Source organism: Muscardinus avellanarius (assembly GCF_963383645.1).
Source record: "Muscardinus avellanarius genome assembly, chromosome: 11".
NCBI classification, from domain to species: Eukaryota; Metazoa; Chordata; class Mammalia; order Rodentia; family Gliridae; genus Muscardinus; species Muscardinus avellanarius.
This window is the reverse complement of record NC_137797.1, coordinates 90,266,768-90,338,856: the sequence shown is the minus strand read 5'-3', so window position 1 is coordinate 90,338,856 and position 72,089 is coordinate 90,266,768. Positions and strand designations below refer to the sequence as shown.

General features: G+C 42.4%; 3 protein-coding genes across 5 annotated transcripts in view; 2 read left to right on the top strand and 1 right to left on the bottom strand.

Annotated features, from left to right (window-relative positions):
- FGFR1OP2 (FGFR1 oncogene partner 2) overlaps window positions 1–6,148 on the top strand; it is a gene marked incomplete at both ends in the record, with an annotated part of 14,020 nt that extends 7,872 nt beyond the window's left edge. The window contains 3 exons of one of the 2 annotated variants that reach the window (XM_080705118.1): window positions 151–264; window positions 4,132–4,245; window positions 6,011–6,148. In XM_080705118.1, the coding sequence (XP_080561244.1) occupies window positions 151–264; window positions 4,132–4,245; window positions 6,011–6,148 (366 nt within the window). The remainder of the gene's footprint in view (window positions 1–150; window positions 265–4,131; window positions 4,246–6,010) is intronic. The other variant, XM_080705119.1, reaches the window with a different exon arrangement.
- A 10,986-nt stretch (window positions 6,149–17,134) lies between these two features.
- On the bottom strand, window positions 17,135–58,345 carry TM7SF3 (transmembrane 7 superfamily member 3; the record flags this gene model as incomplete). The annotated part of the gene is made up of 12 exons (XM_080706443.1): window positions 17,135–17,397; window positions 19,346–19,508; window positions 20,862–20,959; window positions 26,292–26,444; window positions 27,552–27,632; window positions 29,616–29,702; window positions 35,209–35,386; window positions 37,592–37,763; window positions 39,878–39,998; window positions 41,951–42,101; window positions 46,819–46,973; window positions 58,258–58,345. 12 exons carry the CDS (start codon window positions 58,343–58,345, stop codon window positions 17,135–17,137), a joined length of 1,710 nt encoding a protein of 569 aa, XP_080562569.1.
- Window positions 58,346–61,461: 3,116 nt separating this feature from the next.
- On the top strand, window positions 61,462–70,398 carry MED21 (mediator complex subunit 21; the record flags this gene model as incomplete). Of its 2 annotated transcripts, XM_080705957.1 has the most annotated exons (4): window positions 61,462–61,503; window positions 67,852–67,966; window positions 69,611–69,711; window positions 70,222–70,398. In XM_080705957.1, the coding sequence occupies 4 exons, from the start codon at window positions 61,462–61,464 to the stop codon at window positions 70,396–70,398; spliced, it is 435 nt and encodes a 144-aa protein (XP_080562083.1). The 2 variants fall into 2 exon arrangements, with proteins under 2 accessions (XP_080562083.1, XP_080562084.1); XM_080705958.1 differs by lacking the exon at window positions 70,222–70,398 and having other exon boundaries at window positions 69,613–69,662.
- Between the last annotated feature and the right edge of the window lie 1,691 nt (window positions 70,399–72,089).

Here is a 72,089-nt window from a genome sequence, read left to right as displayed (position 1 = left end):
TTTTTACATTATTTTTAACAGATGCCTTTTTGGAAATCTTAAAAAAACAAACATTTGAGACAGTTGGCTAACACGCATGAACTAACACTCACTCCGTTTTGAATTTACGGGTAATGTCCGTGTTAACATTATAACGACTCTGTGCTACAGATTGGCATGGTACACCGTAACAGCTCCGAAGGCTTCTTCCTTGATGCATCTCGACACATCCTTGGAGCACCTCAACATGGACTGGAGAGGAGGCACTTGGAAGCCAATCAGAATGTACACTAAATAAAACAGTCAACTTTTGGGGTGTGGATGGAAGGGGGTCCATTTAGAAAGTGCTTTTACATTGAGTGTCCCTCCCAGATTTGATCAGCAAATAAATGAAATCAAAAGAATGCTGTGCTTTTGATAGCTGTGTTCAATGGAGAAACTTTAAATCTGTTGTAACTCTCTATGTATTATATCATACATGGTCTGCTGTATGACTGTTGACTCTAAAGCTCAGCTTTTTATTTATTTATTCACTTTTATTAGCTGTTGCTTTATTTTTTGTTACCACAAAATAGTTACTCTATTTCTGGACGTCAAAGATATTTTCTTGGTATTATTTTTAACCTAATTTCTTAAAATGTCAGTTCATTGCAGTATTAAATGAAATGTCTTAACTTAAATGTTGATAGTTTATAGTCCTTTAAGTTGACAAATAAAACAAAAAAGCCTTTTGTTTAGACTATAAGTTTAGTAGTGCTCTCTCCAGGTTATGTCTTTTTTTTTTAAACTTGGTTATGACAGGTCTTTATTGAGTTATGTAGAAATAAACCTAGACAAAAGTTAGAAATGAAAGGCATTTCAGGAGAGTTCAGTGATTGTATTACTGACACTTCTTGCTTTCAAGGCAATTTTGAATTACAGTTATTGCCCTTTTTTTTTCAGTAGTAGGGATTGATCCCAGGGGCATTCTACCTCTGAGCTACAACTCCAGTACTCTTTTTTTATTCTTTATTTTGAAATCAAGTTTCACTAAGTTGCAAAGGACCTCAATGAAATAGCTGAAGGTGGCTACAAACCTGTGATCCTCCTGTCTTGGCCTCCTAAGTACTAGGATTACAAACCCTGCTACCACGTCAGCTTTAGTTATTGTGTTTTGTGCCTGTATAAAACTCCATGATTCCTTACTAAAGATTCTATAATTCATAAGTGAACCATTGATTAGGCCTATAAAAATATTTTTGTGTTTTAAATACTGGGTTTTTATCTTGTGATGGTCTTGTTAGAAGAGACTTTCTCCTTATTTACATATTTGTTTGTTTGTTTGTTTGCTTATTTTTGAAACAAGTTCTTCCTAGGCTGCTGAGGCTGGCCTCAAACCTGCAATCTTCTTGTCTCAGCCTCCCAGGTACTGGGATTACAAGTGTGCGCCACCACACCCAGCTTGTCTCGATAGCATTTTTGGTACTATAATCCAAGACTTCCCAATAGAACTGTCTGGAATGATGGAATTGTTTTTTATCTGCCCTGTCTGATATGGAAGCCCCTTAGCCCTGTGTGGCTTTTGAGCCCTTGGCAAGTGTCACCAGTGCAACTCAGGGATAGAATTTTTTAAATGTATTTGGTTTTAACAACACTGCACTGAACATTGCAGTTAGTTTGCTGTTATGCCTTCTTCCTAACTACTCATATATGTTTGTCCATTAAAATAACATGAGGAGGCCGGGCGTGGTGGCACACGCTTGTAATCCCAGCATTTGGGAGGCTGAGACTGGAGGATCACAGTTTGCAGACAGCCTCAGCTACTTAGTGAGACTTTGTTTCAAAATAAAGAATAAAAAAATGGGCAGGGTGTGTAGTTTGGAGGTCAAATGCCTCTGGGTTCCATCCCCAGACCCGCAAAAATAAAATAACATAAGGAGAGGCTGGGGATATATAGAGATCAGTGGTAGAACATGTGCTTGGCATGTTCAAGGCCCTGGATTCAATCCCCAGCACCAAGAAAAAAGGACCTGCATTGTTAAAGATTATTAAATGGGCCATGCATGGTGGCACATGCCTGTAATCCCAGTACTTGGGTGGCTAACAGGAAGATGCCAACCTAAGCAACTTAGTAAGACTCTGTATCAAAGTAAAAAATAAAACAGAGCCAGGTGTGGTGGCGCATGCTTGTAATCCCAATACTTGGGAGGCTGAGACAGGAGGATCTCAGGTTCTAAGACAGCCTCAGCAGTTTAGTGAGGTTCTCAACAACTTAGTGAAACCCTGTTTCCAAATAAAATATAAAATAGATTTGGGGGTGTAGCCTGGAGGTAGAAGGCCCCTGGGTTCCAGCTTCAGTATCACAAAAAATAAATAACAAATAAAACAGGGTTCGGAGTGTAGCTCAGAGCTATACTGCCCCTGGATTCAATCCACAGTACCAAAAAAGATTATTAAATTGTACTGGGATTGTATGTAGCTAAGTGATAGAGCACTTGTCTAACATGTATAATGCCCAGGGTTTAATCCTCAAGAAGAATAAGACTATTTAAAAAGCCAGACATGGTGACACTCAATTATAATCTCAGTACTTAAAAGGCCGAGACAGACAAATCACAGTTGAAAGGCCAGCCTCAGCCATTTAGAGAGATCCTGTAAAAAAAAAAAAAAAAAAAAAAAAGGCTGCGGTGTATCTCAGGGTAGAATGTCTCTGGGTTCAAGCCCCAGTACCTAGAACAAAAAAAGCCAGGTGTGGTGGCACACCCTTGTAATCCCAGTACTTGGGAGGCTTGAGACAGGAAAATCCCAGGGTCACAGCCAGCCCCAGCTACTTAGCAAGATCCTCCACAACTTAGACACTGTTTCAAAATAAAAAATAAAATGTAGCTGAGAGTGTATCTTGGAGCTAGAATGCCCCTCGGTTCAATCCCTAATAACACACACACACAACTAGTAAATGTGGTTTCCCAAAAATAGTTTTTTTTTCCTCCACCATTTCTTCCAGTTTACTAGTTTTGTGAGTTTTTGAGTTCTTGTCTAGATTCTTTCTAATATATATATATATATATGAGGCTTGTTGTTTATTTAGAGAATTACTTGTTTTATATTGATGTTTTGGCCTTAATATAATGAAGTAACCTCCTTGCCAGTGAATAATGATCTATAGAAACTTACCAGTGAAATTATTATTCTCAAGCCAGGCGTGGTGGCGCATGCTTGTAATCCCGCACTTGGGAGGCTGAGACAGGAGGATCACACAAGTTCGAAGCCAGCCTCAGCTACTTAGTGAGGCTCTCAGCAATTTAGTGAGACCCTGTTTCCAAATAAAATATAAAATAGGTCTGGGAGTATAGCCTGAAGGTAGAAAAGCCCCTGGGTTCCACCCCCAGTACCACACACACACAAAAAAGAAATTATTATTCTCAAATTTCTGTTGGTTTTTAAACTTCTTTTGTCTGCCTCATGCACTAGATATTTGTATTATACAGAAATTATATTATTAATGGTTGGCAAAAATGGCCATTTAATATGTCAGTACTTAAAAGCAGAAGCATATAGGAAAAGATTTGTAAATCATGAAAACTTTGGAAAAGAGATTAAATATATCAACAAATTTAATCTTTCCCACTACTTTGACCAATAGTATATGTAGATGTGAAAAAGAAAAGGCTGCTGAACCTTGTGAGGGGACTATGAAATGAGTAAACTTTTTTCCTACTGAATCAGTTATATTGTACTCTTTTCTTCAGTTTTAGTCCTAACAGCAGATTTTAAAAACACGTCGTGGTCAACCAGCTCTGCTGTGATCTGTTTTTTGTTGTTTTTTGGTGGTACTGGGGTTCCTGGAAGCCCTTCTCCCTCTGGGCTACACTCCCAGACCTTTTTTTTTTTTTTTTTTTTTTTTTTTTGGAAACAGGGTCTCTTAAGCCAGCACGGCTGACTATGAACCTGCGATCCTCCTGTCTCCGCCTCCCAAGCGCGGGGATTACAAGCGTGCGCCACCACGCCCGGCACTGCTGTGATCTAACTGCTACATTAACATTAAGTGGCAATATATGAATATTACATGCACATTAAATGGCAGGACAGACTTTATTAAAAAGAGAGGATTCAGAAATAAAAATAGTAAAATATCTTACTTATTTCCAACTCCCGTTCCTTCTTTTCTTTCAGGAACTACAGGCACATGTTGACCAGATAACTGAAATGGCAGCAGTAATGAGGAAAGCCATTGAAATTGATGAGCAACAGGGTTGCAAGGAACAGGAACGAATATTTCAGCTTGAAGTAAGTTTTAAATTGCACGTGTAGGTGAAAACTGCCTTCACACTGATGTGTGCGGGAAGACATAAGCCCATTTAAAGAGTGCGTGTACTTTCCAGCGTACTTGACAATGTTATCTTTAATTTGGATGCTGGTTATATGTGGGTGTGTGATAAAAGATTCTAGGATCCCTAGTAATTTATAATGTTTCCAGTAATTGAGAAAGTTGATTTTGATCCTGGTTTTCCTTGATGGATGAAGATGCTTCTTCGATTCAGTAATTTTTAAAAACTGTGTTAGCTGGGTGTGGTGGTACACGCTTGTAATCCCAGCATTCGGGAGGCTGAGACCAGAGGATCATGGTTCGCAGACAGCCTCAGCTGCTTAGTGAGGCCCTCTGCAACTCAGTGAGACCCGGTTTCAAAATAATAAAAAATAGGGCAGGGGACATAGCTCGGAGGTGAAATGAATAAATAAATAAAAGCCTTTGTCTCATGTCCTTTAATTTGTGGTAGTAAAAATACAAGTCATCATTTAATAACTCAAATAAGTATAATAGACTCAGTTGTAAGTTTTATATTGAAATCATTATTAGAAAATTGGTTATAGAGAGCTAAAAATGATTTCTTACTCTGAGCATATATGCAAAGTCCTCCCATTTTGTGTAACAGGAGTGGGAAATTTTTATCAGTAAAGGACTAGAGAGTAAATATTATAGACTGCAAATTTAGCAGTCTGCAGTTGCTCAGTTCTGCCCCTGTAATGCACAGGCAGTCACAGATACCACCACCTCCAAGAAAAGGACAAGCATGACTGTATACAAAAAACTCAGTGTGCAAAGACAGGCTTGGGCTACGGCTTGCTAATTCTGGCTTTATGCCATTGAAACGTAGAAAGTGAGAATGAAGACAAAATGGCAGATGATAAGTTATGAAAGATGATTTTTAACTATCCGCAAATTTGACAGTAATTAATCTAGAGGGAAAAGAAGGCAAAGTTGTTTACAATGCCAGATGTGGTTACTTAATTCCCTTTTCAAAAATAACACCTGCTCAGCCAGCCGTGCTGCTCTCCGATTCCAGTGAGGACAGACCACATGGCCTGTCCGGCATTCCATGCTGTCATGGAAAGTAACAGGAGCACTCACTCACTCACTCACTGGCTCACTCACTCACTCACTCGCTCGCTCACTCACTCACTCGCTCACTCACTGGCTCACTCACTCGCTCACTCACTCACTCGCCCAAGGTGTGTCTCAGGTTTCACTCACTGGCTTGATGAGTTTATGTCAATATGAATCTAAATGTCATTTTCTTCATCTCTAGTGTGACTAAAATGAGTTTCAGAGTTTTCATCTCAATTGGCTCTTTTTTTTTTGTTGTTGTTGTTGTTGTTGTACTGGGGGTAGAACACAGGGGCTTTCTACCTCCAGGCTATACTCCCAGACCTATCTTATACTTTATTTGGAACCAGGGTCTCACTAAGTTGCTGAGAGCCTCACTAAGCAGCTGAGGCTGGCTTCGAACCTGCGCGATCCTCCTGTCTCAGCCTCCCAAGCGCGGGGATTACAAGCGTGCGCCACCACGCCCGGCTGACTTCTGGCTCTTTAAAAGAGCATTCTTTAGATTCTAGTTGTCGACTGCATGTGTCGCTTGGCACATTTATGCCAATTATAGAACTAGGTTTTTATTTGCTATACCTTCATGTTTGGCTTTTCTTAATACTTGTTTGCTTCTTGTAGCTACCTTGTAGATGGTGACTGCATCTGTTTTTGCTTTCCTCCTTCTAGCAAGAAAACAAAGGCTTAAGAGAGATCCTTCAAATAACTCGAGAATCCTTTTTGAACCTTAGGAAGGATGATGCATCAGAGAGTACGTCTTTGTCAGCATTAGTGACCAACAGTGACCTGAGTCTGAGGAAGAGCTGAAGGGGCCTCCAAGCCTGAGAGCTTCGTATTGGGCTCCAAATGGTCACTGGGCCTGGGCCCTGAGTGAGTGAGTGGATGAACAGAAAACTCAGTTTACCCCCCACTTTTATTTTTTCTTCTATACTGTACAGGGCTGGCTAAGCAATAGCCACAAAAAGTGTATAGTTAATGGTCATAAAACTTTTTTCCCAACATAATTGAAAAATGGAAACTGAGTGGGACTCTTAGTTGGTGAGCAAATGACAGGTTTCCACGGTGACTGCAGAACATCGCAAGAGTGCTCAGCATGCTGCTGGCTTCTGGATGATATGGAGATAAACTTGAATATTCCCAGTCGATGTTTGGGAAGTCATAGTTTAAAGTAAGTTTTTGCCATGGTTTTGTGAATGGAAGATCATCATACTAAATTTTATCCTTCCTGTTTGGTGTCATAGTTAACAAATAGCTTGTGTACCATGAGACTTCCGCTTTAGTCGTTGCCTGTCTACTTTCCCATTAATTTAAATGTTTTTGTCAAAGAACATTCAGGTTTAAAAGCAGTAGGAATGTTTTACATGCACCACAAACAAAAGAGGCAATTTGATTATTGCTAGTTTACCATAACTGATACTTAATTAACAATTGTCCATAACTTAAATATATGAAGTATCATTTCAGGAATGAAAGCAAAGGAATATTACTTTCTAAGAAAGAAGAACTTATAATAGAAATATTTAGTAGGTTCAACTACTCCTCTGAAATAATAAGTTTTTGTTCTTAGTCAATAATGAAAACAATTTTCTCGTCTCTGGTTGATATTTTAGGACATTATAAAGCTTCTTTAGCTAACAGATTTGAAAGGTTTGACAGTAAGAAAGGTATGGTAATTTTAAAGTAAATTCTGAATTCCTCTGACTGATGGAACCCTTATTTTTTTTTAAGTAATTACTCTTGAGATGCAGAATGACTCAAATTTCCAAAAAGAAAATATTGGATTTATTTTTAATAGGTCCATCTGGTCCTCATTACCAGTAAGATTTTTCTTATAACCTTTCTTTTAGAAACCAATTGGAAATCTATGGATTAATTTATAAGAATTTGGTTTTATTTAAAAAATCACAAATAAACAGTATGTTTTTAAAAAGCCACCAGACACTGAAATATGTCACCTAAATTTTGAAATTGAGACCTAAATTTGTCTTTTTAATAGTGATTATAGAATAAAATAAAAGTATATCAAATATTAAATATATAATACTCATATTAAATATAATATTAAAATTAGCACAAGTAGAAATCCTACTTTTGAGTATATAATTTGTTAAAATATTATTTATATGGTAATTTATATGTATAATTTCATATACTGATAAAATTCAAAACTACTTTTCACTTTAGAAATTTTCTATCTTAAGTTTGGGCTGAGAGGGGTAAATGGGGCTGATTGATTAGAAAAGGGCTAATGGCCTAAACATAAAATAGATTTCTTTTCTCATTCAGAGGCCTTAATTGATATTTTATAAATAAATGACAGTTTTCTTATTTTTACACTTTTCTATTGGTTCTTAGGAAAGTAGCCCTTAATTCAATGTTACATTCATTCAAATAGTTTTTATCCCAAGGAAGAATTAAAGAAAAAATAAGTTACATGGTTGAAATTAAGTCTGAGACAATCCATTAGGCAGCTCTAATTATAAAACATTACTTGATATTTTTGTAAACAGTTAATTTATTCTCAGTCTCTTTGCTTGGATATAATTTTAAGGTCTCAGGTATGGAAAGATATATTTGTTTTTAGTGACAGTTTCCCATTTCATTTTTATTAAGACTCTTAAATTTATGTCTGAGAGTGTGTACTGCATAGGAACCTATTTTATCAATAAAGATGAGTGATTAAAATTGGTATGGTCTCCAATTTAATTTGAAAACAGTGCTTACATTTTTTACATATAGTTTATTTTTAAAGCCTTTTGTCTCTTCTTAACCCAAAACTAGTATTTAGCAACAACCTCTATTTGTACTGCTTAGGAATTGGCCAGCAACTTTTTACTAATCTTGCAAACTTTATCATCAGTAGTGGGTTGAAGCACTGTTCCAAATCGGAACCCATATACCTAGGAATTGCATCATATTTAGAAAGGCCTGTGTAATTAAGGCTTTCGGGATAAAATCACTCTGGACTTAAGGTTGCCCTGAATCCAATGACTACTGTCTTTATAATAAGAGAGGAGATTTAAAACACAGAGGCAGAAAGTCTCATGATTGATACAACCAAGGAACACCAAGGATTATTAGCCACCACCAGAAGCGAGGAGATGGCCTGGAGTGGATTCTCTCGGCTTTGAGAAGGGCCCAGCCTTGCTCGATTTCAGACTTCTGGACTCCAGAACAGAGAATAGATTTCTATTGTTGTCAGCCACCCAGACTGTGGGTAATTTCCTAAAGCAGCCCTAAAAGCTAATACATCATCTGCTTATCATCTGTTGACTAGTTTTTGTTTTATATAAGGGATACAGTTCTGACAAAACCATTATATATAACTTCACAGATAAATTGATTTCTGTTCAAATATATATACTTTAATATCAAGGCAGCTTACAAAATTGATATTTCTAAACTAATGAAAAAATGGAAGATCATAGGTTTATAACTCAATTTTGAGTGACTACTACTACTACAATTTTTGATTGCCAAAGTGAAAATAAATTTTTTTAGTAAAAATATGATGAAGATAACTTTTTTTTTTTTTTTATTTGGTGGTACTGGGGATGGAACCCAGGGGCCTTCTACCTCCGGGCTACACTCCCAGACCTATTTTATATTTTATTTGGAAACAGGGTCTTTTAAGCCAGCTGAGGCTGGCTGCGAACCTACACGATCCTCCTGTCTCAGCCTCCCAAGCATGGGGGTTACAGGCGTGCGCCACCATGCCCAGCTGATGAAGATAACTTTTAACTGGCATTGGAAGGGACTTTTTGTGTGTGTGTGTGTGTGTGTGTGTGTGGTACTGGGGCTGAAACCCAGGGGATTTTTACCTCCAGGCTATACTCCCAGACCTATTTTTATACTTTTTTGGAAACAAGGTCTCACTAAGTTGCTGAGAGCCTCACTGAGTAGCTGAGGCTGGCTTTGAACCTGTGTAATCCTCCTGTCTCAGCCTCCCAAGTGTTGGGATTAAAAGCGTGCGCCACCACACCCAGCACGGGACTTTTTTTTTTTTTAACCAGGGTATTCTACCTCCAAGCTACACGCACAGCCCATTTTAATTTTTGTTTTGAAAAAGAGTCTCATTAAGTTGCTGAAGCTGCGATCCTATGGTCTTGGTCTCTCAAGTACTGAGATCACAGGCACTGCAACACTTTCCTTTCATCTCACTGGCTGCTCCTTCTCCAGTCCTCTCTCTCTTTCTTTCTTTCTTTCTTCTCTCTTCTTTCTTTCTTTCTTTCTTTCTTTCTTTCTTCCTTTCTTTCTTTCTTTCTTCCTTTCTTTCTTTCTTTCTTTCTTTCCTTCTTTCTTTCTTTCTTTCCTTCTTTCTTTCTTTCTTTCTTTCCTTCTTTCTTTCTTTCTCTCTTTCTTTCTTTCCTTCTTTCTTTCTTTCTTTCTTTCTTTCTCTCTCTCTTTCTTTCTTTCTTTCTTTCCTTCTTTCTTTCCTTCTTTCTTTCTTTCTTTCCTTCTTTCCTTCTTTCTTTCTTTCTTTCTTTCTCTCTTTCTTTCTTTCCTTCTTCCTTTCTTTCTTTCTTTCTCTCTTTCTTTCTTTCTTTCTTTCTTTCCTTCTTTCTTTCTTTCTTTCTTTCTTTCCTTCTTTCTTTCTTTCTTTCTTCCTTCCTTTCTTTCTTTCTTCCTTTCTTTCTTTCTTTCTTTCTTCCTTTCTTTCTTTCTTTCTTTCTTTCTTTCCTTCTTTCTTTCTTTCTCTCTTTCTTTCTTTCTCTCTTTCTTTCTTTCTTTCTTTCTTTCCTTCTTTCTTTCTTTCTTCCTTCCTTTCTTTCTTCCTTTCTTTCTTTCTTTCTTTCTCTCTCTTTCTTCTGAACCCTCAACATTGGTGTGTCACCATAGTCAGTCCTTCTTCCTGTCCAGTGCTCTGTTTCTAACTCGCCTCGTTGGTGACTTCACCCAACTCATACCTTTTTTTATGCACTGTAGTCACATCATAACGTGGATCATGTTGACAATGGCGTCTACTCACACAGTACTTGGTGCCCTCCCCCTTCCCCTTTTCCCTCACTCCCAACACTGAGTGTCCCAGTTAACAATGTTATATTTGCATGTATACACATTCGAATGTAGCTTTTCCGTGAATAAACCTCAGCCTTCTTCCTCCCTTACCTTTTCTTTCTGGCTTCGCTGAGGTTTCCCCTCTATTATCTGGATGGAGTCCCTCTGGTACCCCTAATATTCCACAGCTTGAGCATATTAGAGAAAACATATGTCCCTTTCTGTGCTTGGCTAATCTCAACATAATGTTCTCCAGGTCTTTCCATCTTCTTGCAAATGACATGATTTTGTTCTTTATTGCTGAGTAGAATTCCATTGTGGGTATTTCCCATAATTTTGCAATCCATTCATCTGTTGATGGACACCTAGGTTGGTTCTATAGTTTGGCTATTGTGAATTGTGCTGCTATGAACATGGGCATGCATATGTTACTGTAGTTCTCTAATTTCAACCCCTTTGGCAAGATACCCAGGAGTGGTATAGCCAGATAGTATGGTGGATCCATTCCCAGTTTTCTAAGGAATCTCCACACTGATCTCCATAGAGGCTGAACTAGTTTGTACTCCCACCAACAGTGTAAAAGAGTTCCTCTTTCCCCACATCCTTGCCAGCATTTGTTGTTTTTTGACTTCTTTATGCTTGCTACTCTGATTGGGATTAGATGGAATCTCAGTGTAGTTCTGATTTGCATCTCCCTGACGGTTAATCATGTTGAACTTTTTTTCATGTATCTATTGGCCATTTATATCTCTTCTTTTGTGAAACGTCTATTCAGTTCAATTGCCCATTTCTTAATTGGTTATTTGTTTTGCTAGTGTAGAGTCTTTTGAGCCCTTTGTATATTCTGGATATTAGCCCTTCAGAGTGGTAGCTGGTAAAGATCTCCCATTCTGTAGACTTTCTCTTTAGATTCTTGATGGTTTACTTTGATGAGCAGACACTTTATTTTGATGCCATCCCACTTGTTAATTCATGCTTTAATTTCCTGAGCTTTGAAGATCTTTTTGAGGTGGTTACTGCCTGTGCCTGTAAAGAGTGTTGAACCTACGCTCTCCTCTAATAGCTTCACAGTCTCTAGTCTGATTTCCAGATCTTTGATCCATCTCGAGTTGATTCCTGCGCATGGTGAGAGGTAAAGATTTAGTTCCATATTTCAATAAATGGATAGCCAGTTCTCCCAGCACCATTTGTTGAAAAGGCTGTCTTAGCCAGGCTTGGTGGCGCATGCTTGTAATCCCAGCATTTGGGAGGCTGAAACAGGAGGATCTGGGTTTGTGGCAAGCCTCAGCTACTTATTGAGGCCCTTTGCCCGTGAGACCCTGTTTCAGAATAAAAAATAAGGCTGGGGGTGTAGCTTGGAAGTAGAATGCCCCTGGCTTCCATCCCCGGTACCACAAAAAAAAAAAAAAGAAAGAAAGAAAGAAAGAAGAAAGAAAGAAAAGGAAAGGAAGGAAGGAAGGAAAGAAGGAAAGAGAAAGAAAAGGTTGTCTTTTCTCCAGTGTATGAATTTGGCCCCTTTGTCAAAGATTAACTCTAAGTGTGTGGGTTTGTTTCTGTATCTTCTGTATCTTGGCCTGTGTTTCTATTATTGTGCCAGTACCATGCTGTTTTAACTACTGTTGCTCTGAAGTATAATTTAAAGTCAGGGATTGTGATGCCTCCTGCATGGTTTTTATTGCTGAAAATTGCTTTGGCTATTTTGGGTCTTTGCTTTCTCCCTATGAAATTCATGACTGATTTCTCTAGGTCTATGAAGAATTAATAGGAATTGCATTGAATCTGTAGATCACTTTTGGCAGAATGGCCATTTTGATGATATTTATTCTGCCTATCCCTGAGCAAAGGAGATCTTTCCATCTTCCAAGGTCTTCTTCAGTTCTCTCTTTAATGTTTTATGGTTTTCATTGTAGAGCTAACCTCATAACTTTAAATACCATTTGTATGCTAAATGACTCTCAGATTTACAGCTCCAGCTTAGACCTCTCCTTAACTCCAGATGTACCCAACCATGACCGCCAAAGACATTTTAATATGTTCAAAGCTGAACTCCCAGAATCTCTACAGTCTTGCACGTCACAGGTGTAGACAGCTCTATCTCCAACTGCCAAGTCCAACATTGGCAGCATGTTTCACTTCCTCTTATATCTCACATCTAGTTCATCAGCAAATCCTGCCAGCTCTTCCTTCAAAATATATTTGTGTATATAAAAACCTACCAGCTAACGCATGACTATGATCTCAGTCTGTGGGAGGCTGAGATGGGAGGGTCAGAAATTTTAAGCCAATTTAGCGAGGCCCTCTCTAACTCCGTGAGACTGTTTCAAGAAATATTTTTTTTGCTGGGCGTGGTGGTGCACACTTGTAATCTCAGCACTCGGGAGGCTGAGACCCGAGGATCGCAGTTCATGGACAGCCTCAGTTACTTAGGCCCTCTGCAACTCAGTGAGACCCGGTTTCAAAATAACGAATAAAAAATAGGTCAGGGAGTGTAGCTTGGAGGTCAAATGCCCCTGGGTTCCATCCCCAGACCCGCAAGAAAAACCAAAAGAATTTTTAAAAATAGGGTTGAAGACTGCATGTTTATAATCCCTGCACTTGGGAGGCGGAGACAGGAGGATTGCGCTGGTTGGAAGCCAGCCTTGCTGGCTTAAGAGACCCTGTTTCCAAATAAAAAATATAAAATAGGTCTGGGAGTGTAGCCCGGAGGTAGAAGGGTTTCCAGGAACCCCAGTACCAATAAATAAATAAATAAATAAATAAATAAACAAATAAACAAACAAACAAACGGTTGAAGATGTAGCACAGAGGTAGAAATGCCCCTGGTCTTAATATCCAATAACACACACACACACACACACACACAACCATTTTCACCATCTGCACTGCTAACCCTGGCTCAAGCCACATTAAACATTGGATTCAACCTAAATATCCTACAACAGGAAAGTTAACTGTCATTCTCTACAGAGCACAGTTTATTATTATATATTATATTATTATATAATAAACTGTGGCTTAAAGATTCTAGCAACAAGAAAAGAAGCTAAGCTTGCATAGTAAATTACTTAAGTACAACTATATAAAATTTGTATGCATTAAGGAGAAATGCGTAGAAGAAAACATCAGTATAATCACTATACTACCGACTATTTCTATTGTTTACATTAACCAGCTCCTGTTGCCTGCAAAATAAAGTATTTTGTATCTCATTGTATGGACATTTATTCATCTGTTAAACAGATTCTCAAATTTGGGGTACCACCTCTGGAGGTGGGGATCCTAGAATGATCTAGGGGTTGGGGAGGAGCCTTAGGTGCAAGTGGAGGCAATGAATAAAATGAGAGGGTAGTGGGAGATTGGGGGTGAGTAGTTTGTTGTTTTTTCCTGAAAAGAGTTGGTAAAAGCCAGTAAGTTTCCAGCCGGGTGTGGCACACGCTTGTAGTCCCCGCCCCTGGGAGGCTGAGACAGGAGGATCGCACAGGTTCAAAGCCAGCCTCAGCTACTGAGTGAGGCTCTCAGCAATTTAGTGAGACCCTGTTTCCAAATAAAGTATAAAATAGGTCTGGGAGTATAGCCCAGAGCTAGAAAAGCCCCTGGGTTCCACCCCAGTGCCACCAAAACAAGCAAACAATAAAAGCCAGTAAGTTTCCTTTCCCCTCATCTGTGAGTTGTTTGCAAATTTTTAACACAAAATGATGTTGCCATAGATATCCATGTACGTATATTTATGCATTATAATTTCTAGTGTATATTTATTTTTTGTTTTTTGTTTTGTTTTGTTTTTGGTGGTACTGGGGTTCCTGGAAGCCCTTCTACCTCCACTCCCAGACCTATTTTATATTTTTATTTGGAAACAGGGTCTCTTAAGCCAGCACGGCTGGCTTCGAACCTGCACGATCCTCCTGTCTTCGCCTCCCAGGCACAGGGATTACAAGCGTGCGCCACCACGCCCGGCTTCTTGTGTATAAGTTTTTAGGCACATATTTGTTTAAAATTAGTTTCCTAAAAAGACCACAACTATAAATGTAAACATTGGAAACATCCTACCAATTCATTGGTAGAAGAAACTGAATATAATCAGTGATTTACATCATCATGATGAGTACAGAACACATTTGTATGAGGAGTCAGCCATTCCTAACTTTGGTCTGGGCACTGTTACCTGAATTTCCTCAGGTATAAAATAAAAGGGGCAGATGCAATCTCTAAAGTCTTTTCCATGCCAAATATTCTAGCAGTTTCTTTGTCAGAATCAGTTTTCTGTACCAACTTCTTCAAAAATTCAATTATCCTATTGTACTGTTTAGCGAGGGTGGTTTGACAACCTGGCAGCTGCCCTGCAACAGACCAGAACTTTGTGAAAACACTTAAAAAGAATGGCATTTCCTATATTGCTGCTACTGCTTTTCAGCTTACCCACAGTGCTGTGGCACCAACACAAATTACTGTTTTAGTAATTAGACTTTTCAGTACTTTTTTCAAGAAAGGTATTTATTATAAAAATTACACAAACTGGTTTTTTATTACAAATTCTGAATGTTTGAATAATTTGTATCCTTCCAAAGAATGGTGTTCTGCCTTTTACAGTCTTCACTTGTAGTGCATTTTAGTGGTACAGAAAAAAACGCAAATGTTCCATATAATTTTATTAGAATGTAGACACAGAAAATAAGAGTCCCTATAGTGAACTATTAAAAATATTTTTCTTGATCAAGTTTCTAAAGTTATAAACAGTAAAAATTACCTCCATTGAATTTTTGGAAGCAAGAATGGTTTTCTATGTTTTCATTTTGTTTAATCCCTCCCAAGACACTTTTATTTATTTATTTATTTTTGGTGGTATGGGACTCCTGGAAGCCCTTCTACCTCCGGGCTACACTCCCAGACCTATTTTATTTTTGGAAACAGGGTCTCTTAAGCCAGAGCAGCTGGCTTCGAACCTGCGCGATCCTCCTGTCTCCGCCTCCCAAGCTCGGGGATTACAAGCGTGCGCCACCACGCCCGGCTCCAAGACACTTTTAAAAGCAAAGGTTAAAGGTGTTTCCAGTTCCCTAAAACTTCAGTAACCTTTTCCTTTTTTTTTCTTTTCTTTTTCTTTTTTTTTTTATGTTACTGGGGATGGAACCCAGGGACCTTCTACCTCTGGGCTACACTCCCAGACCTATTTTATATTTTATTTGGAAACAGGGTCTGAAGCCAGCTGAAGCTGGCTTCGAACCTGCGCAGTACTCCTGTCTCAGCCTTCCAAGCGCAGGGATTACAAACGTGCACCACCACACCCGGCTTCAGTAACTTTTTCATACTGCAAAGGAACTAGCAGCATCAGCGCAATAGCGGTCACCTCACATACATGTGCCACAGCCCCAGCAGCCCTAGCACCACTGAGGTGTGTCAGGAGTCAGCTCACAATCCCACTCGGACAGGTGAGAAGAAAGGCGTTGAGCAGGTGTGCAGCCCAGGTGTTTTCTTGTGCTAAAACAAGTGTCTAAGCTGAGGGGACCCTCCTCGCTGATGCCAACATGGTTCTAATTAAAAGGTCACTAAATTCCTGAATCCTTGTTGACTCCTTCCTCAGCACTTAAAAACACAGGTGGCACGGGGGCTTTAAACACAGAAAAGCAAGTATTAAAAACTTTAAGCTGGGCCTGGTGGTACTTGCCTGTTATCCCAGCTCTTGAGAGACAGATGAGAGAATCACAGGTTTGAGGCCAACCTCAGCAATTTAGGGAGGCCCTTAGCCATTTAGTGAGATTCAATTTCAAACTAAAATATTAAAAATAAGCCTAGAGATTTAGCTCAGAGGAAGAATGTCCCTGGGTTCAATCCCCAGTACCCCCCAAAAATTATTTTGTACCAATGCTAGCAGCTATTGTAGCAGAAAGAATGAAACAAATGCTTCAAGTTTGTTAATGATACTGTAGATAAGGTAGGAATCACTTTCCTAGAAACAAAACATTAATCTATGTCATCTAAAGCAGTTTAAAATAAAGATTGCCTGTCAGCGCTATTTTTAAAAGCCTTGAAAAAAATAACAGGACTTTTTTGAAATATAAATAAATCATATTAAAGTTTTCTTATCTATAAATTGAACTATTTTCTAATAACTGAAATAATTTAGCTATGTAAATTACCATTCTAAGCAATAAAAGACAAAAAGAAAACCTGAACGGTACAAGTAAAAATAAGTTGATAATTTTGTGTATTTTATAATTTTAAATTTTTTTAATAGAGGAACCAAAAAAGATACTTTATTGATTATAAACTGTAAAAAGGCCATGCAACTAAATAATCAGGCTGCTTTTCCTAAGAACCTACGTCACTTTTTATTTTCTGATGTCCAGGACTTCGGTACCAAATCCCTAAATCTCCACACACAGGCAAATAAAAATCCAATATAATACTTAAATATCATCCTTTCCCCAAGTTCAAGGAGTTTATAAAATAAACTCCTTGGAGTTTCTGAATCAGTTTTTTGTTTCTATTCTTTTGTGTTTTACTTATATTTTGATGTATCTCTTCAATGAAATATGTTGATCATATATTTATCTGAAGGGTAATTGCTCAAATATTTGGAAATAAGGAAAGGCCCTCTACCAGCCAACTTTCAGGTCGTCCTCATTCTCTCACGTTAGAATCACCCCAACTCTCGGTGTACCCTGACCATGTATCAGTAAAGACAGCACAATACCAGGTGAAGCCTCATCCCCTGTTAGACTTGCATCGGAGAGGGCTGGAACAATCTGAGCTTGAACGCCAGGGCCGAGGCACACTGGCTGGGCGCGTGGCCGTCCACATCTACAGGAGGAGGGGCGTCCTCTCTCCGGCCGGCTGTTCGTTTTGGAAGAGCTCTCTGATCTGGGCTAACTGGCCGTATAGCCTCTCTCTCAGTGGAGGGATGTGGTGGCTTGGGTCGAGAATATTCGTTACTCTGCGCTCCCTCTCCTGCTTCCACAGCTTGTATGGGTGAGGAGGGAAAAAAGGCCGCCCTCTTTCTCTCCGAATCTGTAATGTAATTCCACTTACAGCCAGCATCCCCCATACTGCCAGAATAATAAAGTCTACAAAAAAAGAGAGCGAGAAAGAAATGGCAGAGAGGCAACACAGTTAGAACGCTTGTAGTTTAAAACCTAACAATCTTTATAGACTTAAGTCTATATCCTCTTTCTAATATCAAACTTCCTGGTGAGTTAGTGCAAATATATGTGAATTTTCTGTTACAAAAGAAATAATGAGTAGTGAAGCTACAGTCATACTTTGGTTGGTTTGTTTTGGTGGTTCTGGGGCTTGAACCCAGGGCATTCTATCTCTGAACTACACCCCAAGCCCCATTTTAGTTTTTAGTTTCGAAACAGGGTCTCACGAAGTCACTGATACTGGTCTCAAACCTGTGGTCCTGTCTTAGCCTCCCAAGTCCTGAGATTGCAGGCATGTACCACCACGCCAAGCTCGGTCTTATTTTGAAAGTAGGAATTTCCTATTTCAGGCATCCAAAAGTCCAAACAGGTCATGAGAGAATCCGCTCTTGGGTCCTAGGCATTCTAGCAGTACGTGAACACTGCCCACAGGCACCATCTGATTTTGCAGGAGGAGCTGGAAAAGGCGGTGATGTCGTTTCACTTCCCGTGTGTGCATCGTAGAAGACGGGGCTGCCCTGCTCACTTCTTTCCCATTCTACTCTCTGAGGAGCCTTAACCATTCATAGAAGGCACAGAAATGCACGAAAAGATCCCACAGGTCCTACTGTTTCTAGTAGATGCTTTGCTTCCTTGCAGAACTTTCCGTTGTATTTAAAACTCCCAAGACACATGGGTTTCAAGGTCTTTGCCATCAGCTTCTTACCCAAATGGGAAGCTCTGGAGAGCAGGGGGAAGAGCTGCCCCTCAAAATTGGTAACAATCACACTTGTGCTTATTCACAGTACCTTCGGTTTCAAGACTTGCTTTTCCACCAGCCATCTCAGCTACAAAACTGGCTTTTCTACTCTCCATCTTTTAGCATTTCTGAAATCAATGTATTTTACAAACTTTGTAACATTTAATGTGATGGTCACTTTTCTTCTTCAAAAAGTAAAGGAACCAAGCGTGGTGGTGCAAACCAATAATTCAAACACTAAAGAGGAGGAGGCAGGAGGATTGCAAGCTCAAGCAAGGACAGTCTCAGCAATTAAGTGAGACCATCTCAAAATTAAAACTGGCCAGGTGTGGTGGCAAACAACTACAATCCCAGTATTTGCGAGGCTGAGATAGGAGGACCACAGGCTCAAGGGTAGCCTCAGCAACATAACCAGACTCTTAGCAGTGAAGCAAGACCCTGTTTCTAAATAAAAAATAAAATAGGGCTAAGAGTGTACCTTGGAGGTAGAATGACCCTGGGTTCAATATCCAATACCACACACACACGCAAAAAAAAAAAAAAGAAAGAAAGAAAGAAAATTCTTAACCAAGTTCAGTGTTTTTAGAAGTATGAACTTTTCAAGCCAGGCATGGTGGAACACGCTTATCCCAGTATTGGGGAGGCTGAGAGAGGAGGACTGCGGTTCTTGGACAGCCTCAGCTACTTAGTGAGGCCCTTTGCAACTCAGTGAGACCCTGTTTAAAGAAGAAAAATTAGGGCTGAGGGTGTAGCCCAGAGGTGGAAGGCCCCTGTGTTCCATCCCCAGTACTGCAAAAAAAAAAAAAAAGTATGAACTTCAACCAGCTTAAAAATTGTAATTTTTTAAATAAGAGGATCACAGGTTCAAGGACACAGCCTCAGCAAGTACTGAGACTCATCAACTTAGACCCTGTTTCAAAATAAAATAAAAAATAGGGCTGGGGTGTAGCTTGGAGGTAGAACACCCCTGGGTTCAATCCCCACTACAAAAAGAAAATTGTAATTCTTTGCTTCCACAGCCTAAGTGGCAACAGAGGCGCTTCCTCCCTCCCACCTTTCTCAAGGGCTCTTGGCATCAGGGAGTCAGTACTCCAGTTGGACCGTCACTCCAGGTTTGGGATTCAAGAGTCTTACCATTGTTTTGAAAAGGCACATATGTGAAAGCTCTGCGGAAATCCGTGTCGAGTGCTCTCCTGAGTACATTCAAAGTGACGTAAGACAGGCTTGTGGACACGTAACTGCCAACAGCCAGAACCACCGTGTACGAGCCCAGGACGCCACAAGCCAGGATGTTCAGCTGGGGAAGGGAGAAGAGTTGAGAGTCACCCCTGATGGAACAGGACAGTTTCTACCTCAATCAATGGATCAAGCGTCCAAGCTGATAAAAGATAAACAAACAAACAAAAAACCCTTCACAGCCAGGCTTGGTGAGGCACCCCCGTAATCTCAGTACTTGGGAGGCGAAGACAGGAGGATTGCAGGTTCGAGACCAGCCTCAACAATTCAGCGAGGCCTTCTGCAACTTAGTGAGACCCTATGACAAAATAAAATAGGGCTGAAAGTATAGCTCGGAGGTTAGAATGCCTCTGGGTTCAAGCCCTAGTACCATGAAAAAACATAAAATAAAATCAAATACAATCTTCAACATCCATAGTGAGCTCTTAAAACATGGTCTAGTTTATCGAAATACAGTCCTGTGCTACGTAACAACATCTCACGACAGACAGCATCTATGAAGGCACTCCTGTAACAGTCTGCACCTAGTGACACTGCAGCCCTCTTAGTTCGGGTAAGTCCACTCTGTGATGTTTGCCCTTGGACCAAAAAAAAAAAAATCACCTGATAATGCAGTCATCAGAATGTAGCTTTGTTGGTAAGCCATGCATGGCTGTGCTATAGAAAATAGCCGGGCGTGGTGGCGCACGCTTGTAATCCCAGCATTCGAGAGGCTGAGACCAGAGGATCGCGGTTCACAGACAGCCTCGGCTACTTAGTGAGGCCCTCTGCAACTCAGTGAGACCCGGTTTCAAAATAATAAATAGGCAGGGGGTGTAGCTCGGAGGTCAAATGCCCCTGGGTTCCATCCCCAGACCCTCCCCAAAATATAAAAAATAAATAAAAAGAAAATAATCTCCACAAAAGTTGTTCAACAATAAAATCTAATTAAATCACGATCATTCTGGAGAAACAGCTAAACTAATGTCCCATCAGGTTCTTACATTAGAGGAATAAAACTGCCTTCTGGCCAGGCGTGGTGGCGCACGCTTATAATCCCCGTGCTTGGGAGGCAGAGATAGGAGGATCTCGCAGATTCAAAGCTAGCCGCACTGGCTTAAGAGTCCCTGTTTCCAAATAAAAATATAAAAAAAATAGGTGTCTGGGGATGTAGCCCGGAGGTAGAAGGATTTCCAGAAACCCCAGTACCACAATAAAATAAAATAAAACTTATCTTCTGCTTCCACTGCTGAAATTTTTCACAGTTGATCCTCCATTTGATGGAAAAAAACTTAAAAGACACGGTGTGAGGATCATATACAAACTTTCATAAAAGCAAGGCTATTTAGCATCCTTCCCCAGGGAATGAAACCTGTGAAGTGATGTAACAGGCAGCCAACAGAGGAATAAACCCAACTTCTGATGAGGCACTTACAATTCGTAGGCAGCCCATGAAAACAACCGGAACGAAGACAGCTATACAGGAGAAAGTCACCCAGAACACACCATCGTCACGGAAAACCTGCAGGTTCCCTGAAAAAGCCAAGAGGATCCAGAGTAAACAGGCGCTTTGCCAAGTGACTCTTCCTTTTTTCAACATCTGAACACAGACATTTTTTCAATATCCGAACAACCAGGGAATTTGTTGGAAACAGAAAGTCCAATTTTCTTTATTTAACTGTCAGTAAAATCGCTTTGAAGGACATGGGCTAGGAGGAGGGACCATACGGCAAACACTCTGCGCTCAGCAGCAAGATAACTCAGAAGAGGCTGCAATAGTCCCAGCTTCGCACTCAGGAACCCTGGGAACCTGGGCCTCATGAGATGAAAAGACCAGATTATAGCATCTCCAAGCTCTAAACCACTTCTTGTAGTTCTAGGTTTCTAGGATTTCCTGTTGTGTGCCAGGGGCAGGGAGGACCACAAGTAAAAAGATTCAGAGTTAAGCTGTGAACCCAATAGAGACATCAAAATCCTCTTAACAAATTCCACCATTGACCCACATCCCACCAAGCGCCGCACACGGCAGCGAATCCTGGAGGCCAGGAGCCAGCCACCCGAGGCTCCTGCCAAACCTTCTCCTGCTGCCAGACTCCAGTGCACGCACACCTGAGGGCGAGATGCTTCATGAATGAAGTTTAAAAACCAGGAGCAGGTGTGATGTGCACACTTGTCGTTCCAGCTGCTCTGGAGGCTAAGGCAGGAGGATCGCTCCAGCCTAGCGATCAGCCCAGGCAAGAGAGCAAGACTCCATCTCAAAATAAAAGTCTGACTGTGTGACACCGGCACCATCATTCGTCTGCACTGGTCCTAAGTGTTGAGACCCACATGGCCTGAGGAGGGGCTCTGAGGAGGGGATTGTGGGACCCCACATCCTCCAAGAGCCAAGTGTAACATGATGCAGTGAGGTGAATTTATGGACCACATTCTGAAGTGCAACTGTATTAGCCCTCATAAAATATACATGTGACTTCTTTTCTGTGGTACTGGGGATGGAACCCAGGGGCATTCTAGCTCTGAGCTACACCCCCAGCCCTTTTTTTTTGAAACAGGGTCTTGCTTGGTTGATAAAAGTCTCGCTACTTGCTGAGGCTGAGGCTGTTCTCAAACATGCAATCCTCCTGTCTCTGCCTCCCAAGTACTGAAATTGTAAGCATGCGCCATCACGTCCAGACACATGTGGCTTAAGTCTTTCAAGCTGGGCATGGTGGCACACGCTTGTAATCCCTGTGCTTGGGAGGCGGAGATAGGATGATCGCGTAGGTTCGAAGCCAGCCTATCTGGCTTAAGAGACCCTGTTTCCAAATAAAAATATAAAAATAGGTCTGGGAGTGTAGCCCAGAAGTAGAAGGGTTTCTAGGAACCCCAGTACCACCAAATAATAAATAAATAAATAAATAAATAAATAAATAAATAAATAAATAGATAGATAGTCTTTTCAAGGAGCCAAGCATTGTGGCACACACTAGTAATCCCAGTACTTGGGAGGCTGAGACAGGATCACAGGTTCACGGCCAGCCTCAGCTACTTAGTGAGGCCTTAAGAAAGTTAGTGAGGCCCTGTTTCAAAATAAATAATAAGCTGGGCATGGTGGCACATGCTTGTAATCCCAGCATTTGGGAGGCTGAGACAGGAGGATCACAGTTCACAGACAGCCTCAGCTACTACATAGTGAGGCCCTCTGCCAACTCAGTGAGACCCTGTTTCAAAAAATAAAAAAAAAACTAAAAAAAATAGGGCTGAAGGGTGTAGCTCAGAGGTACAGTGCCCTTGGGTTTCATTCCCAGTACCAAAAAAAAAAAAAAAATGGGGTTGGAGCCGGGCATGGTGGCGCATGGTTATAATCCCAGCATTCGGGAGGCTGAGACCAGAGGATCACGGTTCACGGACAGCCTCAGCTACTAAGTGAGGCCCTTAGCAACTCAGTGAGACCCAGTTTCAAAATAAAGAATAAAAAATAGGGCAGGGAGTGTAGCTCGGAGGTCGAATGCCCCTGGGTTCCATCACCAGTAACACACACACACACACACACACACACACACACACACACGCACACACACACACGTTTCCCAAGGAATCTAAGAATTGAAAAAAGTAGTTATAATGCAGGCATGTGAAAAATGGACACTTTTTAGAGAATAATCTCTTTGCTACTCACATAAGGTGAATGCAGTGATCTAATCAAATCTGAGAGGTGAGCCAAGTATCTTACAAATTCTAATGCATAAAAACATAAGTTTGCAGGCACTCACCCCAGCTGTGCTTGAGCGATGCAATATCCACAGACACATATATGAAGGATACATGCTAAAGTTGTTTCACCAACAAGAGTAGTTCATCACAAAAGTTTATAGACACTTCCTCTAGGCTATTCTCTCTCTTTTCTTTCTCTCTTCCCTCTCCCTCCCCCTCCCTCTCCCTCCTGAACCTAAGGGTGCTCTACCACATCCACAACCCTTTTTTAGATTTTTGAGACAGAGTCTCGCTAAATTCCTCTGGCTGGTCTTGACTTGTTAACTACCTGCTTCACCTGCTGAGTCTTTGGGATTCTAGGAGTGTGCCACTGTGTCTGGCTTCTGGGATACACACACACACACACACACACACACACACACACACACACATGATCAAAAACGGGCATTCTACCACTGAGCTATGCCACCAATCCTCTACCCCCACCGCCAGTACTGGCGATTAGCCCAGAGGCATTCTACCTCCAAGCTATACCCCCAGCCCCTATTTTTATTTTGAAGCAAATTCTCATTAGGTTGCTGAGAACCTAAGTTGCTGAGGCTTGCCTTGAACAACGCGCACCACAGAGCTTGCTCTGGGATACTTCTAGAAATATACAAACATGTGCCATGGTGCCTGGCTCCGGAATACTTTTATAAAGATGAAAATCGAGCGGGGCACAGTAGCACACACCTGCCTGGAATCCCAGTACTTGGAAAGCTGAGACAGGAGGATCACAGGTTCAAGGCCAATGCTGGCTATCAATAAGACCCTGTTTCAGAGCCGGGCGTGGTGGCGCACGCTTGTAATCCCAGCATTCGGGAGGCTGAGACTGGAGGATCATGGTTTGCAGACAGCCTCAGCTACTTAGTGAGGCCCTGTTTCAAAATAAAGAATAAAAATAGGGCTGGGGGTGTAGCTCAGGGGTAGAATGCCCCTGGGTTTCATCAAAGTACCGCAAAAAACAAAAAGACCCTGTTTCAAAATAAAAACTGAAAGCCAGGCATGGTGGCTCATGCTTGTAATCCCAGCATTCAGGAGGCTGAGACAGGAGAATCACTGTTCGCGGACAGCCTCAGCTACTTAGTGAGGCTCTCTGCAACTTAGTGAGACCCTGTTTCAAAATAAAGAATAAAAAATAGGGTAGGGGATGTAGCTCGGAGGTCAAATGCCTCTGAGTTCCATCTCCCGACCCACAAAAATAAAAATAAATAAAAAATGAATAGGCTGGGGGTATAGCTCAGAGGTAGGATGTCCTTGGGTTCAATCCTCAGTACAAAAAAAAGATGAAAATAATTTTTTTTCCTTTTTTTTTTTTTTTGTGTGTGTGTGGTACTGGGGGTGGAACCCAGGGGCTTTTCTACCTCCAGGCTATACTCCCAGACCTATTTTATACTTTTATTTGGAAACAGGGTCGAAGTTGCTGAGAGCCTCACTACTGAGCCTGTGAGATCCTCCTGTCTCAGCCTCCCAAGCGCTGGGATTACAAGCATGCCCCACCATGCCTAGCATAAAATAAAGAGATTTTTGACTCTATTATAATCTCACTCCTCACTTCTCTCCAGAGACAGCTTTACAGATGATGAAACAAAGCTTCATTTCCTTGTCCAGGGTTATAAGATAGTTAAGGACGAGGGACAGAGCGATATCAGGTGTCTTTCTGCTTTCATAAATTAAGCCCGTTCTACTCACCAAAAGCACACTACTAGAATTTCTAACCTGCTCTCCCTCCATCCTCTAAGTGTTAAGAAAAAGGCAAAAACCCCATTAGGTACTATTTGATTAAGCACATCTAGCACGGGCCTCCAGTCTGTATTTTCAACAAACACCTCCCCCCTAAGACTCATCTACTCAAGTCTAAAGGCTTCTACTTTTGATCAGATTTTCTAAATGAAAGACTACCCACACAGGGGCCGGCAGGAAGGCGCTTAGCGACAGGTTTGCTGAAGTCAGAACAAAGGGGCTCAGCTAGTCAACAAAAACACAGGCTGTCAACTCTCTCTGGTCTAAAAAAAAAAGAAAAGGAACCTAAGGGACACATGAATTGCACTCTATTGTATACTGTGTTCTCAAGACTCAGGAGACAGCAACTTTAATATCAATATAAGAACTAAGGTTGCCACAGAAAGGAAACAACTTCAGAGTATCTTTGAATGCACTCTCTTTTATTTCTTTGCATTTTGGCAACAATCTGGAAATGTGATTGTGAACTACTAAGAACGTTAACTCACAAGTTGATCAGACTTTTTAAATTGGCAGAAATTAAGTAATTAAATTAAAACTCCAGTAGAAATCTTAGGAATGGTTAGGGTTTGGCAAAGGGCAGGGGTGGAGGTAGAGGCCCAGAGGGGGGGGGAGGGGGGAGGAGGAGGAGGAAGAGGAGGAGGAGGAGGAGGAGGAGGAGGAGGAGGAGAGCAGCAGGGCATGTTGGCACATGCTTGTAATCTCAGTACTTGGGAGGCTGAGACAGGAAGATCGCAGGTTCATGGCCTGCCTCAGCTACTTAGTGAGGCCCTCCACAATTTAGTGAGACCCTGTTTTTAACATAAAAAAATATATACAGGGCTCGGGGTATAGCTTGGAGTAGAATGCCCCTGAGTTCAATCCCCAGTCAGTATTGCAAAAGAAGGAGGAGGAGGAGAGGAGAGGAGAGGAGAGGAGGAGGAGGAGGAAGAGGAGGAGGAGGAGGAGGAGGAGGAGGAGGAAAGAGGAGAGTTGAGTTTCTGGGCTTTAAAAAAAAGTAGCCACTGTTCTATTAAGAGTCCTCTTTGCCTCCATTAGTTCTAATAGAAACACAGTTACACAAAGCTACCTCTACAGACATTTTAGAAAACACCTAAATTAACAGAAATCACATTACTTATAACTCCAGACCTATCATTGAGCTACATGTTTGCTGAAGTCAGAACAAAAGGGACTCCCAAACATGCCTTTGAGAAAGGAGGGATTCTTACTTGCGCTGGGCTCTCCTAAAGTGCTGCATTATCAAGTTTCCCGAGCTCTTTAGAAGGCGGAGCTATGCGGCACCGCTCCAGGATCCCAACTCCTGAGCAGGCGCTATTCCTAGAGGGCCCAAATAAAGCCTCCCACACCATGGCCTGAACACTCAGATCGCCAGCGCCGCATCTCCTACCCAGCGGAGTAGAGAACGTCACGGAGGAGAGCAGGAAGCCCAGCACGAGTCCCACACACAGCATGCACAGCAGGAGGAGGCCAAACCGCCACCACGCGGCCACCAAGACGATCCCACCGACGCTCCCAGCCACGGCTGTTAGGATCAGGCGATCTGTGCAAAGGGAGAAGATGGACCCATCGTCACCGGCAGCATCGCCAGCCTCAGCCTTGCCGCAGTCAGGCTGGCGGGCGCTTCAGCGGTGCCGTGACCCCAGCCTGGCCTGAGATGTGGACGCTGAGCGGATCCCCACGACTGGCCACCATGGGCCTGGCTTGTCAAGAGCTAGGCTGAGAAGGAAAAGCAGACAAGTATTCTGCTAAATGTGATGGGGTGAAGGGAAGGCTGCTTAAGGTAAAGAAAACTTAACATTTTGGTGGTTCAGAGGAGTGAACACAGGTCTATTCTACCCATGAGCTAGCAAGATCCTGTCTCCAAATGAAAATAAAATAGGGCTAGGAATGTGGCTCAGAGGTAGAATGCCCCTGGGTTCAATCCCCAGTGCCCCCCACACACGCGCCCCCCAGAAGAGCTCATGTGTTATACGACGCAGGCAGGTCAGAGGCAGGTGTGGTTGGAGGGTGGCTCACTAGAGGTATGGCCCTGGGAACCGTATCTGTCTCTCACTCCCTCCTCTTTCTCTCTCTGCTCCCACCACCACGAGCTGAGCCTTTTCTTCCTCTGCTGTGCCTGAAAGCCCTGCCAGAGCAAGCCAGCTGACCAGAGGCTGACCTCTGAAACCCCTGAGACTCGGAGCCAAAGGCACCTTCCTTCCTCTAAGTTGTGCTCGTCAGGTATTTTGGTCACAGTGATGGAAAAACTGACTAAAACCAAAAGGCTGAGTGGGTAGTCGAGAAAAGACACTGTAGGTATCAGCATATAGAGCTGAATAAGGTGACCCCTTATTGCACATCCATAAGGGGGGATCACACAGCATAGGTCAAACTGTAGCAGGGAGGGGGACCACAGACTGAGCTTTCCAGATGTGTGTGGGTTCATTGGTTGGTACTAGGGATTGAGCCCAGGGGTGCTCTACCACTGGGCTACCCACCCACCCCCCTCTTTTTTAAGACAAAGTCTAAGTTTCCCAGGCTGGCCTCCAACCTGTAATCCTCCTGCCTCAGCCTCCTGAGTACCCAGGATTATAGGAGTGTGGTATAGTGCCTAGCTCAGCACAGTGACTGTTTAATTGAACCCAATTAAACGATCATTTTCACTCACCATCATACTTAATAGGTGTCAGTCTTGTAATCAGTACATAAAAGAAGAATCCCAGGAAGATAAAGCCTATGAAGAATAATTCTGTAGCAAACCAGCAGGAGAAGAAAAAACAAAAAAGCTCTGGTTAGGCGCTCTTTACACAATGCAATGTAAGGACCCAATCTTTATGTATATGCTTACACCCCAAGAATTTACACACTATGGCATCCAGAGAAGAAAAGTAATTACCTAAAAGGCATAAGAAATTTAGAATTGGCTGGGAGTAATTTTACTATTAAGTAGATACGATTTTAAAATACGGTGTTAACTACAGAGCACACTTTCATGCCTGCAGGTCAACTTCAATTATGAAACGGTTACTCGCCACTTGCATGGCTCATTTTTCATATGTTTATATTTTCTGCTTAAAGAGAGGGCTTGTGTTATGTATCTCATCTAAAATTACACTCTAAATTTCAACAGTTACATAAGCAAAAATAAAATGTGAGAAACTTTAACAAAGTATTCCAAAGCAAAATGCGATTTTCACATTTTCTTTAAATCATCCTTTCATAGCCATCCATTAAAATTTCTAAAAACACAAGTATCCAGACATCTCTTTCCCCCCACACGTGATTATGAAGACCATACCTTCATCTATTTTCTTAAGTTCTTTTCCATCACTACTAGTACTGATACCTATGTTATATCTCTATATCAACATATATAAGTGACACATATTGACATAAAAGAAAAATACCCTGGTTAGATCAGTGGGATTTTGCCCACAGTGTGGCAATTAAATTCTGTTAGAGTCATTCTACACCTTGAGAGATTAAGCATTCCTCCTGATATTCTCCTACCAATTAATCAAGAAAAAAGTGTTGCAATGAAGAGAAAAGAGTCGCTTTTTCAAACAGTATTAGAGCCAATTCAAAGAGCCTCAGTAGGTCAGTATTATGGTCACTATACCTCTGAAGCTCAGTTATACACCTTGCTGGTTACGTAAGGACTTTTTTGTGTAAATAAAAAACCATAAAAGGCAAATTAAAAAATTAAGGCCAAAGTCAGGTGTGGTGGCACACGCTTGTAATCCCAGTACTTGAGAGCCCGAGACAGAAAGATCACAGGTTCGCAGCCAGCCTCAGCTAATTAGACTCTCTGCAGCTCAGTGATGACAGGTTGGGTCTTGGGGCCCGCGGGGCGGGACCTTAGAAAAGGAGGAGACTGCTGGGATATCGTGAGAGGGGCGGAGTTTCCACGCGTAACTCCGCCCGCAAGACTTAAATTTAAAAGGAAGTGCATTTCCCCTCTAGTGTCAGAGGAGCTCGGAGGTCTTCAGGAGCTCTCCGAGACCTCAATAAAATTCTTTTTCTTTTTGGTGCACCGGTCTCTCTCGCCTTTTTTATTTGCGCCTAAAAACCTTACAAGTAAGACCCTGTTTCAAAATAAAGAATAAAAAAATCAGGCTTGGAGGTAGAATGCCCCTGGGTTCCATCCCCAGTACCATAAAAAAATAAAACCAGCTCAGCGGATCCCAGTCCCCACTCGTCTCACCTGTGGATTCTGAAGTTCCCTTGGGGGCTGAACCCCCAGGGCTGAGCAGACCTCTCAGCCTCACTCTGCCCTGCAGCCTGGAGCCTGGATCCTAGGAAATCGAGTCCATCACCGCCACCAGAATCCACACACGTGTATGCAGATGCCCCATTTTCTAATCTGTTATCTGTAGTTGACTAGCAGCAGATCTAGCATGTACAGAAGTTTGCCACACAAACCAAATTTTATTTCCCTCTTCACAAAAGAAGGCTGCGCTCCATGTTTGAGAGAAAAGGGGGAAAAATGAAAATGTAGGGCTGGCAATGCGGCTTAGTAGTAGAGCACTTGTCAAGCATGAGCCAGTTTCATCCTCAGAACCACGAAAATAAATTTAAACAATGCAGAGTGACTCGGTGGGGTCATCAAGAGCACCCAGCCACAAATCCATGAAGACTATGGGGAGAAGTGCCGCTCTCCTGACTCTGCGTAAATCCCCAGCGGCCCGGCGGACAAAAGGCCAAAGGCACCTTGCTGCACCGGACCCCATACCTGTTTTCCAGAATCTGTGTCCGAAGAAACAAATGAAGAGGCCGAGCAGGGCGACAAGGGTGAAGAACACTTTGGTAGATTCTCTTCCTAAAAATACAAGGAAATTTTAGTAGGCAATACATCCAATTTGATACTTGGTATTAAAGAAAGTGACTTGGTATTAAAGACAGTTTCATGAAAGAAAAAAAAAAATCAGCCGGGCGTGGTGGCGCACACTTGTAATCCCCGTGCTTGGGAGACGGAGACAGGAGGATCAAGCAGGTTCAAAGCCAGCCCCGTGAGCTGGCTTATGAGACCCTGTTTCCAAATAAAAATATAAAAATAGATCTGGGAGTGTAGCCCGGAGGTAGAAGGGATTCCAGGAACCCCAGTACCACCAAATAAAATAAAATAAAATAAAATAAAATAAAATAAAATAAAAATGACACTAATTTACTTCATATATTTTTTTTACCTTAAAATACCACTGCCACCCCTAATGAATAAATATATATCAACAATTAATATCAATGGCTGCTTCTATAATAAAAACTAAACTCAGACAATACATGCTTTTTGACAGAGGTGGATAGCATTATACATATTCTGTGACATATTCTTTGTAGCAGGGAGAGCAGGAAAAAGGTGCTTAAAATGATTTCTGATTCAACAAAAAACTACAAGAAAATAAACAGTAGTGCCAAGCGTGGTGGCACACGCATGTAATCCCAGCATTCGGGAGGCTGAGACAGGAGGATCGCGGTTCATGGGCAGCCACAGCTACTTAGTGAGGCCCTTTGCAACTCAGTGAGACCCGGTTTCAAAATAAAGAATAAAAAATAGGGCTGGGGGTGTAGCTTGGAGGTAGAATGCCCCTGGGTTCCATCCCAGTACCGCAAAAATAAATAAATAAATAAATAAGTAAGTAAATAAATAAATAAATAAAAGCAGTGGGAGTAGGGGTCAAAGAGATTTATGGTCAGGTGGGGTGGTGCACGCTTGTAATCCCAGCCCTTTGGAGGCTGAGACAGGAGGATTGCAGGTTCAAAGCCAGCCTCAGCTACTTAGTGAGGCTGTCAACAATTTAGTGAGACCCCGTTTCCAAATAAAATATAAAAATTGGTCTGGGGGTATAGCCCGGAGGTAGAAAGCCCCTGGGTTCCATCCCCACCCTCAGTACCAAAAAAAAGAGAGAGAGATTTATGAGTCACATGACAAGTACAATGCACAGCCTTCAAATTAAATGGAAAAGAACTAAGATGCTACTAGGAAATATAAACTCTAGCTGTTATTTGGAGTCTATTAAGGAATGATTTTTTTATATTTTTATTAAAATTGTATTGATGATACTGTGGTTATATTTTTTTAAAAAGCTCTTACCAAGGACAATTGCTATAAATATTGATCAGTATATATATTTACGTCTATATATATACACACACATATATATACATGCATACATACATACATACATATACTGAAATACTGGGATTTGCTCTAAAATAATTCAGTTTTAACAAAGGAGAAACAGAAGCAATTCAGTAGCATACAGCTGTAATCCCAGCTACTCAGGAGGGAGAGGCAGGAGGGCTACAAGTTCAAGGCCAACTGGAACAACTTAGCAAGAATCGTCTTAAAGTAAAACAGGCTGAGGTTGTAGCTCAGTGATAGAATGCCCATGGGTTCAATCCTCAGCACAAGAGACAGAGACAGAGACAGAGACAGACGAGACAGACAGGTAGGAGTCTAGCGGAAACAAGATAATAGCCACATTCAATGGTTTATGACCAATAATTGATAAATAGAAGCTCACCAGGGCTTTAAAATAAGAATTTAAATCCAAATTCATACTAAAATATTTGTTACACTATAAATCACACATATTCAAATTACTTCCACTCGTGTGTATAAGTGCGTGTGTGTGCGCGAGAGTGTGTGCGCGCTCATGTGTGTGTATGGTTCTAGGAATCAAACCCAGGGCAAGCTGCCTCTGAGCTGTACCTCCAGCCCTATTTTTTTTTTTTTTTTAATTTTAAACTGGGTCTCACTAAATTTCTGAGGGGCTTGCTTAAGTTTCTTTTTTCTTTCTTTCTTTTTTTTTTTTTGCGGGTCTGGGAATGGAACTCAGGGGCATTCGACCTCTGAGCTACACCCCCTGCCCAATTTTTTATTCTTTTTATTTTGAAACTGGGTCTCACTGAGTTGCAGAGGGCCTCACTAAGTAGCTGAGGCTGTCCGCGAACCGCGATCCTCCAGTCTCAGCCTCCCAAATGCTGGGATTACAAACGTGCGCCACCACGCCCGGCTTGCTTAAGTTTCTAAGGCTGGTCTCAAACCTGTAATCCTCCTGTCTCAGGTCCCAAGTACTGAGATTATAGTTGTGTACTACTACACCTGGTTACAAATTACTCCCAATCTTACCAATACATATTGGTTTGGAATATTTTTTTCCTAAAAACCAGTAATAAAACAATATGCCAGGTGTGGTGGCCCACACTTGTAATCCAGTACTTGAAAAACTGAGATAGGAAGATCCCAGGTTCAAGGCCAGCGTCCGCAACTTAACAAGACCCTCAGCAAAAAAATTAGAAATCAAGTAATGAATTATAAATGGTGATTATTAGAGACTTGCCTCTTTAACATAAAAAATATTCTAATCATAAACACAAGAAAATAATCTTGTGTTTTTGTCACAAATCAGAACACATTTAGAATGGCTCTGTAAGCCGGGCGTGGTGGCACACGCTTGTAATAAGCATTGGGGAGGCGGAGACAGGAGGATCTGATTTGCAGACAGCCTCAGCTACTTAGTGAGGCCCTTTGCAACTCAGTGAGACCCTGTTTCAAAATAAAGAATAAAATATAGGGCTACGGGCATAGCTCAGAGGTAGAATGCCCCTAGATTCCATCTCCAGTACCAAGAATGCAAGCCCCTGAAGACATCCATGTAAACAAGAAATTCACGGTGAAAGACCAGCATGTGCAGGGAGCAATATGTTATCTGCTTCTCAGCTTTTCTGAGAATACATGAAAGATAAACATGTCCTCCTCTGCTTACTTCAGACCTGTGGCTGGTTGCTGTCCTCGAATTTTAATGTTTACACCAAAAGCATGAAGTTGGGTGAGGAATTTTTTTTTTCAAATGAAGATCCAGTGGAAGTTTCCAGCAAGTACAACCATCAGCAAAGTCTTCCAATAAAAACTACACATTCAGTTAGCTATTCTTCCATGACATCAGAGAGGAACTCTAAATAGAATCCCTTATTACCGTCCCAGAAAGAAGGAAGAGAAAGAATTACATAATTAAAATCAGAGGGCAAGGAAGCTTTTATAAGAAGGAGAATCTTTTTATAGAGGATTCTTCTTATAGAAGTAAAGATAATTCAAGATAAGAAATAGACAGTCACTTTGGGGGATGAACAGATTAGGAAAAGAGGAAAAAGTCAGTTTAAACATCTTTATAACAGCTTCACTAGAAATGATGAATTCACAGACCAAGGTTCAATTAAAAGGCAAAGTGGATGAGTCCAGAGTGATCTAGGTCACCACCACCAGTAATGGAGCAGATACCAAGCAAAGAACACGCGACAGTCTTCCTCTTCCTGCCAAAATCGTGTCATCTGAATCGTGGGGCGGGGGAGGAAGTGGGGACTGAACCCAGAGGTGTTCTACCTCCGAGCTATACTGAGTCTTTTTATTTATTTATTTTCATTTTGAAACAGGGTCTCACTAAGTCACTGAGGCTGGCTGTGCACCTGTGATGCTCCTGTCCCAGCCTCCCCAGTATATCATAGGAATTTAGCTGTAAGGAAACATCAAAGTAACTCAAACTGAGGACATCCTAAAAGTGGCGCAGAAGCCCACAGAATGGATGATTTCACCTGTGGAATAGACAGAAAAGGGTAGAATTCTCAGGACTAAGGCCTAGGTGCTTCAACCCGTAGAGCTCAGGAAACTGTCCGCCGGTGGCTGAGGAGCAGCAGCAGGGACAGAGCGGGGAAAGCCGGTGCGGTCCTCGTCTCGTTCCTGTGCGCGGCTCTGCTCGGCCCTCCCCATCTCCAGCCATCTTCTCCGCCTGTCTTCAAACCCACAGGCAGCTCCCGGAAGTAGGCCTCAACTGGCGCTGGCGGTGCCCGCTTGGTGGGCCACCCCAGGAGTGTGCAAGGCCCCTGGCCACCCCGCCGCCCCAGATACGATAGATAGCACACATTTTCCTCTCCTCTGGAGACTGAACCCAAAGGACACTCTACCACTCAGCTATAACCCCTAGTCCTATTTTAATTTTTGCACTGGTAATTGAACCCAGGGGCATGCTTGCCTCTGAGCTGTACCCCTAGTCCAAATGTACTTTCTATTTTGAAACAGAGTTTTACTAAATTAACACTCACTGGGCTCAAACCTGCCATCCTCCTGTCTCAGCTTCCCAACCCCCCCCCCCACCTGGGATTACAGGCAGGCGTCACTGTGCCTAGCCTTTATTTTTAAAATTGAGAAAGAGTTTTGCTCTCAGTTGCTGAGGCTGGCCTCAAACCTGCGATTCTCTTATCTTAGCCTCCCAAGTAGCTGAGATCATAGGCATATGCCACCAGGTCCACCCTGACTTTATTTTGCTCATGATTTTTTCGGATATTATACTCTTTTTAAATCTATCCAGTCTGCTGGGCATGGTGGCACACACTTGTAATCCCCGCGCTTGGGAGGCTGAGACAGGAGGATCGCACAGGTTCAAAGCCAGCCTCAGCTACTTAGTGAGGCTCTCAGCAACTTAGTGAGACCCTGGTTCCAAATAAAGTATAAAACAGGTCTGGGAGTATAGCCCGGAGGTAGAAAAGCCCCTGGCTTCCACCCCCAGTACCACCAAAAATAAATAAATAAATAAATAAATAAATAAATCCATCCGGACTATCTTGTCTTGGCCAATAAATACATAGAATTCAGCCAGGCGTGGTGGTGCACACTTGTAATCCCAATTTGGGAGGCTGAGACAGGAGGATCGCACAGGTTTGAAGCCAGCCTCAGCTACTTAGTGAGGCTCTCGCAATTTAGTGAGACCCTGTTTCCAAATAAAGTATAAAATAGGTCTGGGAGTATAGCCCAGAGGTAGAAAAGCCCCTGGGCTCCACCCTCAACACCACACACACACACACACACACACACACACACACACACATAGAATGCATACAGCAAATATTTTTATTTTGGCAATTTTGTTCACTACTTCATTCTAGTACCTACAACAGAGAAAGGAAAAATACACTTGATCTGAGCCAAAAGGCCAAAAAACAATTGATAGTGGAAAATTTAGGGCTCAAAATTCATTTCTCCAATAAATAAATAAAACTAGACAAGATTTTTTTTTTTGTACTGAGGGTTAAACCCAGGGGCATTCGACCTCTGAGCTACACCCCAACCCTTTATAGGTTTTATTTTGAAACAAGGTCTTGCTACGTTGCTGAAGGTCTAAGTTGCTGAGGCTGTCCTTGAACCTGCAATCCTGCTGTCTCAGCCTACCAAGTACTGTGACTACAAGCGTGCACACCCAACAAGAATGTTTGAATATTCTTAAATTCTGCAAAGCCAAAGAAGAATCTGTCAGAGTTTGAATTCTACTCACCAAGGGAAACACAGCTATCCTCCACTGCCTGGAAACTGCAAGCATATGTGTGTGCAGGAACATAAGCAGCAGATGTGTTCAGGACTGGGTCCCGAACGATGACATTATAAATGACTCCTTGTCCCCGGAGAGAGGAGAAGGAAACACTTGTCATATCATCAGCGGTTAGGGTCACCACCTAGAGCCAAAAATATGCACAATTAGTGTTTAGATTTTTCTTAAAAGCTATTCTTCAGCCAGGTGTGGTGGCACCCGCTTGTAATCCCAGTACTTAGGAGGCTGAGACAGGAGGATCGAAGTTTCATAGCCAGCCTCACCAGTTACTTAGTGAGGCTCTCAGCAACTTAGTGAGACCTTGTTTCAAAATAAAAAACAAAAAATAGGCTGGGGGTGTAGCTTGGAGATAGAATGCCCCTGGGTTCAATCCCTAAACACACACACACACACACACACACACACACACACACACACAGCTATTCTTTTGGCCAAGTATGGTAGCATATGCCTGTAATCCCAGTAGTTTTGAGGCTGAGACAGGAAAGATCACAGGTTCTAGACCTGTCTTAGGAACTTAGTAAGACTCTGTTCAAGAATTCAAAAATAATAAGGACTGGGGATATAGCTCAGCAGTAGAATGCCTCTGGGCTCAGTCCCCAGTACCAATAAAAAAGAAACGAGCCAAGTGTGGTGGTGCATGCCTGTAATCCCAGTACTAGGTAGGCTGAGACAGGAAGATTGCAAGTTTGCACCAGCCTCAGCAACAGAGTGAGGCCCTCTACAACTTAGTGAGACTCTGTTTCAAAAATAAAAAATAAAATAAAATAGGGCTAGTGTGGGGAGCCATTAAGGTTTTCCCCTAAAAGAATACTTCTGACTGTCCTTTGCCCAGAGTCAATAAGGTTTGGGGTCATGGAAAGTTCAAGGTCTGAGAGAAGCTCAGGTGGGATTGATTGACCTGACCGTTATGCGCACAGGTGCTGACTGCACGAGGGTTGATTGACCTGGAGCTGTATAAATAGGATGAGAAAATAAACCCACGATCGGTCAGTAGAGATATCGACCCGGGAGTGTACTGGCGATCCTTCCGTGATAGAATTAGATATTCTTTGAATCAAATTCTTAGAATTGAATTCTTTCATCCTCACTCCTCTGTTCGGAACTGTCCTTTTGCCAGCTGGCTCCGACAGTCTAGGGATGCAGCTCTTTTCAAAATGATTGCATAGGTTTATAACATCTCACAGACTTATGGGATTTGGGAAAATTTTGTCTAAGTCAGCTATATATATAGCTAATAATATAGTTACCATTTGTTGAATACTTTGTGCTAGTGATTGTGCTAAGTACTAAAGAAAGAGTAGTGAGTAAGTCAAGTCCACAGTATAATTTTAAAAAGTGCTGCCCTTCTAGGAGGCTTGTGACTATTTACTTCGGAAACTCTTAAGACTTACTTTTCTCGCTTATTTTAGTAGCACTATTTCAATGTATTATGGTTACACAGAGCATTTGTGGCTTCTTCTATAGTATACCTATCTTAGGGACAACCTTTAAAAGAAATTCTCAAAGTTAGGGAACACTGCATGACAAAACTGTATGTGATGTTTTCTCAATTAAGAACCTGTTTTTAAAAATAAGGGCTGAAGCCCTTGCTAAATGAGACTACTTCAAAATAAAACATAAGAGCCGGACGTGGTGGTACACGCTTGTAATCCCAGCAATTGGGAGGCTGAGACTGGAGGATCACGGTTTGCGGACAGCCTCAGCTACTTAGTAAGGCCCTCCACAACTTGGTGAGACCCAGTTTCAAAATAAAGAATAAAAGCCGGGCGTGGTGGCGCACACTTGTAATCTCCCGCCCTTGGGAGGCAGAGAAAGGAGGATCGTGCAGGTTCAAAACCAGCCTCAGCTGGCTTAAGAGACCCTGTTTCCAAATAAAATATAAAATAGGTCTGGGAGTGTAGCCCGAAGGTAGAAGGCCCTTGGGTTCCATTCCCAGTGCCAAAAATAAATAAATAAGAAAGAAAGAAAGAATAAAAAATAGGACAAGGGGTAGAGCGTGGAGGTCGAATGCCCCTAGGTTCTATCCCCAGACTTGCAAAAACAAACAAACAAAAAATCCAGACATGGTGGCACATGCTTGAAATCCCAGTATGTGTGAGGCTGTGACAAAAGGATCACAGGCTCCCAGGCAGCCTCAGCAACTTACATGAGCTCCTGTCTCTAAATAAAACAATAACATAGGGCTGGGAGTATAGCTTAAAGGTAGAATGACCCTGGGTTCATCCCGAGTATCACAAAAGTAAACAGCGAAGTGCTTGACAGGTTCTCCTCAACTCTTCCAAAGCTGCCACACTCTGATCACACAAACCCCGCAAGTGAGGTTTACCTTGGTGGCGCTGGCCTGCACCTGGGGCACCTGAGCCATCCTCTGCATGTGCTGGAGCAGTGCGGCCTCCGAGACGTCGTTCTCAGGCAGAAAATACTGATACACGTCATACTGCAGCCTCCACCTCAGGTTCTGGCCTGTCCCGACGTCACACGGGGGAGGGTCGGCGCCTCTAAAGTCAACCAACAACACCAAACGTCAGGCTCTGGTGATGCCAGTCCCAGCTATGAGGAGGAACCAAAAGTTCCGGTTCTGAATTTCTGCAAGAAACTCAATTCAACAGTTCACCTTTTGTAGTGGCCTAACCTCTATTCTGGAGAAAATGAATACACTATTAAGGACTGATTGTTTCTGTTCCCAAGAAATCCATATGTTGAAATTCACATGGTATTAGAAGGCGGGGCCTTTGGCAGATACTCAGATCATAGGGTGCAGTTCTCTTGAATGGAGACCTTATAAGAGACTCCAGGGAGCTCCTAGCTTGCTTTCTGTTTGGGAAGGACGCAGAGAGAGAGGCCTGCAACCTGGAAGAGGGCCCTTGCCAGGCCCAGATGTGTTCTTTAGAACCCAGCCAGTCAAGCTGACCGTCCTCAGTCCAAAACTCCAAACCCGCAATGCACTGTTCCAAAATCCAAAACTTCTTGGGTGTGGGTGCAATGCTCAAAAACTTTCAGATTTGGGGGCATTCCGGATTTTCAGATTAGGAATGCTCAAGCAATAAAGCCTCTGCAAATGTTTCCGAATCCGAAAATCTCCCCAAATCTGAAACACTCTTGTTCTCCAGAATTTCAGGAAGGGCCGCTTGATCTGGATTTTATTACAGCGACACAAACCAAGACACACGGAGAGGCAATGTAGTTAAAAAAAAAACAGACGCTGGCGTCAGTGAGGGGCGAGGGAGGAGCCAGCTGCACCATTTGGTAGTAGTGCATACGTGGGCAAGTTGCCTCCCCTCCTAACCTTCAGATAAACTCTCTGTAACATCTGAGCAGCTGCCCCCCACGTGTGTGCGGGTATGCTGGGGATTGAACCCAGGGGAACTGTACCTCTGAGTTACGCCCCAAGCCCTATTTTATTTTTTGTTTTGAAACAGAGTCTCGCTAAATTGTGGAAGGCCTTGCTAAGTTGCTGAGGCTGGCCTCGAAGCTGCAATTTTCCTATCTCAGCCTCCTAAGTACTGGGATTATGGGCATGTACCACCACACCCAGCACCAACTGTACCTTCTTCATAAAGTTGTTAGGATTCAGTGACAATGGACATGGAGTCCTCGTGCTGTGGATAATCACAGGGATTATGGGAATGTTTTCCATGGCACTGCTGCTGTTAAAGCACAAACTGAGGCAGAATTTTAATGTTTAAAAATCCTTATAAGGAGCCAGGCATGGTGGCGCATGCTTGTAATCCCAGCATTTGGGAGGTTAAGACCAGAAGATCACAGTTCACAGAGAGCCTCAGCTACTTAGTGAGGCCCTCCATAACTTAGTGAGACCTTGTTTCAAAATAAAGAATATAAAATAGGGCTGGGGTTTGTAGCTCAGAGGTCGAATGCCCCTGGGTTCCATCCCCAGGCCCACACACACAAAAAAAAATCGTATAAGGATCGCAGGTTTACAGCTAGTTTCAGCAACTTGTGAGGCCCCCTGAAACTTGGTGAGATGCTGTTTCAAAATAAAGAATAAATAATTGGCCTAGGGGTGGAGCATAGAGGGAGAATGCCCCTAGGTTCAATAAATAAATAGAGCCGGATGTGGTGGCGCACGCTTGTAATCCCAGCGCTTGGGAGACTGGCACAGGAGGATCACTCACACAGGTTCCAAACCAGCCTCAGCTACTTGGTGAGGCTCTCAGCAACTTAGTGAGACCCTGTTTCCAAATAAAGTATAAAATAGGTCTGGGGGTATAGCCTGGAGGTAGAAAGCCCCTGGGTTCCACCCCCAGTACCACACACAAAAATAAATAAATAAATACCCTTATAATACATGACATATTTCAGGCCCAAGGAACACATTTTCCACGTTAAATGTTTTATAAAAACAAAGACGCACTTACAAGTTCATAATAGACACATCCGGCTCTTTACATACGGAGTTCATAAGAAAGGGAAAAATATAAACTGTAGCTAGCTCAAAGATTAATAATGAGGTTTAATGCCAATCCTTCCGCAAAAAATAAACATTTCAATCTTACTATAAAGAACCATGGATCTGAGGTGTTTGCTAAATCTATACAAAAGTTAGTCATGAATATTTTAAAAGCAACTTAGGAGTCAGGATTATAAGTCATACCTTGCATAGCCTAGGTTTGCTGGGGCAAACTTGAGAGTTGTTTGAAAGAAATTGTACTCCAAATAAATGTTGGGATCAATATCTAAATCAAACTCCAAATTACAGCCTCCAGGGATAGGATCTGAATGAAAAATTGAAAAGTTACTAAACAAGGATTCTCACATATCCAAATCATGCATAGGAAAACACAACATTAACAGGAACTTCTCACACGTAGGTTAAATAATATACACACCAAGCTTCTACGTTTCTATTTTTCTAGTTCATAAATTGAAGGCAGTGAGGTTAAGGGCCCCAGAGCAGAGGACAGCTGAGCTCTTCTTTTCTCTAAAAGGCCAGACACTGACAATTTTAGGCTTTGCAGGTCTGAGGGTCTCTGAGCTCCTCTACCTGTTTTGTGGGACAAAAACAGCCACAGATAATACAGAAACGAATGGGCGTGACTGTGTTCCAATAAAACTTTATGCACAAAAACAAGTAGCAAGCTGGATTTGGCTTGTGGGCTGCAGTTTGCCAATTTCTGCTATAGAGTTAAAAACGGTCGAAAGAGATTTTCCCAGTACTTGGAAAGCTGAAACCAGGAATATTGCAGGTTCAAGGCTAGCCTCAGCAACTCAGTGAGACCCTGTTTCAAAATAAAAATAAAGAGGCCTGAGGGATAGCTCGGAAGTACAATTCTTGGGGTTCAATCTTCAGTAACAAAACAGACCAAAAAAAAAAATAAGGGAGAGCAGATATTCTTAAAATGTGGCCCAGAAATGGGTTTCAGGGGCTCCCTGAACACCCTGAAATTGCATGTCAACTGTTGAATCTGCATTCCCTTGAGAGCGAAGTTTGTATTGTGGGGGGTGGGGGGGCCTATGTTCTAAAAAAAAAGGCTTAAAGCCCTATGGAAAGAGGAAAAAGACATTGCCAAAGAGAAAAAGAACTCCAGGGGTAATAAAGGAAAGGGGAGGCCATTTCTCACATGACTCTTCCAACAGAGAAAGGTGTCGACCCCACTTCTAGAACAGTCTCTGTACGTATAAAAAAACAAAACTTAAAATCCAAGGCCATTTCTGGGAATAGCATTTAGATATTTAATTAAACACGAGATAGACTTTGGCTATTGAATTTATACTAATAATGTAGCCAAAACAGGTGTATACCATCATGTCCAACTTTGCTCATTTTTGACTCTTTAAGGCCTCGAATTGTGCTGAATCCTGGCTCTGCGTGGCCCCTCCACTCCACGGCTAACACTGCTCCTGGGTTGGCTTCCCATGAGATGAAATGGACCACGTCACTCCTCTGCCTCCGCTCCTTCCAACCCACCTCAGGACACAACCCAAACCCCAAAACATACGCCAGGCCTCGCCCGCCCGTTCTAGTGCCAGCCACACCCACTACTGCTGTTCTCCAAACACTGTCCTTCAGAACATTAAGCTTACTTGGAGGTTAAAAATACTGAGTCTTGCCTTTCTGTTATGCTTTACAAAGGGCTCCTTAAGTTGTATTTTTTGGGGTACTGGAGGTTGAACCCAGAAGCATTACTAAAGGATCTTGCTAAATTGCTGAGGCTGGACTTGAACCTGCAATCCTCCTGTCTCAGCCTCCCACACAGTGGGATTATAGACATGCACCACCACGCCCAGCCCCTTAAGTGCTCGCTCTTTCTTTCTTTCTTTCTTTCTTTCTTTCTTTCTTTTTTTTTTTTTTTTTTTTTTTTTGGTGGTACTGGGGTTCCTGGAAACCCTTCTACATCCGGGCTACACTCCCAGACCTATTTTATATTTTTATTTGGAAACAGGGTCTCTTAAGCCAGCGCGCCTGCGCGATCCTCCTGTCTCCGCCTCCCAAGCGCGGGGATTCCAAGCTTGCGCCACCACGCCCGGCTTACGTGCTTTTTCAATGACTAAATATATTCTCTTTCACTCATCATACTAATTCTCAGGCTTCCTTGCTATTACAACATTTCTGATTAAATAAATTGTGCTTATAACAAACAATCTTACTAGGATAGCTCTACCGATATTTTCACAAACGCATTCCATATTCCACAGGATAATCGGGAGTCAGAGACAGAAAGATTACCTGTTTCTGAGTAGGAGAGTGGAATGGCCACGTTCTGGACAGGCTCCGCATCCACGGTCCCCAGATACCAAGTGCACATGCTCTGCTCTGGCCGGAGAATGGAAACCAGTCCCCTGTCATTGCCTGTCCCTGAAGCGCTAGGAACGAGAGCCTGCAACGAGGAAGAAAAGCCACAACCAACGGGAGGTAAGCGAAACGTAACTGCAGAGTTGATCCAACTTGCGCTTCCTGCTCCAAGTCTTCTCCAAACGAAAAGCGGGGAAATTAGACCTTCCTTAAAAACTAAAGAATCACCGGACGTGGTGGCGCACGCTTGTAATCCCCGCGCTTGGGAGGCAGAGAGAGGAGGATCATGCAGGTTCGAAACCAGCTGCGCTGGCTTAAGAGACCCTGTCTCCAAATTTAAAAAAAAAAAAATTATATATATATATGTATGTATGTATGTATGTATAATAGGTCTGGGAGTGTAGCCCAAAGGTAGAAGGGCTTCCAGGAACCCCAGTACCACCAAAAATATATATATAAAATAAATAAATAAAATAAAATAAATAAAAATACAAAAGTTTATTTTTTAAAAAATCCTAAAGAATACTTTTCATTCCCATATCCACGCACCCACACCTGTGCATAGGAAAACTCTCTAAAATACACAACTAGCCGGGCACATACTTGTAATCCCAGTACTTGGAAGGTTGAGACAGGAGGATCTCGGTTCACGGTCAGCCTCAGCAACTAAGTGAGGCCCTCTGAAACTCAGTGAGAACTTGTTTCAAAATAAAGAATAAAGCTGGGCGTGGTGGCACACGCTTGGAATCCCAGCATTCCGGAGGCTGAGACAGGAGGATCGCAGTTCGCTGACAGCCTCAGCTACTTAGTGAGGCCCTCTGCAACTCAGTGAGACCCAGTTTCAAAATAAAAAATAAAAAATGTGGCAGGGGGTGTAGCTCAGAGGTCGAATGCCCCTGGGTTCCATCACCAGACCTACAAAAAAATAAAATATAATATAATAAAGAATAAAAATGAGGCTGAGGGTGTAGCTCGGAGATAGAATTCCCCCTGGGTTCCATTCCAAGTACTGCAAAATAAAACAAAACAAAATAAAAATACATGAGTGTCTTGGTCAGTTTGGGCCGCTATCACAAAATGCCAGACAGTAAGTTGCTTATAAAGAACTTAGATATTCGTTCCTTGCAGTTCTGGAGCCTGTAAGTCAGAGCGCAGAGGGCCAGCGCAGCTAAGTTCGGGTGAGGGCCCTCCTGCAGGTTTTGAACTGCCAGCGTCTAGATATCTTCACATATTGGAAGTGGGAGGGCACTCTCGGTCCCCTTTTATAATAAATCAATCCCACTTATGACAGCCCCACTCCCTCAAGATCTAACACCTTCCACAAGCCCCTAACACGAGACTCTAGGAGTTAGGACTTGAGCGTTTTCAGGCCATAAAAATCAGCTTTAATGAGGAATTGTACAGTGTTTGCTCAAGTGTTTCAATTCACCTGAACTGAATCTGACCGTCAAGTACTGAGGCTAACAAGACAGAGACCTAAGTCTTGACCCAAACGAGTTCAGTTTGTGGAAAGCATTAGCTTGTTTGTGCGTGTATGTAGTACTAGAGATTGAACTTGGGGGCATTCTACCTTCAAGCTATATCTCCAACTCTATATTATATTATATTATATTATATTATTTATTTTGCAGGTCTGGGGATGGAACCAAGGTGCATTCTACCTCCCACTGACCTATTTTTTTTAAAACTTTATTTTGAAACAGAGTCTTACTAAGTTGTGGAGAGCCTCACTAAGTAGCTGAGGCTGTCCACAAACCACGATCCTCTGGTCTCAGCCTCCCAAATGCTGTGATTTACAAGCATGCGCCACCACGCCTGGCCAACTCTATTTTATTTCTTATGCTGAAATAGAGTAGCCAGGCATGGTGGCACACACATGTAATACCAATACTTGGGAGGCTGAGACAGAGAATTGGAGGTTTGAGGCCAGTCTCAGCAACTTAGGAAGACCCTGCTTCAAAATAGAAAATAAAATAGGTCGGGGGGGGGGTGCAACTCAAAGGTAGAGTGCCTGTGGGTTCAACCTTCAGTACAGAAGAAGAAGGAAGAGGAGGAGGCGGCAGCAGCAGTAGCAATGGGCAGGTATGGTGGACAAGAAAGAGTGAGAGAGAAGGAAGGAAGGAAGGAAGAAAAGAAAAGAAAGAATGAATGGATTGGTTTTACTAAATTAACACACACTGTCCTCAAACCTGTGATTCTCCTGTCTCACCCTCCCAAGTACTGGGATTAGAGACATGTACCACCAGACTCAGTTAACCCCAGCAGTTTTTTATTTTGAAGCAGGGTCTTGCTAAGTTGCTGAGGCTGACCTTGAACCTGTGACCCTCCTGTCTAAGGTTTCTAAATCCTGGAATTACAGGCATGTACCACCATGCCTAGCTTGTGGAAAGCTTTTTAAACTGTGTTGTAACTGACATATTAGAAACTGAACATAAAGTATTATTCTTTGATAAGTTTTGATGCATGTAAACACATGTGAAACCATCACCAATTCAAGGCAATAAATGACCCTAAAATGTTTACTTATAAACCAGACATGGTTTATAATCTCAGTACTTGGGAGGCTGAGACAGGAGGATCACACGTTTGAGGACAGCTTCAGAATTTAGTAGGATCCTGTTTCAAAAATTAAAAAAAAAAAATAGGACTGGGGGTGCTCAGAGGTAGAATGCCCCAGGTTCAATTCCCAGTAAAACACACACACACACACACACACACACACGCACGCACGCACGCACATACGCACACATGCACACATGCACACATGCACATGCACACACACGCACACACACATGCACACACACGCGCACACACATGCACACACATGCACGCACACGCACACACACGCACACACACACATGCGCACACACAATGCTTCCTTGTGCCCCTCTTCCTAATCCTTCCTTACATCCTGCCCCTCTACCATCCTCTTCTCCCCTCTGTTCGGGAAGTTTTTCAAATAACAAAATGCTAAGATAAAAGGTAACAGTTTCAGAGTGTTCTCTTAAAGCTAAGAAAATGGGAATAAAAGAGACTGGATCAGTTTCAGTTTGACAAATATTAAAGGAAGAATGACTAATATATTAGTTAACTATAGGAGCCGGCCGCATACCTGTGACCCAGTACTTAGGAGGCTGAGACAGGAGGAGTGCAGGTTCAAGGACAGGCTCAGCGACTTAGTTCACCTTGCAAGGAGACTCTCAGCAATCCAGCAAGACCCCGTTTCAAAACAAAAATTAAAAAATAAGCTGGGGTATAGGTTAGAGGTAGAACACCACTGGGTTCAATCCCCAGGACCACAAAAAACAACAGCAAAAACAAACAAACTATGGGGTCGATGGCTTCCAAGAACCCACAGCCATGATGACCCCCAAACACCAAGAGTGCCGCTGTTTGTCAGTAAGGATACAGGAAGCAGGAACAATCCTCTCCACATAGGCCACCCGTATTAGAGTAGGCTAACTCACATCCTTCCTGCATGGAAGTCAAGGCCCAAATCCATTCATCCTGGCCTCTTTGTCTCTCACTAAGTCCTCATCTCTATCAGAGATGTTTCCTCACGCCTAGAAACAGACATTGCAGCTACCTTACTTAGCTATTGTGAGAATTAACTATATGGAAAACCAAACACAGGGGCTCTTAACGAGGAAGGGTCTGTACAGAGTTCCCAGAGGCCCCCCAGGAGAATGCAATTTTCTTTTTCCTGTGGTACTGGGGGTGGAACCCAGGGCTTTTCTACCTCCAAGGTACACTCCCATACCTATTTGATAGTTTACTTTGAAACAGGGTCTCGCTAAGTTGCTGAGAGCCTCACTCAGCTGAGGCTGGCTTCAAACCTGTGTGATCCTCCTATCTCAGCCTCCCAAGCGCAGGGATTACAAGCGTGAGCCACCACGCCCGGCTTGCTTTTTTTTTTTTTGAGAATGCATTTTTAAGCCCCTGTGAATTTGTTTTTGTTTCTGTTTTTTTTGTTTTTGTTTTTGTTTTTGTTTTTTTGTGGTACTAAAGGCCTTGAGCGTGCTGGACACGCAGCCCAGGCTGATGAACTGAATGTTATTCCTTTGTTTGCACAAGAGACCTCAAGGGATAAAGCTGACCCTACAGAGTTCTTAGTAAACTATGATGCTAAATCGCGAAGTAACAATGGAATTGATGTATTCAGGCAAAATCATCAAGGACCAACCAGAAGAGTAGGAACGGGAACAGCGGCACACCATGAAGAGAGACGGCAGAGGTACCCGCATCTGCTAGACTCAGCTGCTAACTCCACAAGACTCAGTCTTGATTTTTTAAAATAAAAGACATATGCGGGGCGTGGTGGCGCACGCTCGCAATCCCCGCGCTTGGGAGGTGGAGACAGGAGGATCGTGCAGGTTCGAAGCTGCGCTGGCTTAAGAGACCCTGTTTCCAAATTTTAAAAAAAGTATAAAATAGGTCTGGGAGTGTAGCTCAGAGATAGAAGGGTTTCCAGGAAGCCCAGTACCACCAAAAAAAAAAAAAAAAAAAAAAAAAAAAGACATAAACCAGGCATGGTGGCACACAGGTGTAATCCCAGTACTTGGGAGGCTGAGACAGGAGGACTGCAGCTTCATGGCCAGCCTCAGCAACTCACTCCATTTCAAAACAAAAAATAAAAAGGGCTGGGATTGTAGCTTAGAGGTTCAATTCCCAGTACCACATAAATAAATAAATAAATAAATAAATAAATAAATAAATAAATAAATAGCAACATCAAATTCTAATGTCTCTACTAAGTAGAAGCATGTTTTTTTGTTGGTGGTGAAATAATGCTTTGCACTTACCTGAGAAAAAGAAATGGTTGTATTCTGATACTGTGAGTGTATCTGGAAAATAAGGAAAGTCACGTTGCTTGAAATATGACGCAAAATCGCTTCCTCTGGAATGGGCCCGTTGAGCTTGAAGTATCTAAATTTCCCCACAGAAAACTCGAGAAGACCTACAAAGAGAGAAACTTTTCATTATAATCTTGCACCTCTAACGTCAATTTGTAGACATCATGTTCATGAACATGTGTAGAATGCTAATTTAATTTGCAGAAAACACTCCTGAGGCAAAGGTTACCCTGCTGTTCCGCTGAGAAGACCATGAAACTCGAAAAAGTAAAGCAGGGGCTGGGGTGGAGCTCAGGGCTGCAGCACCAGGCAGAGGGAAGGAAAGTGCAGTCCCCAGCTCCGATGAGAGATGCTCAAGGTGGAGCCGACCCCAAGCTCTTCCGCTAAAGGTAGAGGAGCTGAGAACTAGAAGGAAATGAAAGAAAAGTATGTCAAAAGATGTGAACAGCCGGGCGTGGTGGCACAGGCTTGTAATCCCAGCGCTTGGGAGGCTGAGACAGGAGGATCGCACAGGTTTGAAGCCAGCCTCAGCTACTTAGTGAGGCTCTCAGCAACTTAGTGAGACCCTGTTTCCAAATAAAATAGAAAATAGGTCTGGGAGTATAGCCCGGAGGTAGAAAGCCTCTGGGTTCCACCCCCAGTACCACAAAAAAAAAAAAAAAAAAGACACGAAGGAAGGAAGGAAGGAAGGGAGATGTGAACAATACTTCAGGTGCTGAGAATGGGCTCCCAGAATCCAGAAAATATTCCCATCTGATAGATAACAATTCTCTTTGGAATAGCTCCTGAATTTAAGGAAAAACAATCCTCTTGGGGCTACTCTCAGGAATGTGCTGCTGATAAAGAGTAGCTTTACAACAAAAACAAATTATCTAGTGAATTTTTTTTTTCAGTACTGGGGATGGAACCCAGGGGCCTTCTATCTCTGAGCTGCACTCCTAGCCATATTTTTCATTCTTTATTTTGAAACAGGGTCTCACTGAGTTGCAAAGGGCCTCACTAAGCAGTAGCAGAGGCTGTCCACCAACCACGATCCTCCTGTCTCAGCCTCCCCAATGCTGGGATTACAAGCATGCGCCACCACGCCCGGCTTCATCTAGTGAATTCTGAAAAGACACAAGGGGCTTCAATTTAATGTCAGAGACTATATTAATGCAAATGACTTAATTTCTTAAGTCTCAATTTTCTTGTCTTTCAAATGGGGACTGGGTTACCTAACTTGCAAAGCAGGTACCATCAATGCTAGCAAAAATGTTTGTTGAGCACCTAGCCATACACTTCACATACAACTGTGAACCACAGGCATTCTGAGAAGTCTTTGTGTAACAATCACACTCAGGGTCCATACAAAAGATACGTTATGTCAAGGAGAGTTTCCCAATACCTCCAGGCCCCTCCTGCCCATCCACCTGCCTCATCTGTCTGCTTGTGTTTAACTTTAGGTCCAGTTCTCTGTAGTCTCCCAGCTGCACACCAGTTCTTTCCTTTCCCAGTCTAATTCTTAACTCATTAAATTGGATTGCTTTGACTTTTTTGTGGCCCTGGATTCTGACCTCTGAACCCCTAGGAGTACATATTTGCATAAATAGCAGAAGAGTTCTCAACTATTACATAAGTAGTCCTGAGGGTTCAAATCTAAAAATAGGAAAACAGAGATTAAAATTTAATAGAGATGAAATATTATTGATGGAAAAAAGATTATAATTCCCTCAAGTCTCACAGTAGAGCTAATCATGTTTTATTTGGGAGAAATTAGGGTCAGTGGGTGGTTAAAAATAAAAAACACTTCAGATCCAAAATAATTTAATACATTCTTATATACTATGTCCCAAATAAGCCACTTTTCAACTTTTCCCCCTAAATTTAAATACTCCATCTGAACAATTAAAAACAAAACAAAACTATCAAAAAGGATCAACTTTGGAAGAAAATCCAATAAGTACATACAAATGGTGTGAAGATTAGAAAAAATTATTAAACTTTATAAATTTTCCCCAAATGGCAAACCTACATTACTTTCATAATTTAATATTTTAAAAAATTGATAAGAGGGTATTTATGGCTGCGATTTAATTACTGAAGGTCCAGAAAAATTTTATTAGTTGTAGCAATAACAGATGGAGAAGGGTGAATTTGTTTCTATTTCTCTAAAGAAAGACATGCTACATTTTCTTTTTGGGGGGGATTATGGGGATGGAACCCAGGGGCATTCTATCTCTGAGCTATATGACTAGCCCTATTTTATTCTTTATTTTGAAACAGGGTCTTATTAAGTTGCAGAGAGCCTCACAAGTTGCTGAGGCTGGCTGTGAATCTGCGATCCTCCCGTCTCAGTCCCACAAGTACCGAAATTTCAAGTATACTCTAACAAGCCCAGCTCAATATGCTACATTTTCTATGCACCAACTCCAGCTGAAATAAAGGTTGAAACTTAGGGAGTGGTTAAGAGAATCTGGGTAGGGAAGTCTGGAAAATATGAAGAGTATGGAGTTTTATTTGTTGTTGTTTGGGTTTGGGTTTTTTTGGTTTTGTTTTTGGTTTTTTTGGTGGTACTAGGGATGGAACCCAGGGGCATTCTACCTCTGAGCTTCACCCTCAGCCCTATTTTTTATTCTTTATTTTGAAACAAGGTCTTAAGTAGCTGAGGTGGCCAAGAATTTGGGATCCTCCTTTCTCAGCCTCACTAGTGCTGGGTTACACCGGCTGTTTGTTTTGTTTTAAGAGAAACAAGAAAAATATTTTTACATTTTCCAGGCCTTCCCATCATCATGATTATTTCCTTAGGAAACAAAACTGTACATAAAACTAAATGGATATCCGCAAATGGTACTCAAAATGTCTCATTTATTGCACTTTTTGTTTTGTTTTGTTGGTGATACTGGGGGTGGAACCCAGGGGCTTTTCTACCTCCAGGCTATACTCCCAGACATATTTTATATTTTATTTGGAAACGGTCTCACTAAGTTGCTGAGAGCCTCACTAAGTAACTGAGGCTGGCTTCGAACCTGTGTGATCCTCCTGTTTCAGCCTCCCAAGCGCTAGGATTACAAGCCTGCGCCACCATCCCTGGCCTCATTTATTGTTCTTTAATTTTGGTCTCCTCTATTATCCATCTTCCAAGACTTAAAAATATCCATTCTGGCTGATCATCATGATACACACCTCTAATCCTGCTACTTGAGAGGCTGAAATGAGAGAATGGCAGGTTTAAGACCAGCCTAGTCAACTTGGTGAAAACTTATTTCAAAATAAAATACAAAATAAGGCTGAGGTGTAGCTCAGAGGTAGAATGCCCCTGGGTTTCATCCCTTGTACAATAATAATACCCATCTGATCTGTCAACAAGTATCAGTCTGTTTTCTGAGGAACTAATTGGATTTCCATCTTGATAGGTCAGGTCCCTCCCTTCCCCACGGGACCTCGCAGCAGGGACAGGAGGCAGAATCCCGGAGTGGAGCAAGACTCCAGGTGTCACGAGACTCCAAACATCCAGAGACAGACTCCAGGCAACACGAGACTCCAGATGTCACAAGAGAATCGGCATTTCCACACTGCTAGCTCCCACCAAATGCCCCCCTGCTTTAAATATCGGGGTACTTCTACTCTGCCGCGTGACTCTGCCAACCAACTGTGACTGCTAGCCAACTCTGCTGACTGTGAGGCTCTGCTGCTGGGTCATTGGTCCCTTCCCCCATGGTCAGCATACCTAGCCAGAAGGTGCTGGTTAATTAAAGATGCCTGGGCTCACACAATAACTTGGCTGGAGTTTACCTCCTTCATGACCCCCAGCTCAATTTCAATATTACACATCTGAGACAGGATAGAAAAATGAGAATAGGTACACAAGAGGCTAACTGGGAAGGAAAAAAATACAGCTTTTAAAATCTAGAAACTTAATCATCCTTAACTTCACCCTACAAGGTCTATTCTATCTCAAGCAGAAGCCTCCATAGGCCCACGCCCTTCATCACAAAGGGTTTTCTCCCCATCAGAGATGCAGAGGTGCTTAGTAAACAAAGGATCCACTAGGAAGGTCAAGTTCAGATGCCTCCCAGCCTCCACCCATCAATCTGGGAACCTGAGGATTCTAAGGAAATCCAGACCCTTGCCGTGCCCCTACCCTTCCCTTCTCAGGGTCTCCTATAAAGGAACTGTGAGACCCAAAAGGTACTCTCCTTGAAGTGGCCCGTGTTCTCCCTTGAATGTGTATCCCCCACTTTTCCTACGTAAACCTCTGTCATTTGTCTCTGATTTGTGTGTGCTGAAATTCTTTCCAGCCACAGAAGCCCCCCCACCCCCGTGGTCCTGAGCTCCTGAGGTGAGGAAGGGACCTTCAACACACACACACACACACACACACACACACACACACACACACACACACACATATCCTTTACTGTCTAAAGCCCAAGGCTCGGCTCATTTACTATCCTGTTTTCTAGTTTCACTTTTGATTTTTCCCTTTTTGTCTCCTTTTCCCCCATATGGCAAAATATTTTTTAAGTACTCTTAACAGAGTCACTCTGGCTGTTTGGCATTATACTCAAACCAGGGACAAACGAATTCATAAAGGTTGTCTAAGACCTCTGCCATTAACACTTAGATGATCTGCCTTTCAACATATTTTAGGAAACATTTGATAATCCTCCTATTTCTCTCCCAGGCAATGGACCTTGAACCAAAACAGTGCAGAGAACCCGGAAGAGATTGCAGGAGGCACTTGTGGTTAGCGTTCCTTAGCCCATCTGTAGCCTGTCACTCAGGGATGAGGGTGAGAGTGACTCTGTTAAGAGTACTTAAAAAATATTTTGCCAAATATGGGGAAAAGGAGACAAAAGGGGAAAAACCAATTATCAGAACCTTAGAAAGGCATTAGAGAAACACAGTAGCATGGAAATCAAGTCATACTATTAAATAAGTGTTGAGCTGACCAAGGGTCAATATAATTTAAGACCATGAAGATACATCCCCGTGCTAACTTCTACTTTACTTCACCTTCCACACTTAGTTCTTCAATCAACCCGATCTTGATTGAGACAGGGAGACAGGGGTCAAGGTTCATTTTCTATGTATGTGTACTTGAAATAACCTTCATTAAAAATACCACTCTTGTTGGGCGTGGTGGCGCAGGCTTGTAATCCCCGCGCTTGGGAGGCAGAGACAGGAGGATCTCGCAGGTTCGTAGCCAGCCGTGCTGGCTTAAGAGACCCTGTTTCCAAATAAAAATATAAAATAGGTCTGGGGGTGTAGCCCGGAGGTAGAAGGGCTTCCAGGAACCCCAATACCACCAAAAAAAAAAAAACCAAACACACACACACTTGATGGGTGTGGTGGAACACACCTGTAATCCCAATACTTGGGAGGCTGAGACAGAAGGATCACAGGTTCGAGACCAGCATCCACAAATAGTAAGACTCTCAACAGACCTAAAATTAGGTCTGGGAGTATAGCCCAGAGAGGTAGAAGGGTTTCCAGGAACCCCAGTACCACCAAAAAGAAAAACAAACAAACATAAATTTTTTTTTTTTTTTTTTTGGTGGTACTGGAGATGGAACCCAGGGGCTTTCTACCTCCAGGCTACACAGGCTACACTCCCAGACCTATTTTTATTTTATTTGGAAACAGGGTCTCTTAAGCCAGCTGAGGCTGGCTTCGAACCTGTGCGATCTTCCTGTCTCAGCCTCCCAAGCACGGGGATTACAAGCATGCACCACCACGCCTGGCTAAAAAAACCATAAAATTTCTTAATCCATAAATTAGACATATTCTTCAACTTAGTTTCTCAAGAATACTGTATAGGTTTCTCCTTAGAGGTCCTCTACCTATCCCCCCCAAAAAAATTATCCTTAATATTTAACATTTCTTGGTACTACCATAAATTCGCTTTTCTTTTTTTACATTTCAATTTCTAGTTCTCTCTTCACCAACGTGTGTGTGTGTGTGTGTGTGTGTGTGTGTGTGTGTGTATTTGGGGGTTGAACCCAGGGGCATTCCACCTCTAAGTTACATCCTCGGCCCCATTTTACTTTTTTATTTTGGAACAGGGTCTTGCTAACTTGCTGAGGCTGGTCTAGAATGTGTAATCCTGTCTCAGCCTCCAGGTATTGGGATTAGAGGCAGGCACCATCAGGCCCAGCTCAGGGCACCGTTTTTAAAGTTCTCAGGTGACTGTGATGTTGGGCCAGGTTTGAGAACCCCAAACGCAAACAAACAAGCAAAGGATACACACATTTTCTCCTACTCTTATCTTTAACCTAACTCCTGTGAAAACACGTTGGCAGTGTAACGCTGGCAATCCACCAGGCATTTCGCAATTTTTATAGAAGGCTGCATTTTCACCAAACCACTTGTGGTTTCACGCCCGGCTGTTTAGGGCTTTGTTGTATCTGGTGTTCAGGTGCCTGGTGTAGTGCAGTCACACGCAGTAATGCTGTGGAATGATGACTGAACTAGGGGACCACAGGCAAGCAATGTGCTTCCTGCAGCCGCTACTCTTTCAGGATAAAACAAGGGTATTTGTGGGACTTGAATTAGTTGGATGCTAAACTTATCAAACTCATGGGAACATTCTTTTTAAACCATCTATGCTACACAATAAAATAGTATTAACTTCCATTCATGTTCCAGTGCTTCGGAAACCCGTCTTCTGTTGTTTTTTTATTTATTTATCTTAAAGGCCATTCTCAGCCAGGCGTGGTGGCACACACTTGTAATCCCAATACTTGGGAGGCTGAGACAGGAGGATCACAGGTTAGACCAGCCTCAGCAAGCAGTGAGACTCTCATCATCCTAGGATGGGGGAGGATAGAACCTCTTAAAAACTCAGGAGGTACGTACACAAATGTATCAAAGATAATCACCAATCAAGCATGGGATCGAAGGGATGGGACAGGGATTAGATGAGAGCTAATTGGGTGATATGTGCTTGTATATCTTCTCAAATCTTGTATTCCAATGTCATGTATGATTACAATGCACCAATAAAAATATTTAAAAAAATAAAAAAAATAGGGCTAGGGGTATAGCACAGAGGTAGAATATACCTAGGGTTTATCTCGAGGACTAAAAAAATAAATAAAGAAAATTAAAAGCCATTCTCAGATTATTCTTGCAAATAAACTAAAGGGAAGAAGGTGATTAACATATATAGGTGCACGCTTGTAATCTCAGCATTCAGGAGGCTGAGACAGGAGGATGGCGGTTAGCAGACAGCCTCAGCTACTTAGTGAGGCCCTCTGCAACTCAGTGAGACCCTGTTTCAAAATAAAGAACAAGCTGGGCGTGGTGGCGCACGCTTGTAATCCCAGCTCTTGGGAGGCTGAGATAGGAGGATCACACAGGTTCGAAGCCAGCCTCAGCTACTGAGTGAGGCTCTCAGCAACTTAGTGAGACCCTGTTTCCAAACAAAATATAAAATAGGTGGGAGTATAGCCCAGAGGTAGAAGGCCTCTGGGTTCCATCCCCAGTACCACAATAATAATAATAATAACAAATAGAGCTGGGGGTGCAGCTCGGAGGTAGAATGTCCCTCTGGGTTCCATCCCCAGTACTGAAAAAAAAAAAAAAAAAATATATATATATATATATATATATATATATATATATATATTGCTCAGTATGGTGTCTCACACTAATAATAATAAGAACAACAACAACAAGGTGGCCCACTTAGGAGGCTGAGACAGGAGGATCCCAGATTCAAGGTCAGCCTCAGCAACTTGGTAAGACCCTATTTCAAATTTTAAAAACAAAAAGGGGGCTGAGAGTGTAGCTAAGAATGCTCCTGGGTTCAATTCCTTTTGTACCACAAGAAGAACAAAACACATACATACGCATTCACAGATATGCCCAGTGCATATAAAGCATCATGTTAATAAAGAGACTTCCACAGAAGACAATGAAAGATACCAAAAGTCAAAACAACTTTTTTTTTTTTTTTTTGCGGTACTAGAGATGGAACCCAGGGGCATTCTACCTCCGAGCTACACCTCCAGCCCTATTTTTATTCTTTATTTTGAAACAGGGTCTCACTGAGTTGCAAAGGGCCTCACTACGTAGCTAAGGCTGTCCATGAACCCCAATCCTCCCGTCTCAGCCTCCCGAATGCTGGGATCACAATCGTGCGCCACCACGCCCGGCTCAAAACAACTTTTATGGCAACTGATAGAAACTGCATTTAATTTCTGTACACACACACACACACACACACACACACACACACCCTGAAAGGTGAGCAGAAACTTCATGTCTAAGCCATCCGGGAAAGGACTCATCAGAAGCGTTTTACGAGGCTTAGTTAGATCTCGTGACTTAGCGAGTGGGAGGAAGAGGACAGCGCATCAAATGGTTTCGCAGGAGGGTTCCTGGCCGCAGGGGCCCCCTCACGCAGCTCTGCAGCTCTCGCTGCTTTTCTGCCAAAGGCACTTCTGCCAGCTGAATAGACGGGGACTCTTTCTATCCTCCATACTCGTTGCCCCTCTTCCCGGAGTCACCTTTTCCTTCCTATAATTCCTTTTCAGAAGAGCAGCCCGACCCTCACCTTTTCCTCTCTTTCCCAACCAGATTCTTATTTCCCCACTTGAAATTTTTCCAACTCTTCCCCTTTTTTTCCATTTTACTAAAATCTGCCTCCGATTTTCCTTCACTGTTCCATATTCTAGGAGATATCTTTCAAGTCTTGGTCCTCATAATTTCTTTGGATGGATTGTTAAAAACGAACATGGAGTCGGGTGTGGTGGCACAGGCCTGCAATCCCAGTGCTTGCAGGGGTGAGGCCAGTCTTAAGCGCCTTAGAGAGGCCCTCTGCAGCTTAATGAGGGAAGCCGGGCACGGTGGCCCAGGCTCGTAATCCCAGCACTTGGGAGGCTGAGACAGGAGGATCGCACAGGTTCGAAGCCAGCCTCAGCTACTTAGTGAGGCCCTCAGCAACTTAGTGAGATCCTGTTTCCAAACAAAATATTAAAAAATAGGCCTGGGAGTATAGCCTGGAGGTAGAAAAGCCCCTGGGTTCCACCCCTAGTAGCATCAAAAATAAATAAATAAATAAATAAATAAATAAATAAATAGGGCTGGAGATGTAGTTTGGAGGTAGAATGCCCTGGGTTCCATCCCTAGTACCACACACACACACACACACACACACACACACACACACACAAAGAGCTGAAGTAGCTCAGAGGTAGAATGCCCCTGGGTTTAATCCTAGTATATAGAAAAAACAACAACAATCATGGTGCAGCGACTTGAGCTGGCAGGCTTTCAACTAACCCTTTCCAATGTCTCATTTTCATCGTCTTATTAACTGTAATTAGCCCTAAAACTTAAAACACAACCATGACCCCACAACCTCACATCCTTTTCGGGGGGTGTGGTATTGAGAATTGAACCCAGAGGCATACTACCTCAGAGCTACACACCCAGCCCTTGTTATTTTTTATTCTGACACAGGGTCTCCCTAAACTGTTGAGACTGGCCTTAATTCTGTAATCCTCCTGTCTGAGCAAGTGACCTGCTGCCTTATTTAAAGCACTGTCTATAGCACACTACACCCTGTTCAACTCTAATTACTATGTAATTCCATGTGAGTTACCAGACAGGAGTCTAAAACAATAAAATGGGACTCTATGAGGAAGGACTACTTTTTTTCCCTTTTTTTATGGTACTAGTGAGTCAGGGGCTTTCTGCCTGGAAACTACACCCTCAGCCCTTTTCATTTTTTTTTTTTTTTTGTTGTTGTTGTTATTGTTGTTTTGAAACAGGGTCTTGCTAAATTGCTGAGCTTGGCATCAAGCCTTTGATCCTCCTGGCTCAGCCTAAGTATTGGGATTACAGGTGTATGCCATCATGCTGGGTTTAATACAACTATTTAAATATGCAAATCACCTCCTCTGCCCAGTTGTTCAAAAAAAAGCACCTTCCTCAAGTATTCTAGGATCAGGTTCATTTAGCATTTGGTCTGCTGAAGTTGTGCAAATCAGCTAGCCTGGATCAAACAGAGACTCAACCTCCTCACCTGTCAATGAAGATAGTATATCTTCATGAGTATGCCTTCCTCATAAGGCTACTTTGGGAGATGAGAATTCACACAAGGATATAATACAAAGCACCACAGTATGCAAGATACCCTACTGGAAGATGTGCAAAGACCATGAGTTTGCAGGGAGACACCTTCGTTTAAAGCCTACCTGTCCCCCGACGAGCTGCTCATTTGTGCACTGAGTGTCTTGGGCCTTGGCTTCACTCTCTGCCAAGTGAGGATAATCTTTACTTGGTCATGTTGTGCGGACTCAAGAGCACTATGCATGAAAAGCACCTGGCACACGCTGCACCCAGCCAATGTTAACAACCGTATTATGCCAGGTTTTTCTGCCAAAACAACATAGAGAAGTAAATAACTGGCCATTTTAGTTTTGGTCTTAATTCCATGCAAGGATCTTAGGATTCAGTTTGCACAAGGGTTTTCAGAGATACATATTTAGGGATGCATGTTCAGAAAATAAATTTTGGTTGTTTCTTTTTTCTTCCTTTTTTGTGGTACTGGGGATGGAACCCAGGGGCAGTCTACATTTGAGCTACACCCAGCATTATTATTATTATTATTATTATTATTATTATTATTATTATTATTATTATTATTAGAAGCAGGGTCTCACTAAGTTGCTGAGAGCCTCATTTAGTTGCTGAGGCTGACTGTGAACCTGCCATCCTCCTGTCCTAGCCTCCCAAGTATTGGGATTACAGGCGTGCACCAACGCGCCCAGCTGTATCTTGTCTCTTAAACTCAAAACAAAATGTGCTTAACTTCACGGAAAAGCACATGACCATCAGCCTGGCACAACCGGCGCCTTTTACACTTTATATTAACAAAGCACCAGCTGTTGCTAAAACCCATTGGACCAAGCACGTGACCTCCGATCCTAAGTCCCATTCTGGGGTCCTTTTTCCTCTCACAGCTCGCAGAACATCGCCAATTTGAGAAGCATCTAAATTTCCAAGTGCAAAAGGCCCGCTGCAGCCTGGAGGGCCATTCATCATGTCTCCTTCCTGGCCAAGCTTCCCTGCCCAGAGGCGGAGGCGCCCACTAGGAAGCAAGGAAGCTTTTCCATGTGTAAAATTAAAACCACAAACAGAGCTGCTCCATAGGAGAGAGATGATAAAATGCGCCGGGGGTGAGGGGCTAAAAAAAAGTTACTTGTCTCTTCCCGTTTTGCCAGCCTGAGTGAGAGGGTGACAGGGAGGCCTCCTAGTAAGGGAAGCTTCTCCTGGAGAAAGGACTCGGGCTCCCCACCCGGCCAGCACCACCTGCCCGGCCAGGTGGAAAGCCCCGCGCCCATTCCGACCTGGCACCAAATGCAAAAGTCACCTGGGGCTGCAGGCCCCCGACCTTACCCTGGCTGGAGTTTCCTGCAGGCTCAGCCCCGCCGGCCACGGGTCGCCCCGACGCCAGCACCGCCAGGAGCAGCAGCCGCAGCCCCATGGCGGCCTGGCAGGACCCCGCAGCCTGGCCGCCTAGCCCGGGCCGCGCGCCATCGCCATCGCCATCGCCATTGCCATCGCCATCGCCATCGCCCGCCAGCTCCCGCCGGCCCGCGGCCTCCTCCCCGGCCTCCGCGCCTCCCCCGCCGCCCCGCGGCCTTGCTGGGCGTTCCCGGCGCCGCCCCCGCCCCCGCCGGCCCGCCCGCCCCGTCCCTGCGGCCCCCCCCAGCTCCGCTACCTTCTGCTGTGGCCTAACGCCCTGACCCGGGCTTAACGACCTTTTGCAAAAAGAGAAGCGAAAAAGGAATCCCGTGCGCCTTCCACCTGCGGTTGCGTGGTTAATTTTTTTTTTTTTTTTTTTTTTTTGCAACAATTGAAGACTTCATCCGCAGTAGCCATTGCTTGGGCGGCTGAGAAAGCCCAGGAGCGCCTGGAACTGCCCGGGGGGGCTGTTTCTGTTGTCTTGGTCACCACCCTGATTCTGAGCACCATGTCGAAAACGAGTTTCGTTTTCTCTAAGGAAAATATCTTCGAAAACTCTCAACCTGGACCTGGGTTTCCTCTCTCAAATGTAGCACCTGAATGCTACTGAAGGGACTAGCAGTCCGTGCGACAGATGGCTGAGGCCGTTCTGGACCTAGATGCATGGAAATTGTCAGTTATTTGCGGGTGGTCGCCCGCTTTCTCTCCATGCTCATTTTTCATTGTGGTGTGTGGGGGGGGGTGGTGAGGGTCGGTCTTTCTGTCCATCTGTCTTATTGAGGACTGAACCCAGGGGCATTCTACCTCTAAGCTACACCCCCAGCCCTATTTCATTTTTTATTTTGAAACAGAGTCTCACTAAGTTACCAAGGACCTCACTGAGTTGCTAAGGCTGTCCTTGAACCTCTGATCCTCTTGTCTCAGCCTCCCGGGTGCTGGAATTACAGGCCTGCACCACCACACCAAACTGATATATACATATAACTCAAGCAACTCTGGCTTGGAAAGGCCATGTTAAGTCGATCCACTGTCAGCTAACAGTCTATTAGCAAACAAAACTGCTTTCCTGCCTCCCACTGCCTGGTCTAAATTGTCACTCCTGTAACAAGGTCTGTTCCTGCCGTGCTATCTCCTCCCCCACATCCCCATTCCTGCGACCTGCAGTGGACGAAATCCTAGGAGGAGGATAGGAGCAACTGTAATAAGGGTAGCATTTGAATTAGAATCCTATTCAACCTTACTGTCAAAATACAATCCCAAAGTAATACATAAAACCATAAGATATCTAGGGGGAAAATACATGCTTTTTTTTTTTTTTTCCAGTACTGGGGATGGAACCCAAGGGCATTCTACCTCCCACAAGCTACATCACCAGCCCTATATTATTATTATTATTATTATTATTATTATTAATTTTGAAACAGGGTCTCACTGAGTTGTGGTGTGCAGGCTTGTAATCACAGCATTTGGGAGGCTGAGGCAGGAGGAGCAAAGTTAGAGGACAGCCTCAGCTACTTAGTGAGGCCCTTTGCAACTCAGTGAGACCCTGTTTCAAAAAGAACTTTCTATGCAAAAAAAGAAAAAAAACTATAAATAAAAATTGCTTACAAATATGAAAAAACATAAACAGTATGAAAAGGCAAAGTGATGATCAAAAACTAAAAATTAGCAATGGACAAGAATAGGAAATTTTGTACAAAAAAAAAAAAAAAGCCGGGCGTGGTGGCGCACGCTTGTAATCCCCGCGCTTGGGAGGCAGAGACAGGAGGATCGCGCAGGTTCGAAGCCAGCCGCGCGCGCTGGCTTAGGAGACCCTGTTTCCAAATAAAAATGTAAAAATAGGTCTGGGAGTGTAGCCCGGAGGTAGAAGGGCTTCCAGGAACCCCAGTACCACCAAAAAAAAAAAAAAAAAAAAAAAAAACCACACACACACATGAAAAAAGTTAAATCTCACTAGCAAACAAAAACATTAACAAATTAAGGTGTAAATATTTTCAGAACAAGAACATCCACTATAATAAAGAAATGAGGAGACTCCACCGGGGCTAGTGGAAGTGTAATAGAACAACTTTTTACGGGGTAAAGGCCATCAGAAACCTTTAAAATCTTATTTCCATAGCTTTTATATTATAATTCTACTTTTAGATTTAAGTATGTAATTAAATACACATAAACATTAGAAGAAAACTGTATTTTTATTTATATTTTTGCAGGGGGGTGCTGGGAATTGAACTGTGGGGTTATACCATTTTATTTTTTATTTTAAGGCAAGGGCTCACAAAATTAATGCCTGTGATCCTCTGGTCTCAGCCTCCCAAGTACTGGGATTAAAGGTATGCTACGCCACACACACCTGGCTTTTTCTGGTTTCTCACTTTTGCCCAGAGACCACCCTCCTCCCTCTCAGTGGTCACAGCCCAGTGTAATAGTTGTTTAGCTTTCCATTTCTTGTGCTCCAGCTTCCCGAACACACCATACTCATGCCCATACTCCGTTTCTCTTGGGTAAGTTCTTTAGGCTCCAGAGTAGCAGAGGAGGCACCCTAATGCGGCATTCCCGACTGCCTGATGAATTTTAATGTTAATTTAAAATCAAAATCATTGGGATTGGGATGTAGCTTCAGTGGTAGGGCGCTTGCCTAGCATGTGCGAGGCCCTAAATTCAAACCCCAGTATTGGGATGGGGAATATATAAAATAGATGATGGTAACTCCCGCGTATTTATGAACTGCTTGCTGTTTGTATATTTCCACCTGGAAAACAAAAGCAGTGGGAAATAAGTATTCTAGGTTCTGTAAAAATAAAAATAAAAAGGAAGAAGGAAATACATGAGGAGGTAGGATGAACCCAGCAGAACCCAACAATCTCGGTTAAGTGCTGAACATCTAACAACCTCGAGGCGTTTAGTCAACAAAGCGACCGGACCCACAGCTGTCTCCTGCCCTGTCAAAAGCGGTCCAGCCACTAGACCGTCTCAATTAGCCAACCAGAGAAAAGTCCCGCCCCCTGCGGCCTGCGCGTCTCCCAGGCCCCACCCCTTCCAAGGAGGCAGCCCTGTGATTGGCTCCGACGCGTCCTAAAGTCACCAATCGCGTGCGAGGAGTTGTCTTGGCGTCCTGTTACGTGCCGGAGCAACATGGCGGACAGGCTCACTCAGCTGCAGGACGCGGTGAATTCGGTGAGGAATCTCATCCCATTAGACTTTCTCTTTCCTGAGGCAAAGCCAAGGAGGACAAGGGCCCGAGGGACAGCACTCGGAGCGGGATGCGGGCCGAGTCGGGGAGCCAGCGATCGCTCAGGGCGGCGGCAGGCCGGGGAGGCTGGAGCCCGGCCGCCCGCGGTGCGGGATGCTGCGGGAGGGAAGAGCCTCTTTCTCCCGAGGAGACTGGAAGAAGTCCTCCCAGACACGCCAGGGGGTTCAGGCTGCCTGGCCCTGTCGTGTAGTCTAAGGACGGTTTTATATGTCAGTAGTGCGTCTGGGATCTGCTTCCTTACCTGGGATGGGAGAAGCGACTTATTTTGTTTTTATCAGTTTTAACTCGCCAAGGGGATCTCCTGCTCTTGATGGATTTTGCAATTAAATGGTAATCGAGACGTTGGGCGTGGTGGTAATCGAGAAGCCTGTACGTGGGAGGCTAAGCTAGAGGGTCGCAAGTTCCAGGCCAGCCTCTGCAATGTGTCGACACCCTCAGCAATTTAGTGAGATCCTGTTTTAGAATAAAAAGGGTTATGGGTGTAGCTCGGAGGTAGAATGCCCCTGGGTTCAATACTTGGTTAAAAAAAAAAAAGAAAGAAAAGAAAAAAGTCAGCGGAGAGCATTTGCTCACCAACGCAAGTCAGGTTAGTGGGGAAGTGATAGGCAAGAAGTTTTGTTTCATCTTAGTTCTCAGCTCTCTGGCATACATCAGAGACTGGCATCTTTATGATAGTGAATCTTTTGATGCTCGTATATGTGTCCAGAATTGCCTTAAGTCTTCTTTTCTTCCTTAATGTCTCCCCAAAAGCCTCCGTTAAAGGTTGGGTCTTGTGAGCAGGATCCCTCACTTTGTTTCTTCTGGTTATTTTTCCTGCTTACTCTTCCTAAGTGGAAAGTAAATGCAAGCCAAAGGATACATATATTTATTCCCATTAAGAATTAAATCAGCCGGGTGCGGTGGTGCACGCCTGTAATCCCAGTACTTGGGAGGCTGAGACAGGGGATTGCAGGTTCCCGGCCAGCCTCAGCTACTCTGCAACTTAGACCCTGTTTCCAAATAAAGAATAAAAAATAGGGCTGGGAGTGTAGCTCAGAGGTAAAAAAAAAAAAAAAAAAAAAAATTGCCCCTGGGTTCCATCCCCAGTACCACAAAAACAAAAATAGGAACAGTTTTCCACTGGCAGTTATGCTTCTTAGCATCATTCTGATTGTAATTTGATGTTCCTGGTAAACTGCCCATAGAGAATATGCTGGCTGCAATCCTCAAGCACCTGGTCCCTTGTCCAATCCTCCCAACCCCATTGGAAGTTAACAACTTGGCATTCTTATTAATTCACCAGTCTGTGTGACCTTGAAGAGTGTAAGTCTACTTATGAAAAACTGATTTACTCACCGGGCGTGGTGGGGCACGCTTGTAATCCCAGCGCTTGGGAGGCTGAGACAGGAGGATCACACAGGTTCAAAGCCAGCCCCAGATACTTAGTGAGGCTCTCAGCAACTTAGACCCTGTTTCCAAATAAAGTATAAAATAGGGCTGGGGGTGTAGCTTGGAGGTAGAACACCCCTGGATTCCATCCCCTGTACCGCAAAAAAGAAAAAAAAAAAAAAAAAAAAAACTGATGCTTTCCCCAAGGTCAAAATCTACCTCGCAGCAACTTGCCTGGGTGCCAGCCAACCTCCTTGAGGGAGATAGTCCTCTGGGAGTGTACAAAACTGAATTGTAATGATCCTGCAGGAAAGAAACATTATTTTAGGGAGATTTTTGCAAATTTTTACACGTCTTTTAACTAGAAGGATAGTAAGAACAAAACATATGTGGCCTTAACTTCAGGTTAAGCATACTAATAATTGGATTTGAGGGAGAATCCTTTAGGTTAACTGTAAGCATTATTATATTTACAAAGAGATGCTGCTTGAGGAGATCGTGACTATGTCATATACTCAAGAGACATTTAAATGACACAAACTATACAACTAGGGAGTTAATGAATCAGGTGTTGAAGTCGATTGGAATATAGAGCTTTATGAACTAAGATGGAAGGAATACCTTAGCATTTATCCTAATCATAATTATTTGTATGACTATTATCACTTGTGGGTTTTTTGTTTTTGTTTTGTTTTGTGGACCTGGGGATGGAACCCAGGGGCATTCTACATCTGAGCTAATACTCCTAGCCCTGTATTTTATTCTTTATTTTGAAACTGGGACTAACTGAGTTGCAGAGGGCCTCACTAAGTAGCTGAGGCTGTTCATGAACCGCAATCCTCCTGTCTCAGCCTCCCTAATGCTGGAATTACAAGCGTGCACCATCATGCCCGGCTCATCATTTGTTTTACCATCAAAAGTTCTGGGAGTGCAGAAACTGTGACATGTTCACTGTGTCTCTATAATGTGTATATATAAAATACTTGACCTGGAATGGATTTTTAATAAATATTATTGAATAAATGGATCTGGGAAGCTGTTGCATAATAGATAGTCACTGTGTTGAATATTTATTTGTGTGCATATTTTTTTTATTCCTTATAACAGGGCTATAATATAGAATTTAAAAATGCAAAAAGGTAACAGCACTGTGATACACGCATAATCTCAGCTACTTGGGAGGCTGAAGCAAGAGGGTTGCAAGCTCAAGGGCAGCCTGGGAAATTTAAGTGAGATCCTGTTTCAAAATAAAAAGGACTGGGATGTAGCTAAATGGTAGAGCACCCCTGGGTTCAACAGTCCCCGGCATTGCCCCCCCCAAAAAAAAAGAAAAAGGAAAGAAAAGGAAAAAAAAAGTACTCACATTAATAGAACCTATATGAGAATCTAAGTTTTAGCACTTATGTCTTCATTAAAGTGACAAAACATGAGCAAAGCTCTTTATTCATAAATGAATTTATGGTTAGGCAAATATGAAGGGCAGTAGAAAATGAATAGAGTTAACTGAGATTATTGAAAGCTTTGAAACAGCCTTAAAAGTTGGAGATTTGTCTTGAAAACCATGGTACGGTGAGCTCAAATTTTTTGAACAAAGTAAAGAAAAGGTGGTAAACTAGAAAATTAGTCTATTTAATAATACTGATGTAGCTGGGCGTGGTGGTGCACATTTGTAATCCCGGTACTTGGGAGGCTGAGACAGGAGGACCGCAGGTTCTCAGCCAGCCTCAGCTACTTAGTGAGGCCCTTTGCAATTCAATGAGACCCTGTTTCAAAAGAAAGAATAAAAAATAGGGCTGAGGGTTTAGCTTGAAGGTAGAATGCCCCTGGGCTCCATCCCCAGTACCACAATAAAAAAAAAAATTACTGATTTAAGCTGGGGTGGTGTCACATGCTGGTACTCCCAGTACTTGGGAAGTTGAGACAGGAGGATCAAAGGTTCTTGGCCAGCCTAAGCTACTAAGTAAGGCCCTCTGCAATTTAATGAGACCCTGTTTCAACATAAAGAGTAAAAAGGTCTGACAGTGTGGCTCAGAGGTAGACTACCCCTGGGTTGAATCCTCAGTATCACAAAATAATAATAATAATAATTATTATTAATATATAATTATAATATATAATATATAATATAGATTTAATATATAATATATTATATAATATATAACATAATTATATATAATATAATATATAATATATTATTATTATTATTATTATTATTATTATTATTATTATTATGTGAGTAGGCAGGATTATTGAGCAAAGACAGCAACAAGAATGATTAAAACCAAAGAGAAGCCAGTATGGTGGCGCACACTTGAATCCTAATACTTGTGAGGCTGAGACAGGAGAGCACAGCCTCAGCAATTAAGTGAGGCACTCAGCAACTGAGACCCTGTTTCCAAATAAATAAAGTCAGTCTGCGGGTGTGCCTCGGAAGTAGTGTAACAGTTTGGGATGTCTCGATAGGTTCATGTTCTTAGGTAGTTCAGAAAAAAAATAGCCAAAACTGCACTGCTGCAAGCTTAAGCCAAGTATTATTACAGGTAGAAAGGGGACAGAACGATTAAAGCACTACATCAGAGGGGACACAGTGGAGTGCCTTGAAAGTAAGACACTGAGGTCTCTGAACACATGACATTTTTTATAAGAGTTCATTATCTCCTTTCTCCCATCTTGCATAGCCAGTAGTCCTCTTTGCCCATCAAAAGTGGGTGCAGGCCCGCCAGTTATCTCTGCTGTGTAAGCCTTTTCTGTTCACCTTCTTTGTTCATCCTCACAGGGACAGACAGGTCTGACATCACTGATCAAAATGTGTTACTTGTTTAGCAAGGTCAGGGGCTGTATGGTAGAAGCCTGTTTTGTTTTTATTTTTATTCTTAAAGCATGTATTGTCCACCTGTGTCCTTCATGAGTTCTCAGTTTCTTATCTCTGTCTGCTAGAAGTTACTATGTTGAAAACTTGTCTTATAATAAAAGAAAAAGACACAGAAACAATCTTTTAAGGTATGGAGGTTTGGGGAGCTTTAACTGTTTTGTTTTATTAGTAATTAATAATAGGTTGCTATAGCTTGCTTTCTTTTCTTTTCTTTTTTTTTTTTTTTTTTTTTTTTTTTTTTGAACCCAGGGACTTTCTATCCCTGGGCTACACTCACAGACCTATTTTTTATATTTGGAAACAGGGTCTCACTAAGTTGCTGAGAGCCTCACTCAGTAGCTGAGGCTGGCTTCGAACCTATGCAATCCTCCTGTCTCAGCCTCCCAAGTACTGGGATGACAAGCATGTGCCACCACGCCTGGCTTAGACGTCTTTTTCTAAGTGTAGGTGTTTTAACATTTAGTGTTCAGGGGGATTAACAAACCAACCTTTAGCTGACCGAGGTCAACCTTGGCTGCACCTCTTGGCTGACAGCTTAAAGACAGAAAAAAGGATTTTATTGTTCTGCCTAAGTATAGAAGCTTGTTTTTATTAGCAATTAATACCATCCTTATTAGTAATCAATATAGGCTCATTCCCCATCAGTAGAATGCCTCTGGGTTCAATTCCTAGTACCACAAAAGGGGGGGGGGGATTTGTATTGCAGGATTTGAAGATAAATGGAAAAGAAACTAAATTTAGATTTGTTGACTAGTAGACTCCTAATACAAATTAGATATTTAATATATGAAACAGTTAACTTTGAATTTCTTTTGTGTGTGTGCTACTGGGGGTGGAACCCAGGGGCTTTTCTACCTCCAGGCTATACTCCCAGACCTACTTTATACTTTATTTGGAAACAGGGTCTCATTAAGTTGCTGAGAGCCTCACAAAGTAGCTGAGGCTGGCTTCGAACCTGTGTGATCCTCCTGTCTCAGCCTCCCAAATGCTGGGATTACAAGCATGCGCCACCACACCCAGCTTGACTTTGAATTTTATCATTGAGATAAAGGCGGAAACTCAGTGAAAATGCTTGTTCACTGGTTGGAAAATATGAATTGAGGTTCAAGGGGCCCGAACTAATGAGAGAAGTTGGTGGGGACTATAATGATATTTAGTTTGGAGATGGTAAAAGTATTTGTGTTCTTAATTTCCAAAACTACTTAAAGAATATATTTTGGGCACCAGGAATTTCAAAACTAATGAAGGAATACATTTTGAGCCCCCGGAAATACATTCCTTATTACTTAAGATACTTTTTCTAGCATTCGTTTTCTCACTGTTTCTTGACTTTGTTTTCAGGAAATGAATCATATACTTTGTGGATGACTAACACATTTTTTTCTTTAAACCTGAGCCATATTTATTTACGACTTTGCTCACTCCTACAACGACCCCCAAAAAGCCTTTACTTGTTGCTTCTAATAAGCATTGGTGTATATATATGTGTGTGTGTGTATTGATACATATATTTGTGCATTGGTATATTGGTATATACAGATATAACTTTATATTGGTATATATATATATAATCTGTATATTGATATATATACCAACATACATTGGTATATATATATCATTATATATTGGTATATAAAGGTATATATGTATATATACCAATATATTGGTATATTGGTATATACTATTACCTTAAGAAGAAAAAACGATTATTTTGTATTTCTTTTTAACTGTTTCAACTAGATGGATACTAAACTTGGTTTTTTTGCACAATTAAGACAACTAGTCAGGGCCAGGGTGAGTAAACTCAGTGATAAAGCATATGCATAGCACATACAAGGCCCAAGGATCAACCCCTAGCGACACCCCAGATTGTCATTGTTAGTAATAACAGACTTATTGTGTATAAAATTATGCCTTTCTGTCTTATTTTCTCACTCAGAAATCATTATTATAAAAACTTATTCCCAGTAATGACAAAATCCTCAAAACTGATAAAACTTTTCTAACTTTAACACATTTTCCTTGACCCAAGCTCGCAGATCAGTTTTGTAACGCCATCGGAGTGTTGCAGCAGTGTGGTCCTCCTGCCTCTTTTAGTAACATTCAGACAGCAATCAACAAAGACCAGCCAGCTAATCCTACCGAAGGTAAATCGATTTTCTGACTTTTTAAATTTTGACTGTGACATTTCTTATAATCCTGTAATATTAGATTGTTGAGAAATTCAACTTCTTTATGACATTTAAAAAAAATGTTGTTGAGGGTATTACTACAAATTTTGTTTGTCATAAAAGAAATGAGTGTGTGTGTGTGTGTGTGTGTGTGTGTGTGTGTGTGTGTGTGTGTTACTGGGGATGGAACCTAGGGGCATTCTACCTCTGAGCTTTATCCCCAGCCCTATTATTTATTTATTTATTTATTTATTTATTTATTTATTTATTTTTGGTGGTACTGGGGGTGGATCCCAGGGGCTTTCTACTTCCAGGCTCTACTCCCAGACCTATTTTCTCTTTTATTTGGAAACAGGGTCTCACTAAGTTGCTGAGAGCCTCACTAAATAGCTGAGGCTGGCTTCGAACCTGTGCGATCCTCCTGTCTCAGCCTCCCAAGCGTGGGGATTACAAGCATGCGCCACCATGCCGGGCTGCATTCTTTATTTTGAAACAAGATAAGTAGCTGAGCTGGCAGTCACCCTCCTGTGTCAGCCTCCCAAGTACTGGGTTACAAGCGTGACCCACCATACCCAACTAAGAAATGAATTTATTAAGCTAATTTATACCACATCTCATAATTCTGTTCATATCAATAATAGATTACTACTCTTTTAGTGGAGAGTTTTATGAATTTAGCTCAATTTTGCTTCAAAGACCATAATAAGAAAAGTATTGCATTTATAAATTTCTTTGTTCAGGTGACAATATTACCTAATAAATGAAATTATATACATCATGTTTTATTCCCAATTTGAGCTAAAATAAAATTGAATATGTTATAGCATTGGTGTGTTAAAATTATACTTTAGGTGGGCTTGGTGAAACACACCTATAATCCCTATCTTGGAAGGCTGAGAGACAAGAGGATTGCAGGTTAGAAACCCATCCTCAGCCACTTAGTGAGACTCTCAGCGACCTAGCAAAACCTGTTCTTGTTTTTTTGTTTTTTCGTTTTTCTCGGTACTGGGGATGGAATCCAGGGGTATTCTACCTCAGAGCTAAACCCCCGGCCCTATTTTTTTTTTTATTCTTTATTTTGAAACAGGGTCTCACTGAGTTGCAGAGGGCCTCACTAAGTAGCTGAGGCTGCTCTTGAACTGCAGTAAACCTGTTTAAAAAAAAACAAAAAAACCAGGGCCGGGTGTGGTGGCCCAAGTTTGTAATTCCAGCATTTGGGAGGCTGAGATAGGAAGATCACGGTTCATGGACAGCCTCAGCTACTACTTAGTGAGACCCTTTGCAACTCAGTGAGACCCTGTTGCAAAATAAAGACTAAAAATAGGGCTGGGGGTACAGCTTGAAGGTAGAATGTCCCTGGGTTCCATCTGAGTACCACAAAACAAAAACAAAAACAAAACAGCTGGGGGTATGAGTTAGAATGTCCCTGGGTTCAATCTCTAGTACCAAAAAGAAAAAAAGAAAAAAGAAAAAATTACACTTTAATCAATAGAATCTTAGTACAGAAAAGTTATATGAGCTTTTTTGTTGTGGCTGTTTCATTAACTTAAAATTCAGTTTGTTTCTGAAAACAGCACCAGAATTCTCTTATATCCTAATTCAGTCCTTTCTTTTCTCTAGAGTATGCCCAGCTTTTTGCAGCGCTCATTGCACGAACAGCAAAAGACATTGATGTCTTGATAGATTCCTTACCCAGTGAGGAATCTACAGCTGCTTTACAGGTAAAACCAAACCAAACAAAAAGCAACCTTCTTTGAATTAAAGGAGATTGATATACTACCTTTTGTTACAATGTCAAAAATTACCTTAAGATTAAATTTTAAGATGGGAGTTTCGTTAACTGAGCTAGGATGCTGTCTTGAAGGTGGTACTGACTAAATAGAGTTCTTCAGCTTTGAGTTAATAGGAAGGCTCTTATGTTCCTTATACTGTCTCTTCTCTTGGCAAAGAATGAAAGGAGGGTGGCATTTTGGATGTAGAATAAAAGAATGGTGCCCAAAAGCAGTGTAGAAGAGAGTCATATACAAATATCTAAAGATTTATCATCGAAAATCCATTCTCTGAATAATTCATACCGGGACAATCCTTACGTTACTTGATTTTTGGAATGCTTGCTACTAAAAAATATAGTACAATGGTTGCAAAGACATGCAATTTTAAAAAACAAACACCTCTACTGCAGTTTCTTTCCTTCTTAACGCTAACGATTTTAACATGTGTGTCTTCTAAAGGCTGCCAGCTTATATAAGCTAGAAGAGGAAAACCATGAAGCCGCTACATGTCTGGAGGATGTCGTTTATCGAGGGGACATGCTGCTGGAGAAGATACAAAGTGCCCTTGCCGACATCGCACAGTCACAGCTGAAGACGAGAAGTGGTACCCACAGCCAGGCTCTTCCGGACTCGTAGCACCAGCGAACGCGTGTGGCCCAGAAAAGAACTGTTTCAGTGCCATTAAGAATTCTGCATCGGATTTAGATATAAGCCTTACACGGTTCAGAAACATTATACAATGACATGCGTTATCTTTTTATCTCTTTTTAATAGTCTTATATTTTCACTCTTGATAAATAAGCTTGGAAAATTTTGCTTGAACCAGCTTTAAACCACCCTTAGGCATTTTTTTTAACATCTAAGCTATGCCCCCAACCCTTTTATTTTTATTTATTTTGTTTTGTTTTGTTTTGAAACAGGGTCTCATTAGGTTGCCGAGGCTGGTCTCGACCTGCTATCCTCCTGTCTCCAAGTACTGGTATTATAGGTGTGTGCCACTGTGTCCTACACCTCTCAGTCCTTTTTATTTTGAAACATGTTTCACTAAATAATTTTGCACTGGCCTTACACCTGCAGTTCTCCTGTCTCAGTCACCCAGAGTACTGGCATTACGTTTGTGCGCCACTGCCTCCTGCTCTGGTGTTAGTAGCCTCTCAGCCTTTTCTGCTGTAATGAGAACAGACATATTTCTACTGTCGGCTATTTTAATACTGTTTTTCCATTCCACCTCACTTTGTTACTACCAATCTTCGTCATTTGGGTCAGCACTGTCCACTGTGGCTACTCACCCACCTCTTGGATCTCAGCGATTATCTCCTTTGGAAAGCTGGAGTTGAAATGTCTTCCACACTGAACACTGAACTGATTCTATTTCCGGTAGCTCTTTTCTTTTCTTTTCTTTTCTTTTCTTTTCTTTTCTTTTCTTTTCTTTTCTTTTCTTTCTTTTCTTTTGGTACTGGAGATTGGATCCAGGGGCATTCTACCTCCAATCCAAGGTATATCATCTCCAGCCCTCATTTTTTACTTTGAATCAGGGTCTCGCTAACTTGCTGAAGCTGACCTTGAACCTGTGGTACTCCTGTCTTAGCCTCCCAAGTACTGGGAAAACAGGCATCAGGCGTGGCCGACGGTGCTTGGCTCTATATTTCATTTTATATGGTAAAAATACTGATACGAGTAGGCTATATAAAGAGTTAAGTGTGTGTATTATCCCTAGAATAGCTCCTGAAAACTATGCAAAAAGTTATTTTCAAAAACACTATTGATAAAAATAAAAAAGAGATTCAGATAACTTACAGGAAGGAAGGAAAGAGAACACAGAAGAATGAGAAACAGAATAGAAAAATGATAAAATAGCAACCCTGAATTCTGTCCTGACACATCAACAATTACATTAAATGTCCATGAAGGAAGCTGTAAAAATCCAGAAATTGGGTGAGTGCCTAAGACTCTCTTTTGATGTGATGAGAGTTTAACCTTTATTTAATAGCCCTATAGTTTGGCTTGTGTTTTGATTTTCCTTACTTAAATGAAATATAATATTCTAGGCATAAACTCCCAAAGTATGTGATACTGTCACCCCTGGGGGGCACTGGAATGAAAATATAGATACATAAAAGAACGCAAATTTGTCATTGATCATTCTGTTAATTTACTTAAAGGAGATAAATTTCTCAGGGAAGGGGCACTGAGGAACTTTTTTTCCTGAAAAGTAGGCAGGAAGCCAATTAAGTTTGGTAACCCCTGGAGGAGCACTGAGATTAATTAACTAATGTGTAAGACCTCTGTGCATGGAAACAGTGTACTTTCTGCGTTGGCCCTGATGT